Below are 72,089 nucleotides of genomic sequence, written 5' to 3'. Positions count from 1 at the left end.
ATTAAAAAGTAAATAAAACATAATTAACTAAGCTGGTTTTTTTTTGAAAGGTAAGCTGTAGTTAATTATAACTCTAAATCAAAATACAAAAGAACGTTTACTTCTTTAATAGATGATACAGTACATTATTATATTTAAAAAAATCACTAGTTTAAAATATATCCTTCTCGTGAATGAGAATTGAGTTTTTCAATTTAAACAGATTTCATGAGATTTTACGAGAAATGGGTAAATATTGGAAGTTGGGATAGTATTGTCTGAATGAGATTTTTTAGATTTAAAATTTATTTAGAATACTGTCAACGGACTTTCACTCAAGGTAGAAGTGTTGATTTTGGTGAGTTGAGTGAAAGTGGGTTTAGGATTAAAAGTGGGTTGAGTAAAAGTGGGTTAAAAATTTACCAAACAAAATGGCACAAAGTTACATAAGACTGAAAGTGCTTTTGAAGGGTTCAACTGAAAAACAAACATACTCTACATCCGACTATTATTACCCACGTGAGCTTGTGATTGGGTAAAATATAAGGCCACATGAATTATGATGTCATGAATACTTATTTCAAATAAAAACTTGGGAGGGACCAAAAACTATACAAAACTAGTTTAGGGACTAATTGGATTCATCTTGTGTTTTAGGGACTAATATCATTTTTACCCCTTTAAATATTTTTTTTAACATGACGGGGCCAATCCTTGTAAAAGAAAACAAACTACACTCCCAAAGAAATAGAAAGTAAGTCTAGCCTAAGAAGACGATGTTACTCGCCAAACGGAGAAGAGAAAACATAAACTCCAAAAGGAAACAACAATGCAGTGCTAGCAAACCAATTTGCTACTCGGTTGAGCTCTCTAGGAACAGGCACATGAGTCTAAAACTATGTTGAATATGCGATCAATAATACACAGATGAACCTTATACTACCATGAACAACCATGCACCCCCCGGGAAATCTGCCCCACAAACTCATCATAGGGATGACAAACCCGCAAGTGGAAGAAACCAACTGAACTTCCTCCAAAACAGTCACTTTCAGTAACAACCTATGGATAATTGTGATCAAGGACAATTTTGAGAGTCGTCTAGAACGCAATAAGCTCAGATAAAAGACGATTTGTTGTCCCCAAATTATTGTAAAAATGACCACCCAATTCCTAGCTTCATCGCGAAGAACAACCTAGCAACCCGCTACTCGATATGCTTTCACGATGTCGTCAACATTGAACTTCCACCATCCTATACCTGGTCTACCCACTGATCCACACAATCCCTAGAATGCAAGATGGAAAACATCAAACTATTTAAAATTTTCTTTAAATGTAGTGTAATATAACTAAAATTATTAGAAAATATATTTGAAAACTAAAATCCATTTAAGTAATTTACATATTTAAATATAAATTTTATAAAATAATTTCCAAGGGGGTTTTAACGAGGCTTGATTTCTTTAATCTAACTCCTAGGAGGTGGTGGGTGGTGGGCTAATGTACTAGTAGGAGGTTCTTTGTATCTTTTTGGTATTTTGTAAACTGCTACTTGTAGTTTCCTTTCCTTCTATTCTCTTTCTGTATTGGGTTGAAGTACCCCTTGTACTTCACTTCAATATATTTCGTATAGCTTATAAAAAAAAAGAGTCAAATCTTTTGACATCGTCTGCTTCAAGCAGTAGAGAACTATACCCAAGAGTCAAATCCTCTTATCCAACTCTCTCTAGAAATAGAACATAAAGTATATCCTTAGAGTCAAATTTCACATCAAATACTTGATAGTTCCTAAGCTTGAAAGTCTCTACTTCACTCTTGTAAGAAGAGACCATGTAGAAGAAAACGATCTTGAAAAAAATTGTTAGGAGAAGTCTTGTCTAATACTTGTTAGGAGAAGTCATGGATAATACTTGTGGGAGAAGTCCTGGTGAATACTTCTACTAGAATTCCTTGATACCTGGTTAGTGAAATCTTGGTTAAGCCAAGGACTGGACGTAGCTCCATCTTTTGTGGGTCAACCAGGATATACCGTTGTGCTTCTATCGTTTACTATCACAATCTTTTATCCGCTGTACTGAACGATGCAAAACGATTTCTAAAACTAATAATCTCTTGAAAAATCAAAGTTTTAGAAATGCACAATTCAAATCCCCCCACCTCTTCTTGTGGTCTATTCATTACATTTCAACGTTGGCATGGGTACTTCATGTAATGTAGTCTAAGGCCATATGTGTTAAATCCCTCGCCTTTATTCCTTGCACATGTGCTCCACGATCTTCTTCTAACACCTTGGTTAGCCATAAAAGAGGTGCATCTGAAAAGGTGGAGAAGAAAGGCTCTAGTTGCGACCTCCAATTACCCCCTTGTAATATAAACATGCACATGTATAAGACTATGCAGGTATATATTGAAGACATAAATAGGAATGAAAAGTTCAAATGATAATCAAACCTACAACTATTGAATTGTGTTGTTCCCATAGGAACAAGTACAGGACGTGCATCCTCCTAGTCCGATTAATCTATGTTAATGCCTCCTCTTTAAAGACACCAAGAAACAGAACCAGACTTGTTCCAGCCAAGAACATAGAGTTAGGGTATAGTACCTAGAGTGAAGGGATTGCAACAAGAGAGAGAATCTAGAGAGGGAAATGTGTAACTGCCTAGAGAGAGAGCGAAACCGCTTAGAGAGAGAAAATAACTGAATTTAGAGTTTGTTATTGATCAAATGAGCTAAGAGTCCTTTACATGTGGTAACTGCTCCATATTTATAGGCTAGGGGCTGGGCCTTGTGAGTTTAATTACCCCTATTGTACCTTGTGAGGGAGGCCCAACTATAAGCTTGTGTGACCGCCACGAGGCGGGCAGCCCTAGGCGAGGCCCTCTGGGGGGCTCGCTCAGTCCAAGACTATTAGCTGCCTCACGCCAACTCGATCATTGGAAGAATGAAAAACCTTCGGCAAATGGTGGCTCCAATTGTAGTAGTGGTGATGCTACCACATCCCACTCTAGTAGTGATGCTTTGAGTCCAAGGGAGGCTGCATAAAGGTTTGTTTTTTTTATAGCCAAAAGTTAGTTGTTATTAATGTTAGTAAATTAATCTCTCATTATGGTACGAATCTTCGAATTTTCACCCTTCATCTAACCAAACCCTTTTGTCCCCTAACTCTTATCACTTGAGCTAACCCTCAGGAACGCAAAGACCTGTTTGAAGGATGGAGTTTTGGGTTTTTATTTTTCTTATCTTGTTATTTTTATGGCCATAAGTGGCTAAGTTAGGTACTTGGGGAAATGAATTTGATTTGCCATATTATGTTTGATTTTCAGAATTTTGTATTGACCCTTTTATTTATTTATTTTTGATTCTATTTCTTTTTATTGTTGCTTGAGTTAACGCAGGTGAATTGCTATTTCTTGTGCTAACGATAATTTGGCTAGAGTACGGAATTAGAAATAGATTAATTGATTTCTCTTTGCTCCTTAGACATAATGATATGAATTGGAAGAAATTAATCCTCAATTTTGATTCATCTATGTTCTAAGACATTAGATTTAGCAATTAAAATTGAGAGTTTTGTTTGATTAAAACATTAACAAGTAGAAACATAGACAAAACATCATAGATAAGTGATTCTGGTTCATACATTAGCTGGAATTTTGGGCATAATTGGTGAATTGATGAAATCAAACCCCGAGAACTGCTTTTCTAATAGGTGATTTTCAACTTATGTGCTTTTGTTAATTTTTTGAACAAGAACCTTTCCCATCGTTGTTTAATTTCCGCTCTATTTCAGCAAAAAATAGATAAAATTGGTATAAAGCATAGTCCATGTGGTGACGATATTTTATTTAATACGAGCATTTTGTTTACTTGTAGAAAAGGTTATCAATGGTAGTTGATCCTCCTCCATAGGTGGCTCCTCAACCTGCAAAACGACTCGCAATCTGAATAAAGATGCAGTCGATGGTATGCGATCTCCACGACCACCTTCTCTCTGACCATCGGTAGTCGTTGGGGCTCCTCTAGTCCTAGCCATAATAGAACTACAACAGAGTAAATGAGATGTATGTTAAAAGGACAATTGTAAGCAAGTTAGCAAAACAAACAATATAATATAGCTACCATATTTTAAAACCATGTACGTTTTTTTAACAGTATTGAGTTTTAGAAACCAGTAATTTACAAATGTAAATAGTTTTAAACAACCGTGTTTTAGAAATCTGTAGTATTATCATGTACGTCGAGTTCTAAAACTTGGAACATACTTTTTTTCAGGTTTCAGAACCCAGCACCACCTAAAGAACTACCGAATTCTATAATTCGGAACATTATTAACTTTAGATATTATTGAGTTTTAGAACTCGACACAAACCTAAAAACAATTGAGGTCTAAACTCGATAAATATTTCGCTACCATGGTTATTGGGTACTAGAGCTCGTCACACTCCTACAACTACTAGGTTTTAGATCCCCGTACGACAAAGCTTTGCTTAAATGACAGAAGCTTCATCGCAAACGACAATAAATGAACAAATGTAAGAAGTAAAATGAAGAGAGTGTTGAAAGGAACTTACCAACGTGTAAGCTCAACAAGGAAGAGAGACAATGATGTAAGGAGCTAATGATGAAGAAGAACATGAGGAGGAAGGAGGAGAGGTGTAACGAGGAATAGTTTGGCCATTTTCAAAATAAGGGGTGTAGTTTTAGGGTGAGAAATGTTAATAAAAAACCACAATTATTTTTGGACAACACCAACCCATCCAAACACCCACCGACAGAGAGGGAGGGTGAAATGAGTTTTAATTGAAACCAGTACTAGGCGTGCATTTGCCTAGTCTGATTCATATTTTTCAATGCCTCTTCTCTAGTGATACCAAGATACTGAACTACACTATCAATCGCCTCGTTGCGCTCGATCAATGGAAGCGTGAAAACCTTCAGAAATGGTGGGTCTTGTTGTGGTGGTGGTGATAATGTTGGCACATCATGCTTTGGTGGTGGTGGTGGTAGTTGCTCCTCCTTCAAAGCTGACTCCTGAACCTGTGCAACGACTCACGCGTTGCGTGATGATGCAATCGATGGTATGTGATCTCCACGACCACCTGTAGCCGATGAGGTTCCTCTAGTACTATAATTGAACTGCAACAGAGTAAACATGATGTATCTTATTAGAAAAATTGTAAACAATTTACCAAAATAAACAATATACAATAGCTACCAGTTTTACAAACAATGTATGTTTTCTAACCGTACTACTGAGTCTTAGAAATCGATAGTCTACAAACGTAAATGTTTTTAAAGAACCATGCTTTAGAAGCTGGTAGTATTATAATGCATATCGGGTTCTCAAACCTGAAAAAAAAAGCATTTTAAAATACTATTGGGTTTTAGAACCCAACACTACTTAAAATCTACCGGGTTCTAAAATTCAGAACATTATTTACTTCAACACAAACCTAAAAATTATCGGGTTCTAAACCTCAATACATATTTCGCTGTCATGAGCCCTCTCACTCTCGAGTATGACATAGTTCTGTTCAAATTATCGGAGCTTCATCGCAAACAGCAATAAATGAAGAAATGTAGGGGTGGCGTTTTTGAAAATAGGGGTAGAGTTTAGGGTTAAGAGTGTTAATAACAACCGCAAATTATTTTTGGACAACAGTACAAAAATCACTGACAGAGAGGGAGGGGCAGAAGGATTTTAATTGAAAATCACTTTTGAACTGAAATAGCAGGATCAAATAGGATAAAAGCCTGAAACTGAAACAACAGCTCAGTGTGTACGCGCGCGTGCAGTAGCTGACATGGTTTGAATAATGTTGTACTCGTGGCTGGCCGTGGGAATGAATGAATGCATCTTTATTCAGAAACAAAAACAAAGTCATCACCTGATGGGACACTTATAATGCAACTTCCAAAAGTGCAGCCTTACACAGGAGTATACAGCCATTTTACAAATCAAAACATTCTTAATTTTCTTAATTAAGCACCCGTTGTTTGGAAATTTTTAATAAATAATTTTAAAGTTCAATTAATTTGAAGAAAAATATTCCATTTTTATATTCTAGAATTAATTTTGAGGTAAGAGAAGATAATTCAAATATGTTACAATTAAATAAAAATCGAAACAGTTGAAAATATTATAACTACGTACACGCATGCATAACTCATTCCAAATTAAAAATAAGAGTAAAAACTTTTTTTTTAAAATAAAAAGTATAACCTTTTAAAAAATTATTATTGTATCGTAATTAATATTTTTTTAGTAGAAATTAAAGATAAAAAAATACTGATAAAAATTAGAGGATGATTAATTAGTTAATTACTTAAATTTAATTATTGTTTTGGAATTAAGTATTATAGAAGAAGTTGTACAAGGCATAAATAATAATTTCTATGCACCGACGGTGTAATAAATTTTGTTTACACAGTTAATTAATCAAATTTTAAGAATGTGAGAAAATATATTTTTTATTTAACTTAATTATTTGACGTGACACATCATTGAAATATGATTAGTTGACGCGCGGTGTAACAAACTTTATAGTATGAGTGTATCATCCTTTTTTTTCGGGTCATAAATAATTATATTTTGAAACAAAACAATATATTATGCATGCTGCTAAAATTTATTTGTAAAGAGTTTAATTATTATGCACTGAAGTCTAAAAAGAGTTTGCACATATTAGCACTTAAAATTTATTTATCAATTTTTCATGTCATAATTATATTTAAATTTCGTTTTTTTACAATGTAAAATGATAAGATTTAATTAAATATATGTGTTAAACTCTTTACGCTTTTAGTGCAGACAAATTAAATCCATTTTTAATTGTGGAAGAATTTTATTTTTGATATATCAGAAATAAAAATTGTATCATTTGAGGACAAATTAAATGTGGAAAAGTAATATTATTAAAGTTAAATATCAATAATTTATCGATTAATATGAATGTGGGTGGAGGAATATCATCACACACTTTTTGTAAAAGATTCTTTAATACTGTTTCTAAAATTGTTTTCTTTTTATAAATTTAGTATTTTTAAAAATTTATTAATTTATGAAATAAGTGTATAACTTTTTAAAATATGAATGGATCAAATTAAACATGTAAAAAATGTGTAATTAATATTTCCCATACGGAAAGTTTGAAAAGTGCAATCTTATGAGATGAAATAACGAATTTGGTTGTGCATGTAAGGGATTCATTTAAGAAAAGAAACCAAGAGAAGGAATTATAACAATTCAATAGTTTTATTATTCGTCAATAAGGTGTAGCTCAACTATATAGTTTGGTTCCTTAAGCATTTAATCTAGAGTTTGAATCTTAGATGATTCACATGAAGAAACATTTATTGGGAGAGACTTACTCAATTAATGTAATTTCAAAGCCTCAAAGAATTAGTATTATAATTGCTAACTGTGAGATACGTTGGAAAAATAATTCTATCATTCATGGAGGAGTTTATTATGGTCATCTAAAAACTTGTGTAAGGTTACACATTGCTATTTTGACCTGCAGTAGCAGGTTTGGCAGGTTTTTTTAAAAAAAAATCAAAAAACATATATATTAGTAAATTAGTTAATGAAGGATTAGGTTAATTAGTGAATAAATTATCCTCCTCCTTCCTCAACCCATCATCTTCACAAATCACTCCAGAAGATTTTCATCAAAGATTGGAACATGAACATAGCCCAAGATTGCAAGAAGCAAACAACACACAAATTAACAAAACCCAGATGCCAAAAAGGAAAAAGCAAGGAAATCTGGAAAAACAACACATACGCATTACAGTTTGTTGTTCTGCTACACCAAAATTCTCTCAAAGGAAGATGCTTTGTTGTTTCAATTCAAAGCAACAGTGGATATATATACAGAAAAACATGTGGGTATATTAAAAAATTTAAAATTTACACCCGATAGGGATCTCACATAGACACTTTTGATCTTCTCCAATGACACCAGAGCTGTTACCTTGCTGATTCCCCAAGCTCCTTCCTTTCCTCACGCTTGTTATCGCCGCCACTGCAACCAATCGACGAGAAAATGGAGCAACCAACCTTGATCTGGGTTCGTCGCCGTCAGAACAACCTCCACCAACCTCCAGAAAACACCAAAATGGCAACCCAGAAGAGGAAGCAACCCAGATCTATGAGAAGAGGAAGCAACAAACCTCGATTTGGGTTCGTCGCCGTCATCATCAACGCTCTCGGAATCTGGGTTCGTCGCCGTCATCGAGCGATTTTCGTGATCTGGGTTCTTTTGATAAAAGAGGGTTTCGTCCGACATGGTTGAAGGTATGAAAAACGGTAGAAAGGGGGGTTTGAATAACGTTTTCAGTACAAAACTACCACCTTAAAGATTTTAACAAATCTTTTCGAGAACTAAGTGCAAAAGATAGAGATAGAAAAGCACACAAGTATTTTATCCTGGTTCACTTGATAAATCCCTCAAGCTAATCCAGTCCACCCGTTAAGGTGATTTCTTCCTTCTTAGAATGAAGGCAATCCACTAATCAGATAATTGTTACAACTGCACTTGAAACCTACAAGTGACTAACAATACACTGACTTAGCTATCACTAAGATTCACTCTCTTAGTCTTCTCTAGGATCCGATCAACCTTGATCTCCTAAAGGAATCACCACTAAGATTCACTCTCTTAGTCTTCTTAAGGATACTGACCTACCCGGTCCCTTAAGGAAAATCAAACAACTGTTTGAGGTTGGTGTTTACAAGGGTTTGCTTCTGAATAAGCTGAGTGTAAACTAAAATAAATTACAAGATGAAAGAAAGCTTAGAATATATCTTGCGCGTGTGTATTGCTTCTTGTATATTTTTTTTCTTCTTTTTGTTGTAGCCGCTTCTTTCAATCTTCAGCCTCTATATATACTCCAAGGATTAGGGTTGAGCGTTGCATGGGAAATGCTACCGTTGGAGGGCAGTTCTGGAAAATCCAGCTTCTGCTGTGGCTGAGAACGTTAGGTAGGTCGTCAGGAAGGTACACTTGCTTTTGTACTTGGATAGCGACTTGACCTTTTAACCTAGGAGACTTCTGATCAGAGGAATGCTTCGTATTGGAACTTGTGAAGCCGGTTGATCAGAGTCAGAGGGATAGCACAGATCCTCTGACCATTGTATCTTCTGATTCTGAACTCAGAGGGAAGAACATGGCCTTCAGAGTTTCTTGCTTCTGGACTTCAGAGTTTCCACTATTCAGCTTCTGGATCTTCAGAGTCTTCTACACCATCGGAACATCTGAACCTTCAGTGTTTCTTGGTTGTCAGAACTTCTGGATCATCAGAGCTTCTAGCGACTGAGTCCTCATCAGAGTTTGTATAGCTTCACATCTTCTGAAGCTTTTCCACTGTTCATACTGAACATGGTGAATGCGAAAGCGTTGCTTGGGTTACCCTTTATACACAGTGCTTCTGATTTGTGTGAAATTGAGTCAGGGTCAGAGCCTGTAAATAGCACACTCAGAAAAACACGTTAGAGTACCACAATTGTTCATATCAAAAGGTTAACTTGTAATCATCAAAACATAGAGTTGTACTACTAGATCAAAACTTGATCTTACAATCTCCCCCTTTTTGATGATGACAAAACTAAGATTTTTGATGAACAATTCTTAAACATTAATCTGAATTCACTCAGAGTTTAGAGATATAGAATAAGACTTATCCTGATGTGAATAGTTTATCTTGCTCATTCTGAATTCAAGTCACTGCTTGATTCTGAGCTTAGCTCCCCCTGAATCTAATGCTTGATGAAAACGTTAGTAAAGTCTAGATTCTGAGCTAAATCATATAAGAGTTCAGAGTGAAAAGCTTATGACATAGATGAAAAACGAATAATCAGAGCGCATAAGTGATCAGAGTCATGGACAAGGTATCAGAGTCTTGGGTATCAGAGTCAACTTAGAATCACTTCAGAAGAAGTGAAATGTATTCCTTGTATTTGCCCAGTGACACATCTATGGTCATGAAGGTGGAACTCTTAAAATCTCCAAAAGAAAAATAAGTCACACTAACACATCTTACACATCAAAAACTGGGTTTACTCCCCCTTTTTGTCATAAGCAAAAAGCTTGGGGTGTGAAAAACTTAGCTTGAAGTACAAGGTACTTCCCCCTTAGAGAAGGTCTAAGTTGAAAGAAAATGAAGACGATGTAAGAATCAGAGTGAGGCGATAATAAATAGAAGAGTTAATGCAAGGGATGAACGTTTACCACCGGTCAAGTGAGGAAATAGAAGGGTCAGTTACCAAGTACTTAACCTCGAGAAACTGTAAGAGCATTAACTTTCAGAGAGAAAGTGAAGCCTATAAAAACGTTGGAGAGAAAGGTAAGCTTCACACCTCGAATAATATTCAGAAAAAAAAATGGCATCATACAGAATGGCATTAGAAGAGCTCAGAAGGAAGGCGTTTGAGGAAGATATGTTCCTCAATATTAGGCATCCCGATGGTACAAAGACCATACAAGAGCTGACGAAGACACTGCTTGAAGAAGATCTTGGTCCAGAGATGGAGAAAGATCTGAAGGAGTTCCTCTGCTTTGTGGAAGAGATTCAGGAGCTTTGCCAGCGGGAGCTGAATCTGCTGGAAGAGAAAGAGACTGTGGAAAAGAGACTTAAGACGACAGAAGATAGTCTAGAAAAAGATGATCTGAGCATCAAACTTGGCAACATAGAGTATGCATTGGATCGTCTGGAGAAGGAAAGAGTGGAGCAGCGCCAAGAATGCAGAAGAATGAGGAAGGATCCTCCATTCTAGATATAGGGAATAATGTATGATGGAAAGAATTATGATGTAAACATAGAACAATTATGAATAAAACAGGTTTTGCAAACATATGTGACACAAATATATATAGATATATGCATATAGAATCACAAATGAACAAATTAAAGTAAGTAAATAAGCAGAGTTTAAATAAAACAACGTTAAATAAAAAGGAAAAGGAAGAAAAAGAAGAGATCCTAAAAAACTAAGATTTGTCAGTACGGCGCAGAAGTTCCATCATCATGTGCTTCATCTCAATCAGCATGGATTCATGAGTGTCAAGACGTTGTTCCATGATGTCGAGTCTGGATGAGCTTGTCGGAGTAGAGCTGGAAGGAACGTTCTGAGCAGCTTGAGGTTCTGGAATGGAAGCAGAAGCAGCAGGAGTAAACAGAACTGGTGCAAGTCGCTCTGCCTCAGCCTCAGCTTCAAGACGTTCTGCCTCAAGTCTGGCTTGTTCAGCCTGAGCTGCTGCTTGACGGGCAGCTTCTTCTTCTTGTTCTTTCTGTCTCTTGGCTTCTTCAATGGCTTCAAGAAGCTTGGTTCTCTGTTCGAGTTCATGAAGAGCCACCCTCCTAGCAAACCTTTGCTTTGCAGCCTCAAAGCTCTGACTTCCCTCGGCATGCAGGAGCTGCAGCATAACGGGAAACTGAGCCACCAGCCAAGTGCTCAAATTGTTCCACTCATCAGCCACATGTTCAGCATTCTCACTGAGGTCAGTCTGACCGTGCACATTGCGGAGCCTCAAGGAGGCTTCATGATTGAAAATATTGATGCACTCAGAGAGAGATGTGGGTTGAAGGTGAGTATAGGGAATGATGGAGAGGTTGGGTGCAGGAGAGGCTGGGTGATTGCTGCTATGAGCTTCAGAGGCACCTTGTGGAGAACCAATGTTAATTATGGGAGCATTGGGTTCAGAGGTTCCACGGTGAGGGTCTGAAGTTTCAACCAGAGGGTGAGGTGATCTAACCGAGGATTGGTTAGATACTGATTGTTCAGGTTCAGGGTCTGGTTGAATTGGCTCTTGTTGGTCAGGGACAGGGTGAGCCTGTTGGACTAAGGGGTCTGCCTCTTGGATAGGATTGGCCACGATAGGTTCATCTGGGTCAACTAGACGTTCAGGTCTAGGGCCAGGATATTGCCTAGGGCTTGGACAGGTAAGGTAATATTCTTCCAAGGCAGATACCTTCTCTTTCCTAACCTCCATGAATTTTCTAAGTGATTCAGAGGTATTGGAGGGAGGAGAGTCAATGACATTGATGGGGAAGGATACAGGTGTGAAGGCTGATGAAGAGTCGGTATCCGTGGTTCTGACAGCAGGACGTGCTGATGCTCTGGGAGCAGAGTGATCAGACGTTCTGGGTTGTGGATCTGTTGGTTTGGGTTCTGGTTGGTTGGGGATGATGGGTTCAGAAGGTAATGGGTCGTATGGAATGGTAAGGAGAGAGGTTGGATCTTCTGACCTAGAGGGTTGGTTCTGAAGCAAATTCCAGAGTGGTGCTTCAGTAGGAGAAGGTTGAAAGAATGAAGATCTTGGGGAATGTGGTGGAGAGGTGGTTTGTGCGGCTGGCTGGGATTCATGAATAGGAGTGAGGGGATTTGAAGAGTGTTGGAGTAAGGCAGAAATTGGGAGTGCATCAAATAAATTCAAATCATCATCAGAGGTAAGTGCAGGCTTACTTGTATGTGCTAATGATCGAGTCACTCTGGCAGGAGGTTCAGTCCTTCTGACCTCTGCAGCAGCTGGTTCCACCCGAGTAGGCTTCACCACAATTCTGACTTTCTTCTGCTTCTTCTTTGGAGGACCATCCTCACTATCATCACCATCATCATCATCAGGCTTGCTCTTCGCCTTCTTGACCAGAGGGACATCAGATTCCTCTGAGGATTCGTCCAGAACCATCTTCCTCTTGGTTTTCTTCTTGGGAGGAGAAGGAAACTCTGGAGCTGGTGGAAGTCTGCTGACGAAATCATCAAGGTCAATCTCGAATCCTTGAGCCCTGAGGTCTTCAACATAGCATCTGATGGCTTCAGGATGGTCTGCTTGAGTCCACAGAGGGTAGTCATTCAGAGGCATTCTTCTTCCTCTGATCTCAGAAGATGTGTCCTCATGAGCAGGAGCAATCTTCATCTGGACCAAACCCATCTTCTTCAGAGAGTTGGCAGTGAAGACATCGCTAACAATTGTGCTCAAGTCCTCTGTGCAACCAGCATTGATCAAATCTTGCACCAAGTTGCTTTCAATGAGAAAGTCTGAGATCAGCCTCCCAAAAGGGATATATTTGATGGCTGACTTGATGGAGGAGGTGGTGCGAGACTTCCGGATGCATTCCTTCAAATAGGAGAACAGGAAGTAGGGAAGGCAGATCTTCTCCTTGTCTTGAATGAAGAACAGCATCGCCTTCTGATTGAAGTTGATGTAGTCTGGAGAACTGCCCTTTGGTCGTTGATTGATGCAGTTGAGCAGGATCTTGTGCCAGACCCTGAGTTTGGGGTGTAGGTCCATCACTTTGTAGCTCGTCTTGCCCGGTTTGAAAGTGGTGTACAGGGCCTTGTTGACGATGTCCTTGGTTCTGGGTTTCAGCTTCGATTCCGTCAGTGAGAACCGATACCCATGAGCAGTTTCTGCACCTAGCAGATTCACGAATGACTTCTCCGTGATGATGATCTTCCTACCCAGTATGTAAGAGACCACCTGAGTGTCATCACAATCAGCGTGCTTCCAGAATTCCTTTACTAGCTTCTCATACACCGGTCCTCGAAGTCGATTGAAGTAGTTTCCCCAACCTTGAGCTTGGACTTCAGGACGGAGATCAAACCCATTTGCAGCCAAGTTGTCGAGGTTGAATCTCCATTCTGCAAGGACTTGGAGTTCCTCAGGAGGAAATACACAGTGAACGGCACAGCCCCGTTCTGCAATAGGAACAATCTCCTCTTGAGCTTGAGCTTGTTCTTGTGCTGGGTTCTCAGAGCCCCGTTGACCCGTTGCCAAACCGACTACCATGTGAGGGAACTGAGGTGCATCTGCAGTAGATCTTCTGGTTTGTCTCACCATTTTGAAGAGGTTGAAGGTTTGAGGTAGAAGATGAAGTTTGAAGGATGAAGAGAGATCGATAGAGAAATCACGAAGGAGGCGGTTTTGAAAAGCAGGGAGTGCGAGAGTGAAAACCGGAAGTGAGAGAGAGCGTGTGTGTATAGTGGGTTTTATCAAATAACCGTTGTTGATTCAAAAAGCACTTTAAGATCAACGGTTGAAAATTAAAGATAGACAGTAACAGTAAAATACACAATCACACACAGGAGATAAGCATATCTACACGCAATCACAACAGACTGTCACACGGGCACAAGGAACTATGCATCAGAAATTCTGACGCACGTGTTGTTGTCTCAGCTTCAGAGTCAGTACCAGTGGGCACACACACTCTGATTGAGTTACCTTCTGGACTAGACATCTTCTGATCAAGAAGTATCATAGTCAGAGGTTCTGATCTATCTTCACTCTGGACAAAAGTCCATGTTTAGATTTTTCAGAATAAAATTAAATCTATCTTCAGCTAAGGGATTTGTAAAGATATCTGCCCATTGATGGTCAGTATCAACAAACTTCAGAAGAATTACGCCCTTCTGCACATAATCTCTAATGAAGTGATACTTTACCTCAATGTGCTTTGCCCTTGAATGCAAGATAGGATTCTTGCTCAACGAAATTGCAGCAGTGTTATCACAATAGATTGGGATATTGCTCTCAAGGATCTGATAATCCTCCAGCTGATGTTTCATCCAGAGCATCTGAGTGCTGCATATTGCTGCTGAGATATATTCTGCCTCTGCAGTTGATAGTGCAATGGTTGATTGCCTCTTGCTTGCCCATGAGACTAGATTGCTTCCCAGAAATTGACAATTTCCAGAAGTACTTTTTCTCTCTGTTCTATCTCCAGCATAATCAGCATCACAATAACCTGAAAGCTTATACTCTGATGTTTTCTTATACATCAAGCCAAGGTTAGTGGTGCCTTTCAGATACCTTAGGATCCTCTTAACAGCAGTTAAGTGGGTTTCCCTTGGATCTGATTGGAAACGAGCACATAAATGAACACTAAATAATATGTCTGGCCTAGATGCAGTTAAGTACAGAAGTGAACCTATCATGCCACGATAGAGCTTCTGACATACTTTACCACTTATATCTTCTTTTTCCAGAATGCATGTTGGATGCATTGGAGTCTTGGCCACTGTAGATTCCAGCATATTGAACTTCTTCAGAAGTTCTTTAGTGTACTTGCTCTGATGGATATATGTTCCTTCTGGTGTTTGATCAACTTGTATTCCCAGAAAGTACTTTAATTCTCCCATCATACTCATCTCAAATTCAGCCTGCATCATCTCAGAAAATTCTTTGCATAGAGATTGATTAGCAGAACCAAATATAATATCATCAACATAAATTTGCACAATTAAGATATCATCTTTATAAGTCTTGCAAAAGAGAGTTGTATCTACTTTACCCCTTACAAACTCATTCTCCAGAAGGAATGAGCTAAGTCTCTCATACCATGCTCTGGGAGCTTGCTTCAGACCGTAGAGTGATTTCTTCAATTTGAACACATGGTCTGGTTTCTTTTCATCTTCAAAACCTGGGGGTTGATGAACATAGACTTCCTCTGAGATATAACCATTTAGGAAGGCACTCTTTACGTCCATCTGATGTAGAACTATGTTGTGATTTACTGAGAAAGAAATCAATAGTCTGATTGCTTCCAGTCTTGCTACTGGAGCAAATGTTTCAGTGTAGTCTATTCCTTCCTGCTGGCTGTAGCCTTGAGCAACTAGCCTTGCCTTGTTTCTGACTACATCTCCTTTCTCATTTAGCTTGTTTCTGAATACCCATTTCGTTCCAATAACATGGACATTCTCAGGCTTCTTCACTAAGCTCCAAACATCGTTCTTGGAGAATTGATTCAATTCTTCTTCCATGGCCAGAATCCAATCCTTGTCCTGAAGAGCTTCATCTATGGACTTGGGTTCAATTAAGGACACCAATCCTTTCAGACTCAGCAAGGTCTCTTCAGAGGGTCTGAAGGCAGATCTGGTTCTGACTGGTTCATCTTTGTTGCCCAGAATCAATTCCTTAGGATGAGCTGCAGTGATTCTGCTCTTCTTCAGAGTTTGTGAGTTAGAGGGACCAGCTTCTTCCTCTGGTTCATCTTCCTCTGGCTCAACTTCCTCTGGAGCTTTGCCTTTGTCAGAAACATTAATGCTTAAATCTGCAAACTTTTCAACTAGCTTTGACTGGTCAGAGTCAAGCTTATCATCAAATCTAACATGAATAGATTCTTCAATAGTCTTAGCATCAGTATTATAAAATCTAAAACCTTTAGATCTATCAGAATAACCAAGTAATAGACACTTAGAAGATTTAGCATCAAATTTATGCAATCTATCCTTAGTATTGAGAACATAACAAACACAGCCAAAAGGATGAAAATAAGAAATGTTGGGTTTTATGTTCTTCCACAATTCATAAGGAGTCTTATTCAGAATTGGTCTCACAGAGATTCTGTTCTGAATGTAACATGCTGTATTTACTGCCTCTGCCCAAAAGTGCTTAGCCATGCCAGTTTCTTGGAGCATGGTTCTAGCCATCTCCTGAAGAGTTCTGTTCTTCCTCTCAACAGCACCATTTTGTTGAGGAGTTCTGGGACAAGAGAAATCATGTGTAATTCCATAGGAATCAAACAGACTCTCAAACTTGTCATTCTCAAACTCTCCACCATGGTCACTTCTGACATGCACAATTCTACAAGCCTTCTCGTTTTGCACTTGAGCAATGAAGGTAGAGAACACAGCATGAGACTCATCCTTGCGGGTTAGAAACTTTACCCATGTCCAGCGGCTATAGTCATCAACGATAACCATCCCATATCTCTTGCCACCTATAGACTCAGTTTTCACTGGTCCAAACAGGTCGATATGCAGAAGTTCTAACGGCCTTGAGGTTGAGACAACATTCTTTGCCTTGAAAGGGACTTTTGTGAATTTGCCTTTCTGACATGCTTCACAAAGAGCGTCTGAAGCGAACTTCAGATTGGGTAAGCCCCTGACAAGGTTTAGCTTGCTCAGCTGAGAAATCTTTCTCATACTGGCATGCCCTAACCGTCTATGCCATACCCACTGCTCTTCATTAACAGACAGAAGGCACTTCACATTCTGAGCCTCCAACTCAGATAATCTGATCTTATAAATGTTGTTCTTCCTCTTGCTGTTAAACAGAACAGAGCCATCGATCTGACTTACAGCCCGGCAGGACTTTTGATTGAATATAACATCATAACCCTTGTCAGCTAATTGACTTATAGACAATAAGTTATGTGTTAAGCCGTCTACCAATAAAACATTATCAATGCATGGACTACTATCTACACAAATAGTACCAGTACCAATAATTTTACCCTTTTCATTTTCTCCAAAGCCAACTTCGCCTCCAGGCTTAAGTTTCAGCTCTCGGAACATACGCTTTTCTCCCTTCATGTGACGCGAGCATCCACTGTCCAGATACCATGATTGGTGTTTCAGTGGAGCTATCAAGGATATCTGCAACATAGATAATCTTGTCCTTAGGTACCCACTTTCTGGGTCCTCTTTTGTTAGTTACCCCAAAGGTTCTGATCACCTTGGGTGTCTCAACATGATATTTTAAAGGAATATTTGCATGATATTTAGTCATAGAGAAAGATCCCTTTTTAAGAGGGTTTTTAGCAACTTCAGCAGGTACAGGATCAGGCAATATGGTACCAGAGGGAACAAAGCATTCATACAAGGATTTAGCTTTAGACACAGAAGGCTCATTTCTAATTGGTTTAGAATAGCCAATGCCATGCATTCCATTTCTGCTTACACCATAGATCATTGAAGCCATTAAGCTTCTATCTACGCTTTTAGCTAGGAATCTTTGAAAAGATTTTTCATACTTAGATTCATGCTTACTATCAGAGGCATCGCAGGCAATAACTTCTTCTAACTTTGCAATTTGATTCTTAAGCACAGAGTTAGAATTAACTAAAGCATGGTTATCATTTTTCAAATCAGATATGATTTTCTCATGTTCAGAAGGAGTTTTAGAAACAGCAGATAAGTTCTTTTTCAGCTTCTTATGCTTAGACAACAAGGAGTTATACTTATCCATGATATCAGACAAAGCATGTTTCAGTTCAGAGGTAGAGAAGGAAGCAAATACCTCATTTTCATCGTCAGAGTCTGGATCTCCTTCTGATTCTGAGTCAGAGTCAACAGCTTCCTTTGACTCTGTTCCTTTGTCTTTGACAATAGCCATGAGTCCTTGGACTTCACCATCAGAGTCAACATCCTCTGACTCTGATTCATCGAATGTCACCATCAGACTCTTCTTGGTCTTGAAGTGCTTCTTTGGCTTCTTGTCCTTCTTCAATTTTGGACAGTCACTTTTGTAGTGCCCTGATTCTTTGCACTCAAAGCAAGTGACTTCCTTGATTGATGACTTCTTCTGACCTGAGGATTCAGACTTTCCTCTTGCCTTTCCAGAGCCTTTGAACTTGCTCTGCCTGTGCTTCCAGATGCGGTTGAGTCTCTTGGAGATCAGAGTCAGCTCATCTTCATCAGAATCTTCTGATGCTTCTTCAGATTCTTCTTCTTCAGCTTGAAGAGCCTTTGACTTCTCAACCTTAGCCTTTTCAGATTTGGATTTCAAGGCTATGGACTTTTTCCTCAGATCTTGCATCTCTGAGCGCTTCAGCTCATGGCATTTCAAAATGCTGATGAGTTCTTCTAAACTCATATTCTCAACATCTCTCGTGAGCTCTATTGAAGTCACCAAAGGCATCCAACTTTCAGGAAGACACCTGATGACCCTTATGACGTGATCTTTTGTTGTGTAGCTCTTGTTGAGAGGACGTATGCCAGCTACAAGCAGTTGAAATCTGGAGAACATTTCTTCAATGGACTCATTTGGCTCCATGATGAAGGATTCATACTTTTGGATCAAAGACAATGCCTTTGATTCTTTGACTTTCTTGTTTCCTTCATGAGACATCTTCAGAGAATCAAAAATGCCTTTAGCAAACTCACGATCTGTAATCTTCTGGTACTCCTCATAGGAGATAGCACTTAGAAGAATTGCTCTTGCTTTATGATGTTGTGAGTACAGCTTCTTTTGATCTGCAGACATCTCTGACCTTGGGATCTTTTTGCCATCTGCATCAACTGGACGCTCATAGCCATCCACAATAATATCCCAGAGATCTGCATCGAAACCCAGAAAGAAACTTTCCAGTCTATCTTTCCAATATTCGAACCTTTGACCATCGAACATAGGAGGCTTTGCGTTGTAACCATCTCTTTGAGTTTCACTGGTGGTGGCAGCCATTGTTTTTCACACCGGCCCGGATCACTGAACACTGTTAGGTGTGGTAATCAGAACTTGCGCTCTGATACCAATTGAAGGTATGAAAAACGGTAGAAAGGGGGGTTTGAATAACGTTTTCAGTACAAAACTACCACCTTAAAGATTTTAACAAATCTTTTCGAGAACTAAGTGCAAAAGATAGAGATAGAAAAGCACACAAGTATTTTATCCTGGTTCACTTGATAAATCCCTCAAGCTAATCCAGTCCACCCGTTAAGGTGATTTCTTCCTTCTTAGAATGAAGGCAATCCACTAATCAGATAATTGTTACAACTGCACTTGAAACCTACAAGTGACTAACAATACACTGACTTAGCTATCACTAAGATTCACTCTCTTAGTCTTCTCTAGGATCCGATCAACCTTGATCTCCTAAAGGAATCACCACTAAGATTCACTCTCTTAGTCTTCTTAAGGATACTGACCTACCCGGTCCCTTAAGGAAAATCAAACAACTGTTTGAGGTTGGTGTTTACAAGGGTTTGCTTCTGAATAAGCTGAGTGTAAACTAAAATAAATTACAAGATGAAAGAAAGCTTAGAATATATCTTGCGCGTGTGTATTGCTTCTTGTATATTTTTTTTCTTCTTTTTGTTGTAGCCGCTTCTTTCAATCTTCAGCCTCTATATATACTCCAAGGATTAGGGTTGAGCGTTGCATGGGAAATGCTACCGTTGGAGGGCAGTTCTGGAAAATCCAGCTTCTGCTGTGGCTGAGAACGTTAGGTAGGTCGTCAGGAAGGTACACTTGCTTTTGTACTTGGATAGCGACTTGACCTTTTAACCTAGGAGACTTCTGATCAGAGGAATGCTTCGTATTGGAACTTGTGAAGCCGGTTGATCAGAGTCAGAGGGATAGCACAGATCCTCTGACCATTGTATCTTCTGATTCTGAACTCAGAGGGAAGAACATGGCCTTCAGAGTTTCTTGCTTCTGGACTTCAGAGTTTCCACTATTCAGCTTCTGGATCTTCAGAGTCTTCTACACCATCGGAACATCTGAACCTTCAGTGTTTCTTGGTTGTCAGAACTTCTGGATCATCAGAGCTTCTAGCGACTGAGTCCTCATCAGAGTTTGTATAGCTTCACATCTTCTGAAGCTTTTCCACTGTTCATACTGAACATGGTGAATGCGAAAGCGTTGCTTGGGTTACCCTTTATACACAGTGCTTCTGATTTGTGTGAAATTGAGTCAGGGTCAGAGCCTGTAAATAGCACACTCAGAAAAACACGTTAGAGTACCACAATTGTTCATATCAAAAGGTTAACTTGTAATCATCAAAACATAGAGTTGTACTACTAGATCAAAACTTGATCTTACAATGGTGGTGCGGCTCCAGATCGAGAGAAATCTAGATCCAAGAGAGAGAGAATGGGGTAAAAAAGGGAACGATCTTGGACGCACAACAAGGAGAGCGACTTCATGCGTACTTGGGTGCGGAGGTCGTGCGACGGCGGATTGGAGCCGTGATTCATGGTTGTTGCCATCTGGGTAAAGGGAAGAGGTTTGTGGGGTTGGTTTCTGGGTAATGGAAAGAGATCTGTTGGTTTATATTTGTTTATCTTTCTGGACCTTTTTCTGTGTTTTTGGATTTGGGTGAAAGAAGGGGGGAAGATTATTTTTGTTTTTGAAAACAAGGGAGAAGGAGAATAAAGCGGTGGGTTGATGGGGTTTGGCTGCTGGGTGTTGTGTTGTGGCTATGGGTGGAGAAGGTTTAACACATGAAGATGAAGAAGCCAGATGAGGATTTGAGAAAAAAAAATGAGCGTGATTTGAGAAATTTTAATTGGGATTCACGAATTGAATTAGAACATAAGGAAAAAAAAAACACGCATCAATCACCTGGGTTAATTTTAAACTAACCCTAATTATTCTCTAATTATTAACTTAAATATTGTATAATCTAATAACTATTTTATTTTTCAAAAATAAAAAAAATGCAAAAAACCTGATGTACCAGGTCAAAAGGCTCATGTTCAACCTTACACCACTTTTTAGATGATCATAATAAATTTTTCCATCATTCATGTACTTATAATGGTTATAATATTAACTATTAATAATAATACCTTAGAAGCTAAAAAGCAAGAAACGTGTGCATACGTGGACCAATGGAATTGAGCGGTGAGGGGAGTTGGGTTTCGTTGCTTGTCGTTTTAAGATATCCCGAGCCCGTACACTGGATTCGAAATTCTAGTGGCTCGTTTGTCCAAACCGGCGATCCCCGGTCAGTAGTGGTGGCTAACGGACATGAGCCAGTTTACGCAAAGGAACCTCCACTGTCTATGTAGTCCATTCTGAATCTTTTTGTTGTGCCTGGCTCAATGACACAACCGATCCGAATAAAGAAATGATTGCGAAAGAAAAAGGGGAGAAAAAACTGCTTATTATTTTCTCTTTCTGTTGCATCTTGGTTTTGGTACTGTGCAATGACATAATTCATTTATTTTAAAATAATTGTCTACTTAGGAAATTTTATTTCTATAATAGCAGTTTAGTTAGAATTTTAAAGAAGTGTTAATTTATGTTTTTCCATTTAATGTCTTATGAGAAGGTGGCACAGGAGCTGGAAATTGAGGATGTAGTCTTTGAGCCAGTAGCTTCCGGTCAATAGATTTTGTGCATGTAAAGAGAGCAGCAAATGGGGTTGCCCATACTATAGCCTCTCTGGCAATTAATTTTCCTTTGTCTCGTTTGTGGGATGATTTTCCTCTTCTAGTTGATCAGGTTCTTTTTGTAGACTCATCTTTGATTGACTAATTGAATGACATACTTTCCTTAAAAAATATAAAATGATGAGAGATAAAAATACACTTTAAATGATAAAATAAAAAAAAATCATATGTTTTAAATCGGAAGAACCGCATGAGTTTTTGCACCATTTAAGTCTAATTTGATGCTTAAATTACTAGAGGGTGACAATACGGCTTGGTAAAATGGACTTGATCGGTTGGGCTCGGATTTTTCGGTGTGCTATGTTAGATATCTTTAACACAATAACTCACTTTTAGTCGGGTTTTTCCAATCCCCTAAATTTATGGGTTTGTACCGGCGAGTCAGCTTGCAGGATGAAACATTAAAAAATATTAAATATTAAATTTTATTTAAACAAATATGTAATTGTGTCATTTACGGCATTGAAATTAAAATGTGGTTATCCAAGAGGTGTAACTCAGTTCGCAACGCAGACTGAGTGTGTGGGAAGAGCTCTCGGGTTCGATCCGCATATAATACACTCTGGAGCAGGGATAAAGAGCCTTAATTGTGTCTTAATCTCGAATCTGGCGGCATCAAAAAGGTGACCGATGCCGGATGTTTATAAAAAATATTAAATGTGGTTGTGTGTTGTTTAAGAAGACTTTCAAATCAAATTGTAACGATGTAACTTGTGTTGTGATATTGTTGTTTTGTGAAGTGAGGACATAGTAGACTACTAGTAGAGTTAATATTGATTGTGTGTTTAATTTTTAAATTTATTTTATGATAGTTGGTTAACTTATGAGTTGTGATGATTATTTATTAGAGATTATTTTATATGCACTAGCGGTGTAAAAAAATTTACACAGTCATTCAATCACAACTTTCTATTTCCTATTTTATATATTACTCCCTGCGTTCCAAAATGATTTTTGTTTAGGGAAATGCACACAACTTAAGAGCTCATTAATTGATATAAAATTTGGCTAAAACATCCCTATTTAAAGTTGAGTTTTATTAAAAAGAGAGAATGATGATCATTGATTAAGTGATATGTGAGAATTGTGATTGGTGAGAATTGAAGGTGGTAGGGGTGAGATATAATATTAAATGAGAGTATATATGGAAGAAGATGTGATGAATAATCTTGAAATCTCAAAACAACAACTATTTTGGAATTGTGAAAAGCTAAAACAACCATTTTGGAACGGAGGAAGTATTAAATTCAAAATTAATTATAAGCTAACAAAATGGAGATACTTGATTGAATGATTGTGTAAAACCTATATATTCTATCCGTGCATAGAAATTAATCTCTATTTATTATTACATTTTTTATTTTAATATTACTTTCAAAACTTTTGAAGTTGTTACTCATTCTTTCAACTTTTAAATTTGGCTTAATCCTCATATTAGTCTCTGTCTTTATCTCGCTGTCTGATCTAAGTCCCTCACCGAAAAAATTTGTGCAAAAGATCCTCATCATTGCAAAACGTATGGAGTCAGTCCTCGCCGGAGCCCGGAGCTCCGGCGAGTGATAAAATGGCACACTGACTATGTTAAGTAAGCTGACGTGGATTAAAAAAAATTAAAAATAAATAACAAATCAGAATTTTTAATTTATTTAACAAAAATAAAAACAATTAACAGATATGACCCTAAAATTATGACTATAATTAAGCCCAAAATTTCCAGAACATCAAAGGACCCAAAAATTTCCAGAAACATATGAATGGAAACCAGAAACCAGTAATCTCATCTCCTCCTCCTTCATCTTATTCATCATCATCAAAAGACCGACTCACTACCATCCTTCACTGTCCTCTCACACTCACTCGCATAACAATCCAAGAGGGGAAAGTTTGAAGCTTTCTCATGGACGCTCGAGAGACACGTTGAAAATTCTGTGTCAATTCCTCTCTCTCACCAACCATGACATTCTTCCTCCTCCTCTTCTTCGATGGTGGCAATACCATGACCTGAACGGTTCCAGGAACAAATCTGGGTTTTTCACCCCACGCCGCGCCGCCGTCACTTGCTATCTGGTTCCAGCGCCGCCACGCCGTCGTCGCACGTCCTCCCTGTTTTCGCCACCACCGTCATCTCCTTTTCTTGTCCCAGCGCCACCACCGCTCACTCTCGGATTTCGGCACAGCTTCTCTTGTTTTAACCCCTTTATGCTGTTGATTCATGGATTTGTCCCTTAGAACTTTTCTCTCTTTTCTTTGTCTCAATTTTTACTGCTACTGGTCTTTATTGGTTAAAATAAATAATCAGAAACAGATCTGAGGCTTGAAGACGATCGAGAGGGTCCATAGGATAGAAGAGAAGAAGTCGAAGAACAAGTGGAGAGTAGAAGAAGAAAAACGACAGATTGAGATGATTGGCAATTTGAACCCTAATTTGGAGAGAAGAAGGAGAAGAGGATTTGGGTTGTAGAGAGAATATTCAGTCGATTGTGTTTATGAGAATTTTTCAGAGAGAAAAATTGGTGATCTGCGATTATTACTGAGAATTTTGAGACGGATTATGAGGGAAGGAGAAAGAGAAGAGGGTGAGAGGTGATTTGCGATTGTGTTTCTTGGCCACTACCACTACTTCTGAGCTTCTGGGTTTGTCCCTCTTTGGCTGGGTTTTCTGGGTTTGTGTTTCTGGTTCTACTTCTGGGTTTGTGTTTCTGCTTGAAGAACAGGGGAATTTAGATTTGGGGTTAATTGGGGAGGTTTGTTTTTGTTAATTAAATTAGAGTTAATTTTGTTAATTGATTCTATTTTTTTAATTAAATTAAAATTTCTTATGTTAAATTTTTTTTTATTTATTTTTAAAATCCACGTCAGCTTCATTAATCCAGTCAGCGTGCCATTTCATCCCTCGTCGGAGCTCCGAGCTCCGGCGAGGACTGGCTCCAAACGTTTTGCAATGATGAGGACCTTTTGCACAAATTTTTCCGGTGATGGACTTAGTTCAGACGACGAGACAAAGACAAGGACCAATTTGAGGATTAAGCCTTTAAATTTTCTTGTTGTGTTTGTCTGTCAACCTACCGACTCACCCAAACGTGAACTCTGCTAGGACTTCCAACTTAAATATAAATTTTGAATTGGCCGAACTAGACCCAATTTTTGGCGGCAATGGCCTGGCCACCCCCATTTTTTGTTATATAGGCAAATCTTAATTGTTTGCAATATTAGTAAATTATGTTTAAAGAAAAAATGCTAGTAAATTAGTTCGTTCACTAAGGTTTGATCTCTGACTCCTTCACTCCTCATTCCCTTATGTTCCTTAACTCTTATCACTTGAGCTAACATTCGGGGGCATCTAACCACCCCCATTAGTCTACTTTGCCACCCCTAATTACTAATATAGTGCACTTTCATAAAACTACTAAATTGGTATAAAATTTATTTATGTGCATGTTTGGTTGCACATTTGAAACTCAAGTTAGATGATAAAATCAAGTTAATACATGAGGTACAATACGTAGCTTTTCCGGTAATGTGCTTTGGAGTATTGTCTAACACACATCCAAACATGATGTAAGCAATTCTACGAAAGTTGCCATCATCAATGAAATTTCTTAATGGGTTAGAGTAAAGTTGTCATTATAAAATTTTTAAACACTAAGAGGGGGTGGATTAGGTATTGACAAAAAATAGCAAATTTAACTTTTTTACAGTAACTAGTGTTCTTTACCCGTGCGTTGCACGGCGATTAATTTTATTGTAAAGATAAATCGATAGTAATGTGTTTTTAACTTAGTTTAGTCTCTTTTCAGTAAGTATATATAAAAGATATGGAACATAACATATGTTACAAACATGTACATGAATTGACCATAGAAAATATATTTATTCAATGAGGTTGTAGATACCTCACATGGACTACACTTGAATAGAAATAAAAAACACGTTTTTAAGTAATGCATTACATGGAAATTGAAATAAGATAAAAATAACAATGACACCAAAATGAACCCTTATTCGAAATTGTAGTCAATGGTTAATGATAAAGACTTCATAACCGAGCTTGTTGTCAATCAAGCATATTTGTGCTATAGAACCTAGAAAGGAAGGGAAAATTATTAGTGTAATAATCAGTAACTAATACAAATATAAACTGTGTATAATTTGAAAGTGTAAGCTAACCTTATAGAAACGTCTATACACCTTCAAATTAGATGATCAATAACTTGCTTGATATCTTTTTATGCTGTAAAACAATAAAGAGATTAACCATATCAGTTTTTCTATTTCTACCATTGAAATTGAAATTAAATGTAAGATAAATAAACACTTACATGTCAAATATTATCGAAGACTTCTTGATACACTACGTTGCGTGTAGTGTTTGATACAACTCCTTCGTCATCTATGATAAGGATCTTCAACCCTTTTCTAGATTTAACTCTAGAAAGTGCAACATATAGCTGCCCGTGAGTAAAGACAGGCCTTGGCAAATACAGTCCAACATGAGATAAAGATTGTCCCTGACTTTTATTTATAGTCATTGCAAAACATAGAGCAACAGGGAATTGTCTGCGCTGGAATTTGAATGGAATGTCAGAATTAGATGGAGTTAAGCTCATCCTTGGAATAAATGCTTTTTCACCTATATTGTTTCCATTTAAAACAGTAGCAACAATTATATATTTAGTCAAAGCATTGACTATCATTCGAGTGCCATTACACAACCCTGCAGCTTGGTCTATGTTTCGAATGAGCATGATAGGGACACCAGCTTTCAGTTTAATTGCATGGTTTGGAATTCCAGAGCATTTGAAATCATTTAAGAATTCAGATGTAAACCATTCTGCATTGACACCCGAATCTTCGTCTGACTTGCACGGAGTATCACAACTCAAATATTCTGTTTCATCACCAGGAATCATTCCTAACATAAAGTTGTTGATTTCCTCTACACATTCAAGTGTTGGTGCAAGGATCGCTCTTTCTTGGAAGAATGATTTTTTTTGCAAATTATGTGCAAGTTTTGGATATGCAAAATTAACTAATTCAAGCAACGGTTCCTTACACTGTTCAATAAGAAGATCTGGAGGAATCTCAATAAGTGTTTCTTCCTCATCAATCGTTTTAACTGTACCATCTCCCACTTGAAGCAACCAATCAGCAAACTCTTTTATTTCTGCTGCTGAAGAAGTCGATGTAGCATTTTGCAATCTCATATTAATAGTCAGCTTCATTACCTTGCAATGCTTCCATAAATATGAAGAATTGATAGCTGAACCGACAATTTCTGAACGACTTCCTTTGGAAATAACTAGAAGTATTTGTCTAAAGTCGCCTCATAGTACCACAACTTTACCTCCGAATGGAATGTCATAACCATGGGTAAACTGGGTCTTCATAATGTCATTAAGAGATCTGTCTAAAGCTTCAAAGCAATGTTTGTTTAACATAGGTGCCTCATCCCAAATAATTAGGCTTGCTTTTTTCAATAATTCAGCTTTTGGGGAACCGTGACGAAGATTACAGGTTGAAATCTCATTTATTGATATAGGAATAGAAAACCTTGAATGAGCAGTTCTACCTCCAGGTAACAATAGCGATGCAATTCCGCTAGATGCGACATTTAAGACGATAAGGCCCCTTGAACGCAAAGCAGCAGATAATGTATTCCAGACAAATGTTTTTCCAGTTCCTCCAAAACCATATAGAAAAAAGAATCCACCGTTATCAGACAAAACAGCATCCAAAACATTCTTATAAACAATCTCTTGCTCCGAAGTAAGAGAACCGACCAATTCATCATGTATCTTTACCATTTCATCCCTATTATAATTCAACTCATCTGCAATGAATCTATTTTCAAAATTCTGAATTTCTGAAAATTTAGGGTATGGTAAACATGGAAATTCCTCCAGTGACCTTCCATTGCCTTGCAATATTTTTTCAATCTCAATCAGACATAAGTTCTGTAATTCTTCATCCTCTATACGAAGATCTGAATGAAATTAAATGAAATAAGGTAAATAATGTAAATTAGAAAATTAAATTAAATGCTTCAATTTTGATTTTTTTTTTACATGGTGAGAAAGAAAATGAAGTTACACAACTTTAAGTTACATTCCTAATCACACTCACCATATTTTGATAATTTCAATTTAGAATTATTTTTATAATCTGGTAGTAGTTTTATATTCTGGACATTAAACACAGAACGACTATACATGTTAAATCAAGTTATTCCAACAATATGTTAAACAATACGGAAATCAAGTTATTCCAACGTTCTAGAATTATACATGTTAAAAAAATACATGCATACTACTTCTTAAGGGATAAAAAAAAAATATCTAATTATGGCTTTAAAAAATAATTTTGATGAAATACCTGGAATGTTGAGTGATTTTCTTCTGTCATATAAAATCTCATCACTTAAAAGAGTCCAAGACTTTCTCCAAACTTCTTGTGGCCTAGAAATCAAGTTTGTCATCAGCATTCTGGTAAATAATTTCCTTAGTTGAGATCCGGAACCAAGCTCACTTGCAATTGAAATTGCATCAACATACTCTCGGTCATCCTCCAGTAATCCCATCGCTTCGCATGCATCGCGGAATGTGGGATATACAACACCCTTTACAGTTCTTATGCTTTTAAAACTGTCACAACCTTTTTGCCTATTTAATAAAACACGCATGTAGTAATTTTCTCCCATTTCAGGAGCAATAAATTGCAAACGACCAAGAGAAACGCCTCTTTTCCTAGGAAGCCATATTGTTGATTTTTTGTTGTACACAAACTTGGAAGGAAATTCTGCATATGTGAGATTTCTCCCCTCCGAGTACTTCTTGTTGGCATCCATCCATGCCAAGAATTGAGTGCCCTTTTTAGTTGAGTTTTCCTTCACAACTTCCAAATCGTCATTCTCTTTGAATAAAACACTTTGTTGGTTTGGAAGATGAAGTCCTAATCTCAACACTGGAGGCCACCTATCATGAATATCATATTTGAATGTTCTCCACGCGGCTTCACATGGAGTAAGGTACCTGCAAAATTAATTTGATGAGTAAATAACTAAATTCAAATGATATTAATCTTAAACTCATGTTATATGGTAGCTCCATTCAATTCAATTCAAATGTCAACCTTTGCTATTACGCTTGAAGACGCCTCAGACCTTGTTCCAGAAATCGGTGGATCCATCCAAGGGAACGGATCTGCACCATTCTGGTTAAAGATAAAATAAAAATTTAAATTCATTACAGAGTCGCAAATTATATTAACAAATAATAGACATATTAAGCTAATCTAATTACAGGTAGGAAGGTCATTGCCGCTCTGAATTGATTAATAATTTTTTGATCAGCACATAGTTTTTTGACACGGTACGATTTCTCAAACTTTGATGGGAAACTATTTCCAACCTCAATCTTGAATAAAAACGTTCTGTCGATCAAGTTCAAAATTTCAGTCGGGATTGCTAAAGGATCAGAACCCTGCAATTGTGGGAAAAAACATGTTAAATATGGTTAATAAGTTATCTATAAAGTCTAAAATTGATCATACGCTATTGGGTAATTTCATACAGTAGTTTCAAGCAGATCTGCACATGATTAGTTAAGCAGTGCAGTAGCCTCCTGATAAAAAATGACAAAGGTTGCAGTGTCTTTGGAATCCATCACCCGAAGTTGTAGTCTGTATTTGGAGCCGGGGAAACAACGTGACGATTACATGGCTCACAGAAATACATTCCGTCGGCAGGATATACCTTCTTGCTACACTTGCACGCAGGGTAGTACCAATCCATACCATCTGCAATGTACTTAACCGTACCAAGAACCACACAATAGGACTTCTGAAAAATTAACACCAAAAATGTTACAATGTGTGATATCTGTTGCTATATAAATAGTGTAGTTGGTTTAAATAATGTGTAAATCATGAATTTCAACACAAACACATGGTATATTTATCAATTTTTGAACTCTGAAACACATTAATAGCATTTTAACTGAATTAAATATCGATTTCAATCATAAATTCTTAACGGAATTCTCAATTATGAGGATTTTTATTTTCTGAAATTGGCATCCCTGATTCAGTTCTTTAGACTGTAATGATAATTTTATTTTCTGAAGTCAGATAACGGTTTTTAATGTAACGATCAGTGGACATGATATCTTATTCCTTTTTCAAGAGGTAAAGATTTTATTTATTTCAAAATTACATGAACCCTTTCAAATTAGAGTGGGTTCTTATTGCAGGCACTGGATACGGGAAAAATCTAATTTTTAAAATAGACACATTTGAACCCATATACATACCTCTGCAAGATCTTTTAGTTGCTCAATGGTTTTCCCATCATTCTGCTTTAAAAAATCATCTTCAGGGGTAGTTTTTCCTGCAGAATCTTGCAGCGGACTGATGACATGCACTGCACTATTATGTGATTCCAAAAACCTAACAGATAGACGATTAATTTATTTTATCTAAATAGAAAAAAGGGGAGTAAATTAAAACCCTTTAGAGCTTAACTGACCTAGTTCGGAGGGGGGCAGCTTCTTCTATGAGAGGATTAAAAATCACCTTGGTAGCTCCGTAAACATTTTGGAGACTTGTCTTACCTGTAGCATCCAAATTATGAATGTTTGCATTTACAAATTTGTCATGTACTTTAATTATTTGACACCAGATGAAACTTTAAAATACCTTTAAAGGGCTTGACTTTGACACAACTCACAACAACAACGGGGCATTGGTTGCATCAGCAGATCCAAGGTAACCAACGACCTCATCGACATACTTTCCAAAAAAGGCGCATTCAACCCGAGCCCTACCAAAACAAATGCGAAATTATAAATTTTTAAAAAATTAATAATTAAACACGCGGAAACTTGAATAAGGAATGATATTGGGTGTACCCATCTTGATCAAGTTCAATCGTAATTCTTTTTTGCTTCCCACCATCTTTTTCGAATTCTTGTTCAGCACTTGCACCAGTGAGAATTCCAATCACATCTGTACAATCATAGAAACATTAATCCAAATAACATATCAGTAATTTTGAAAAACAAAAGGATAAAAAAAAGAGGCTTAAGATTCACACCAATTTAGGCTTGTTTATTTTTTTATTCATAAATTACACCAAACCGTATATTTCTAAACGTAAAATATATCTAGGCCAAACTGTGAGTAAACAAATTTAATATAAATAATACGAAATTGGTGTTTAATGAAGCAAATCTTGGTTTTTTTTCTAGACTAACGTGGAAGCAAATCTCACATTTAAATCTAAAATAATTGTACGGGTTCTAGTCAATGGTCTTGCATTTAAATCTAAATTAATCTCACATACCTATCAGAAAAGACGTATCAAGATCCTTGAACATTATATCAGATATTGGTACAAAATTGTACGGGCTCAAGTCAATGGTCTTGTTGGGAATCAAGCGCACATATGTATGAATATCAAAGTTAATTTTGAAAGGATGCGAGGTCGGTCGGAAATCACGACCGCTTTCTCCAACGCCGAAGAACGAAATCTGATATACACGACCCTCACTTAGTAAAGATTGGAATCGGTATATCAGAGTCTTCCGAACGGAAGCATGTATTTTACAACCCTGAAATTCAATTAAAGGATAACGTAAGAATTTATAATTTAAACAAAAATGACGTAAAAAAAGATAGTTTATGTGAAAAGTTATTTACCTTCTCATCCATGAGTATCATGTCCATGGAAAATGGAAGCTTGGATCCATATAGGCTTGGACTAAGCCACAACCGGTTCACCTTTGCGACAATACACCAGTTAGTTCTCTTTAGAGGCATCGATGGTTGAGAGATCGTCGATTGCCATTAGAACAAAGAAATCTTCAAAGGTAATGGTTGGTGGGAATAAAAGATGAATTTGAAGAATGAACATGAGGTTATTTATATAGGAAATTGAGAATTAGGGTTACTCCATTCTAAAAATGGAAGGAAAAAAAAATAATGGCAGTCCACCTCCATATTTGCTGCGGCCTGAATCAACACACGGAGAAATTCAAAATCAGTCTTGACTTTTGTTTTTAAATCATATTGGTCAATCTCACTATTATTTGTTATGATTCCTAATAGCATGGTCCTTTTGTTATGATTCCCACGTTGATTGGTTCGAAATTTAATGACTGCAAAACTTATTTTAGGAAATTTAATGGTCCGAATGGAATTGACCATATACACTTTCATGATTGCAAAAATTAGTTTTACAAATAAGGAAATGAATGCAAAACAATAGTAACGTAAAAATGGGGAGTAGCAAAACAATTTCAGTTTTTGAAGTTAAAATAATATGGGCCCATGTAATTGACGGAAATAGTTCAAATCAACACCATTTCATTATTATTTTGATTAAGTTTTGGTCAATGCATTTACAGAATTTGTATTCAATTTGATTTAAAACGCACAGATGAAAATTATTACGTTTTTATTGTTTTTGCATCAGAAGCTTGGAAACAAATTAAGAGTCATTGAACCATTAAATGAGAAACCCCATTCTTTGATTAATGGGCTAAAAACTGAAATAAGTAATTGGGCTTTTACAATTGAGGTCCAAAATAATTAGGAGGTGACACTTGTCACGTAAAGAGGGGGGGTGGAGAGTGGGTCTTAGAGTGCCATGTCATGGAGGTGGGGCTCATAGCCTTCCTCTTTTCTATAATATATAGAAAACAACGTGACGATTACATGGCTCACAGAAATACATTCCGTCGGCAGGATATACCTTCTTGCTACACTTGCACGCAGGGTAGTACCAATCCATACCATCTGCAATGTACTTAACCGTACCAAGAACCACACAATAGGACTTCTGAAAAATTAACACCAAAAATGTTACAATGTGTGATATCTGTTGCTATATAAATAGTGTAGTTGGTTTAAATAATGTGTAAATCATGAATTTCAACACAAACACATGGTATATTTATCAATTTTTGAACTCTGAAACACATTAACAGCATTTTAACTGAATTAAATATCGATTTCAATCATAAATTCTTAACGGAATTCTCAATTATGAGGATTTTTATTTTCTGAAATTGGCATCCCTGATTCAGTTCTTTAGACTGTAATGATAATTTTATTTTCTGAAGTCAGATAACGGTTTTTAATGTAACGATCAGTGGACATGATATCTTATTCCTTTTTCAAGAGGTAAAGATTTTATTTATTTCAAAATTACATGAACCCTTTCAAATTAGAGTGGGTTCTTATTGCAGGCACTGGATACGGGAAAAATCTAATTTTTAAAATAGACACATTTGAACCCATATACATACCTCTGCAAGATCTTTTAGTTGCTCAATGGTTTTCCCATCATTCTGCTTTAAAAAATCATCTTCAGGGGTAGTTTTTCCTGCAGAATCTTGCAGCGGACTGATGACATGCACTGCACTATTATGTGATTCCAAAAACCTAACAGATAGACGATTAATTTATTTTATCTAAATAGAAAAAAGGGGAGTAAATTAAAACCCTTCAGAGCTTAACTGACCTAGTTCGGAGGGGGGCAGCTTCTTCTATGAGAGGATTAAAAATCACCTTGGTAGCTCCGTAAACATTTTGGAGACTTGTCTTACCTGTAGCATCCAAATTATGAATGTTTGCATTTACAAATTTGTCATGTACTTTAATTATTTGACACCAGATGAAACTTTAAAATACCTTTAAAGGGCTTGACTTTGACACAACTCACAACAACAACAACGGCATTGGTTGCATCAGCAGATCCAAGGTAACCAACGACCTCATCGACATACTTTCCAAAAAAGGCGCATTCAACCCGAGCCCTACCAAAACAAATGCGAAATTATAAATTTTTAAAAAATTAATAATTAAACACGCGGAAACTTGAATAAGGAATGATATTGGGTGTACCCATCTTGATCAAGTTCAATCGTAATTCTTTTTTGCTTCCCACCATCTTTTTCGAATTCTTGTTCAGCACTTGCACCAGTGAGAATTCCAATCACATCTGTACAATCATAGAAACATTAATCCAAATAACATATCAGTAATTTTGAAAAACAAAAGGATAAAAAAAAGAGGCTTAAGATTCACACCAATTTAGGCTTGTTTATTTTTTTATTCATAAATTACACCAAACCGTATATTTCTAAACGTAAAATATATCTAGGCCAAACTGTGAGTAAACAAATTTAATATAAATAATACGAAATTGGTGTTTAATGAAGCAAATCTTGGTTTTTTTTTTCTAGACTAACGTGGAAGCAAATCTCACATTTAAATCTAAAATAATTGTACGGGTTCTAGTCAATGGTCTTGCATTTAAATCTAAATTAATCTCACATACCTATCAGAAAAGACGTATCAAGATCCTTGAACATTATATCAGATATTGGTACAAAATTGTACGGGCTCAAGTCAATGGTCTTGTTGGGAATCAAGCGCACATATGTATGAATATCAAAGTTAATTTTGAAAGGATGCGAGGTCGGTCGGAAATCACGACCGCTTTCTCCAACGCCGAAGAACGAAATCTGATATACACGACCCTCACTTAGTAAAGATTGGAATCGGTATATCAGAGTCTTCCGAACGGAAGCATGTATTTTACAACCCTGAAATTCAATTAAAGGATAACGTAAGAATTTATAATTTAAACAAAAATGACGTAAAAAAAGATAGTTTATGTGAAAAGTTATTTACCTTCTCATCCATGAGTATCATGTCCATGGAAAATGGAAGCTTGGATCCATATAGGCTTGGACTAAGCCACAACCGGTTCACCTTTGCGACAATACACCAGTTAGTTCTCTTTAGAGGCATCGATGGTTGAGAGATCGTCGATTGCCATTAGAACAAAGAAATCTTCAAAGGTAATGGTTGGTGGGAATAAAAGATGAATTTGAAGAATGAACATGAGGTTATTTATATAGGAAATTGAGAATTAGGGTTACTCCATTCTAAAAATGGAAGGAAAAAAAAATAATGGCAGTCCACCTCCATATTTGCTGCGGCCTGAATCAACACACGGAGAAATTCAAAATCAGTCTTGACTTTTGTTTTTAAATCATATTGGTCAATCTCACTATTATTTGTTATGATTCCTAATAGCATGGTCCTTTTGTTATGATTCCCACGTTGATTGGTTCGAAATTTAATGACTGCAAAACTTATTTTAGGAAATTTAATGGTCCGAATGGAATTGACCATATGCACTTTCATGATTGCAAAAATTAGTTTTACAAATAAGGAAATGAATGCAAAACAATAGTAACGTAAAAATGGGGAGTAGCAAAACAATTTCAGTTTTTGAAGTTAAAATAATATGGGCCCATGTAATTGACGGAAATAGTTCAAATCAACACCATTTCATTATTATTTTGATTAAGTTTTGGTCAATGCATTTACAGAATTTGTATTCAATTTGATTTAAAACGCACAGATGAAAATTATTACGTTTTTATTGTTTTTGCATCAGAAGCTTGGAAACAAATTAAGAGTCATTGAACCATTAAATGAGAAACCCCATTCTTTGATTAATGGGCTAAAAACTGAAATAAGTAATTGGGCTTTTACAATTGAGGTCCAAAATAATTAGGAGGTGACACTTGTCACGTAAAGAGGGGGGTGGTGGAGAGTGGGTCTTGGAGTGCCATGTCATGGAGGTGGGGCTCATAGCCTTCCTCTTTTCTATAATATATAGAAAACAACGTGACGATTACATGGCTCACAGAAATACATTCCGTCGGCAGGATATACCTTCTTGCTACACTTGCACGCAGGGTAGTACCAATCCATACCATCTGCAATGTACTTAACCGTACCAAGAACCACACAATAGGACTTCTGAAAAATTAACACCAAAAATGTTACAATGTGTGATATCTGTTGCTATATAAATAGTGTAGTTGGTTTAAATAATGTGTAAATCATGAATTTCAACACAAACACATGGTATATTTATCAATTTTTGAACTCTGAAACACATTAACAGCATTTTAACTGAATTAAATATCGATTTCAATCATAAATTCTTAACGGAATTCTCAATTATGAGGATTTTTATTTTCTGAAATTGGCATCCCTGATTCAGTTCTTTAGACTGTAATGATAATTTTATTTTCTGAAGTCAGATAACGGTTTTTAATGTAACGATCAGTGGACATGATATCTTATTCCTTTTTCAAGAGGTAAAGATTTTATTTATTTCAAAATTACATGAACCCTTTCAAATTAGAGTGGGTTCTTATTGCAGGCACTGGATACGGGAAAAATCTAATTTTTAAAATAGACACATTTGAACCCATATACATACCTCTGCAAGATCTTTTAGTTGCTCAATGGTTTTCCCATCATTCTGCTTTATAAATAAGGAAATGAATGCAAGACAATAGTAACGTAAAAATGGGGAGTAGCAAAACAATTTCAGTTTTTGAAGTTAAAATAATATGGGCCCATGTAATTGACGGAAATAGTTCAAATCAACACCATTTCATTATTATTTTGATTAAGTTTTGGTCAATGCATTTACAGAATTTGTATTCAATTTGATTTAAAACGCACAGATGAAAATTATTACGTTTTTATTGTTTTTGCATCAGAAGCTTGGAAACAAATTAAGAGTCATTGAACCATTAAATGAGAAACCCCATTCTTTGATTAATGGGCTAAAAACTGAAATAAGTAATTGGGCTTTTACAATTGAGGTCCAAAATAATTAGGAGGTGACACTTGTCACGTAAAGAGGGGGGGTGGTGGAGAGTGGGTCTTGGAGTGCCATGTCATGGAGGTGGGGCTCATAGCCTTCCTCTTTTCTATAATATATAGATATAGAAAACAACGTGACGATTACATGGCTCACAGAAATACATTCCGTCGGCAGGATATACCTTCTTGCTACACTTGCACGCAGGGTAGTACCAATCCATACCATCTGCAATGTACTTAACCGTACCAAGAACCACACAATAGGACTTCTGAAAAATTAACACAAAAAATGTTACAATGTGTGATATCTGTTGCTATATAAATAGTGTAGTTGGTTTAAATAATGTGTAAATCATGAATTTCAACACAAACACATGGTATATTTATCAATTTTTGAACTCTGAAACACATTAACAGCATTTTAACTGAATTAAATATCGATTTCAATCATAAATTCTTAACGGAATTCTCAATTATGAGGATTTTTATTTTCTGAAATTGGCATCCCTGATTCAGTTCTTTAGACTGTAATGATAATTTTATTTTCTGAAGTCAGATAACGGTTTTTAATGTAACGATCAGTGGACATGATATCTTATTCCTTTTTCAAGAGGTAAAGATTTTATTTATTTCAAAATTACATGAACCCTTTCAAATTAGAGTGGGTTCTTATTGCAGGCACTGGATACGGGAAAAATCTAATTTTTAAAATAGACACATTTGAACCCATATACATACCTCTGCAAGATCTTTTAGTTGCTCAATGGTTTTCCCATCATTCTGCTTTACAAATAAGGAAATGAATGCAAAACAATAGTAACGTAAAAATGGGGAGTAGCAAAACAATTTCAGTTTTTGAAGTTAAAATAATATGGGCCCATGTAATTGACGGAAATAGTTCAAATCAACACCATTTCATTATTATTTTGATTAAGTTTTGGTCAATGCATTTACAGAATTTGTATTCAATTTGATTTAAAACGCACAGATGAAAATTATTACGTTTTTATTGTTTTTGCATCAGAAGCTTGGAAACAAATTAAGAGTCATTGAACCATTAAATGAGAAACCCCATTCTTTGATTAATAGGCTAAAAACTGAAATAAGTAATTGGGCTTTTACAATTGAAGTCCAAAATAATTAGGAGGTGACACTTGTCACGTAAAGAGGGGGGGTGGTGGAGAGTGGGTCTTGGAATGCCATGTCATGGAGGTGGGGCTCATAGCCTTCCTCTTTTCTATAATATATAGATTTGCAGTATCTGTTATCGATTCCCTAGTAACGTGTTATAGGGGAATTGTGAAACGACTCGTTTTGAGTTAAAAAAAAAAGATTTGAATAGTATATATACATATTTATATAAATATAAAAGATAAGAAAAAAAAAACTATCTTAATTGGTTTTTAAACACCCCGTAACCCCCCAGTACCCATTTCTTTTCCAAAAGCTATATCACACACTCTCTCTCTTTTTCTATTTTTCTTCTTCGTCTTTCTCTCGTTGACGGCACATGGCTTCCCCCCTCCATTTCTTCTTCTGTGTTCTTTTCTTCTCCACCATGAACAAAACTAATTACCACCAAGAAAATTGCACATTCATGAAGAAAGGTTTTGGTATTCATATGGAATGGCTTCGGAAAAAAAAAATGTTTGGGAGTTAGGGTTTGTGTTCTGAAAGAGGAGAAGAGTACCCACTCTTTTAGGATTGCTTATTTGGCTTCAGTGAGGTATACCTACAACCTACAATTTAAATAGTAGTATTATAGCATGTTAGAATTAAGCATAATTAATTTATAGGGCTTTGCTACTTATTTGGGGATTTTAACGTTGCTCATGGGTAGTATATCAAAAGGGTAATAAATGCTGAAGGTTTGAGGTTAATTTTGTGTTCAGATTCGACGGCGAGTGGATCGTTCGATGGTCGTAGGATTGCTGAAAGCAATTGTGGTTATTCTTCATAGTTGTGAGTGTTTCTCAACTACTATGACATATTTTTAATGATCCTATAACTGATTTAATTATTTTATCGTATTGCTTATTCATCTAAATAGGGGAAACATGTTTTTATATGTTTGATTATCATTCTTGAACTCTGAAAGTTGATTTTATGAAGCTGGTTTTGAGCATGTTTTATGAATTGGTATGAAAAGAGAATGACATTGGTTTAATTTTGAAATTATGTGAAATTGAGATTGTGAACTTGAAAAGCTTTTATGAGCATTGAAAGTTGATGTTGAGAATGTTATTTTGAAAAACTTTGATGAGTATTGGAAAGCTGATTTTGAGACTGTTGATGAGACTTGATATGATTTGAGAAAATGGTTTTGGGGATCCTTGATAGAACCCCGTAGCCGTTAACAGAGGTAACGGCCTAGGTGCACCTAGCTAGTTTGATTCCGGGAGGAGAGGGCTATCCGTTAGATGGAGCCGCCAGTGCACGGAAAGGGCTATCAACGAGATGTAGCTTCCCCCGATGAGATTGATGAGATATGACATGATTCCGGGTGGAGAGGGCTATCCGTTAGATGGAGCCGCCTCTTGGGTAAGTTAATCCTTAAGAGGAAAGAGCTATCAACGAGATGTAGCTTCCCCCGATGACACGATGTGACTTGAGAAAGGAAAGGGCTATCCGCTAGATGGAGCCACCCCTATCGGAGAGGCCATCCCTTAGGAGTAGAGGGTTATCAGCGAGATGGAGCCGCCTCATGGTTCTACATGTGTGACCCTATTAAATTATATTTCTGGTTTTATGTTTTTCGTATATGGACATGATTTTAACTGTATTTATTTGAAATGATTATTTATGAACTTTATGATTTTTGTCAAGTTCATTGTTGAAATGATTTAAATTGGTATTATGGATGATATAGATTGTTTATACTGAGTTGAGAGCGAAAAACTCGTGCCTATTCTGTTTCCCCTTCCTGTTCATGGTGGTTGTTGACTGCTCACTAAGTCTTTGTGACTTACCCCATTCCTTATTTCCCTCCACAGATTTTCAGGCAACTGAGTAGCAGACCATTGTCAGATTCAGATCATTCGACTTATTTCCTTTGACAGGTTGTCATATTGATGTCTTTTCTTTAATCCTGGTTATCTGCAGCTATAGGGAGTCCTAGGTGGATTTAGATTTGAGATTTTGATTTATTATTTTATTTCAAGAGTTGACACTTGAGTGCTCGAGTTGATTTTATATTTCACTTAAAATACTGGTTATGGAAGAACTTATTGGCAGATGTTGTTAATTTGTAACTATTGGAATTACAAAAGAGATTCTAGTGTTTTTATATATGTGTACAATGATATTTTTGAATAAATTGTTTGGAAAATGATTCGTTGAGGAAGAGGCTTGCCAGGCTAGGGTGGTAGTCTGGGCGCCGGTCACGACTTAGGATTTTGGGTCGTGACAAAGTTGGTATCAGAGCTTTGGCTGTAGGTCCTAATAGCTGCAGACATAAGGTAGAGATAGAATCTTTTTAGTAAATTGTGAACCGCGGCACAACTTACTTTAAAGATGCTATTAACGCCTCATGAGAGTCTTAGTGTTGTTTCCAAGTGTGATTTGAGTTCGTTCCTCATTCACAAAATTCTGAGTCATGTCTTATATTCAATGAATATTCGTTGTTCAGTGAGGTTGCCACCTAAATTTGAATTTCTATTAGAAGATGAGGCTTCTTATTAGGACCTTGTTTAAGGCGGTCGTGGTCGGCATTGTAATGTAAGCCTAGGACCATTGCTGTTAGGCACTGGTTATCCGTTGAAGTAGTCAATGTATATGTGCTTTTATCGAGGTAATGAAATTTAGGGATGATATAGCTTGTGGTTGGTATAGGGGAATTATAAGATGATTGCAATGACGCGTTTGAGTGATTTTTTGCCGCACAACCTACATAAGGAAATTACGAGCAATATCTTGAGGTTAGACAGAAGAGAGCAACAACAAGTAGTTACCACTAGAGATACTAAGGTCACATTAACTAGTTACTTGAAGCTTAACTATCCTACTTTTGGTACTAGTGGAAGTGAGAATCCACATAGGATTAGTGATGCTTTGAGAGTCTATAGAGAGCACTTGGATTCTCACACATGCAATAGAACTAACATTTTTCAGCTGGGAGTTGTAGCATATGATTAGTTTGATGACTCTACGCGTACGAGAGCGACAAGATCACCTTCGTTAGCATGGCTGATTTTTCATAGGGATTCATTGATTGTTTTCTTTCGGAGAATGTCATAGATGGTTTGACACAAGTGCTTGATTTCTAGAGTAGACTGAGTACAATGATTTCATAGGGTGGTTATAGTGAACAATCTTCAAGCCTTGTGGAGATTCATATAATAAATTTTCTACGCCTTGTTTTGCTTGTCAAAAGATTCATGATGTAGCTTTCTTTGGAGAAAGTAGGGTGTGCAATTAGTGCATGGAGATAAGTCATATTATGGAGGATTGTCTTGTGGTTGTGGTGCAACTTCCTCTAGTCGTGGATAAGCATACATAGGAGCGTCTTTAGCATTTTCTCTGACCCTTACAACACTTGTGTGGCATTTGGCTTTAGGAATTTGTGGTGATGCAAAGGTCACTTTGGACATTCATAATCTTTGGGAATAGAATCTAGAGAAGTTTTATAACCAAGTTATTAATGCTTAATTGGAATTGGTTTTGAAGCTTCAATTTGCGAAAGGTGTTGAGTTATTAAAATGGCAGGTTGGATGTGTGGCGTAAGATCATTGTTACAATTTTATTGGATCAGATTGGTACAAGGTTGCCTTGTATCTTATAGAAACGTTAGTTACATTAGATTAGTTTTAACATGATACTGAAATTGACTCTTGGCTTAAGACTTTTTGTCGCGCTATTCTTGGGAAATATTGAGAAAGATATGTGCTGTCATATATACACGAAGAGACACATATTGATAGATATGTATATATATATATTTTAAGTTTGAATATTACATATTGTGATTCTTATCATTATTACATTCAAATGCTTTGAAGGAGTTGTTGATGGTTGATTATGTGCGCTATTAATTCGAGATATCCATTGGGGATTGAGAGTTGTTGGTAGAAAGCGTAGCTTTAGAAATTGTTGATTTTGGTGTGATCTTTTGGTATCATGATATTTTGGACTAACATAGCAAAGTATATGAGATCTGAATTACCTGGACAATCATCTTTCTCATTCAGGGTGAGTGAAGTTGGGAACCATATAATCTAATTTTAGGGTCGAAGTTAGGAGGTTACTAAGGACGGGTTGTCATGGATACTTGACTTTGGATAAGAGGACACTCAATCAGTGGAAATAAAAACAGAAGAGTTCTTTTTGTGGAGTGTGAAATTCTTAATGTATTATTGGAGAATCTCTTGAAGTACCGGCTAGTAGGGGAATATAGTTTCCATAAAATTGGTTCTTGATGCTAGTTTTGTTTGTGAAAAAGGAAGATAGAACCATGCAATTAAGTACATAATGAACAACAAAAAATCAGTTAACTTGCATAGAGGAGTGATCTGATTGATTGCAATGAGCTCAATATTTTTGAAAATATGAGTTGTCACTTGTGTAGCAACAAATTAGGAATAGAAAAGAGGACATTTTGAAGGTAATCTTCAGAATATGTTGTGACTGTAAAGAGTTATTAGTCATTCTTATGGACTTAGTGATGCCACTTTTGTTTTTATGGATTTAATGAGCCGCATCTTTAAATCATTATTGGGTTATATTCCTAAGATAAGGAATAACACTAGAAGTTGCTGATAATAGATTTTGGTTTGGGTTTCTTGATCCAACTCATTGTTGGTTCACATGGAAATTGATTCTCCTTCGGTTGATGATGTTAAATATGATAAGGGTCAAGACCGGTAAGTGGTGAAGATGGTGGAGGTTGTTCAAAGTGAAAAGGTTCCACATTTTCAGTAGACTCTGATGACATTTTATGACTTGGATGATAGTTGTGTGTGCTTAATACACACATTAGTGGACTTATATCATTATTATTATTCTTAAACCATACATTCAGATTCTAATCAAAAGGTATTAAGATGGGAAGAAATTTTATTAGTGGGAAAAGATACAGAAAGACATAGTAATTTGTTTCTGCATGTTTAGGAAGGCTACGCACAAAAGCCATAAATGTTCCTTCAATATATTAAGATATCATTGAGTAAGTGAGAAAATATTGTTATGAACTTTGTGTTAGGTTTTCTTATGACTTAAATGCGTGATGATTTTGTATCAGTGATAATGGGTCGATTGACTGAGTATGCACTCTTTTTGCCCATGAATAATACTTATACTGCAGCCAATATACTAAGCTCCACTAAGATGAAAGTGATTATTTACATGGTGAACATGTGTTTATCATTATTGAGGAGCTCAATTCATTGCACAATTTTGGAATTTTTTTTTTTTATATATGCTTTAAGGACTTGCTTGAATTTAAGGACTGTTTTATTTCTCTTGATTGCTAATTTGAGTGGACTATTAATATCTAGGATGATATATGCTTGTTTTGAGGTAATGCACCTAGGATAGTAATGACTAGTCTTGCATAAAGAAGGGACCACTTGAGGCCTTGTTTGGTAGGCGGGCATATCACTAATAGGTTGAATTGAAGATGAGAAAGCTAAGCTTGTAGCTTGAAAAATATGTAGTAGAGAGCTCAGTTGGTTCATGATTGTTTGATTACCTTATAATGAGAAAAAAAAAAAAGAGTCTTATGCCAATAGGAGACCACACCCTTTAAAGTGGACAATTGGTGACTATGTTTTTACGTGATTCTCCGATGAAAGAAGTTTTACGGTTTGGTAGTAAGGAAAAACCCGAGTCAAAGATTCATTGGATTGTTGAGGTCTTAGAGAGGGATGACCCTATAGCTTATCGATTGACACTTATGCCAAATCTTTCTACAGTTCATACAGTTTCATGCGTATATGCTTCGGAAATACCTCTATGATCAATCTCTCATTTTTTTTGTGATGAGGATGTAGAGTTAGGTGAACATTTATCTTAGATGGAGTTACGGTAGCAATAGTGGATAGAAATGGTGAGATACCTATGTTCTAAGAATATTAGTTCAATGAAAGTTCTTTGGCGAGGACCATCTAGTAAGAGATGTCTTGGGAAGCTAGAGTAATCATATGAGGGAAGCATCTCTTGCTATTGAAAACACAAGGTTGGTTAAAACTTCAAAATTCGAGGACGAATTTTTCTTAAGGAGGGAAGATTGAAACGACTCGTTTTGAGTTAAAAAAAAAAAAAAGATTTGAATAGTATATATACATATGTATATAAATATAAAAGATAAGAAAAAAAAACTATCTTAATTGGTTTTTAAACACCCCGTAACCCCCCAGTACCCATTTCTTTTCCAAAAGCTATATCACACACTCTCTCTCTTTTTCTATTTTTCTTCTTCGTCTTTCTCTCGTTGACGGCATATGGCTTCCCCCCTCCATTTCTTCTTCTGTGTTCTTTTCTTCTCCACCATGAACAAAACTAATTACCACCAAGAAAATTGCACATTCATGAAGAAAGGTTTTGGTATTCATATGGAATGGCTTCGGAAAAAAAAAATGTTTGGGAGTTAGGGTTTGTGTTCTGAAAGAGGAGAAGAGTACCCACTCTTTTAGAATTGCTTATTTGGCTTCAGGGAGGTATACCTACAACCTACAATTTAAATAGTAGTATTATAGCATGTTAGAATTAAGCAGAATTAATTTATAGGGCTTTGCTACTTATTTGGGGATTTTAACGTTGCTCATGGGTAGTATATCAAAAGGGTAATAAATGCTGAAGGTTTGAGGTTAATTTTGTGTTCAGATTCGACGGCAAGTGGATCGTTCGATGGTCGTAGGATTGCTGAAAGCAATTGTGGTTATTCTTCATAGTTGTGAGTGGTTCTCAACTACTATGACATATTTTTAATGATCCTATAACTGATTTAATTATTTTATCGTATTGCTTATTCATCTAAATTGGGGAAACATGTTTTTATATGTTTGATTATCATTCTTGAACTCTGAAAGTTGATTTTATGAAGCTGGTTTTGAGCATGCTTTATGAATTGGTATTAAAAGAGAATGACATTGGTTTAATTTTGAAATTATGTGAAATTGAGATTGTGAACTTGAAAAGCTTTTATGAGCATTGAAAGTTGATGTTGAGAATGTTATTTTGAAAAACTTTGATGAGTATTGGAAAGCTGATTTTGAGACTGTTGATGAGACTTGATATGATTTGAGAAAATGGTTTTGGGGATCCTTGATAGAACCCCGTAGCCGTTAACAGAGGTAACGGCCTAGGTGCACCTAGCTAGTTTGATTCCGGGAGGAGAGGGCTATCCGTTAGATGGAGCCGCCAGTGCACGGAAAGGGCTATCAACGAGATGTAGCTTCCCCCGATGAGATTGATGAGATATGACATGATTCCGGGTGGAGAGGGCTATCCGTTAGATGGAGCCGCCTCTTGGGTAAGTTAATCCTTAAGAGGAAAGGGCTATCAATGAGATGTAGCTTCCCCCAATGACACGATGTGACTTGAGAAAGGAAAGGGCTATCCGCTTGATGGAGCCACCCCTATCGGAGAGGCCATCCCTTAGGAGGAGAGGGCTATCAGCGAGATGGAGCCGCCTCATGGTTCTACATGTGTGACCCTATTAAATTATATTTCTGGTTTTATGTTTTTCGTATCTGGATATGATTTTAACTGTATTTATTTGAAATGATTATTTATGAACTTTATGATTTTTGTCAAGTTCATTGTTGAAATGATTTAAATTGGTATTATGGATGATATAGATTGTTTATACTGAGTTGAGAGCGAAAAACTCGTGCCTATTCTGTTTCCTCTTCCTGTTCATGGTGGTTGTTGACTGCTCACTAAGTCTTTGTGACTTACCCCATTCCTTATTTTCCTCCACAGATTTTCAGGCAACTGAGTAGCAGACCATTGTCAGATTCAGATCATTCGACTTATTTCCTTTGACAGGTTGTCATATTGATGTCTTTTCTTTAATCCTGGTTATCTGCAGCTATAGGGAGTCCTAGGTGGATTTAGATTTGAGATTTTGATTTATTATTTTATTTTAAGAGTTGACACTTGAGTGCTCGAGTTGATTTTATATTTCACTTAAAATACTGGTTATGGAAGAACTTATTGACAGATGTTGTTAATTTGTAACTATTGGAATTACAAAAGAGATTCTAGTGTTTTTATATATGTGTACAATGATATTTTTGAATAAATTGTTTGGAAAATGATTCGTTGAGGAAGAGGCTTGCCAGGCTAGGGTGGTAGTCTGGGCGCCGGTCACGACTTAGGATTTTGGGTCGTGACAAATTGGTAATTTGTTACTGATTCTGCGTTTGAGGTTACTGGCATAAAAAGCTTCCAAATATCATAAATTTCAACAATGAAAACGAAATTAACCATTTCAGTGTTCTGAATATGTAGTTTTAAAGAACTCTTGTTCACTTTTCAGCATAAAATTAAAGTCACACTTAAACATTTTCAATAAAAAAAACTAAGAGGATTTGAATCGAATCCCAGATTGCTCATAGATTCCTATTTGTTTTTAAAAATGAATAAAACTCCTACGAAGTCTAAGATCCATTGTCATCATCTGTATGGATTTGCAATATTATTCTAAAATAAGAATGAAGTATAAAAGTAAGTTTATACAATTAAATGTTGTTTGGCTAAAGATGGTTAATAAATCTTTAGTTATTAAATCTTTAGCGCTGCATTAAGACATTCGTTATAGAGTAGCTGTTAATACAGTTCTAACTTTCCAACGATGTTGAGCGAGATTAATTCGTTAAAGGGAATGAGTCATGGATAACATTCGCTCCTGACAAGAGGTAGGTCTGTTAAAGTAAAATAAAAGCAAGAGACTGATAGCCATAGACTTTGCCAGTAGCTAGTTTAGATATGACAAGCGGTTCAAGAGGATGTGAAAGCAGTTTGCTCGGTTCTTTCTTTGCGCTATCTTTCTAAAGGACGACTAGCTTTTATAATTAACAAATAGAACCTCCCCTATCCCTAGGGTGATCTCAAGAGAAATCATTAAATTGGATGATGGATTATCCAACTGTACATGAAGTATCTAATGTCAAATACAATGGTAGTTTACATGCTTTTCTTTAGGACAGTTGCCCCACAACCTTGAGATATGGGAAATGCAATTAATCCACCAAGTAAACCAATGAAAGAAAGGAAAGATTCAAGTTGACAAATTCATATTACTTCGAGATAACTGTTAGAGCCTCCTCTCCCAAACTCCTACAGTTTAATCTGTGTATTTTATGATTGATGCAGAGGTTTCAAACTCCCCCGCTCCATTCTTTGACCCCGTACCATCGCCGCTAATATTAGTGATGACCCGAGATTTATGGTTATTTTTTCTAGTTATTTTGTGTGTAGTTTCATTGATTGATTAAGGCATTTACGTCATTTTAGGACATTTCAGGCTTAGTTCATGCTTTTGGTGTTTTTAGGAGAATTTAGGATTTTTTTGGTTGGATTTGGTGAATTTTCTCTACTTTTATTTAGTTTATTTATTTTCTAGATTTTGTTAGGATTTTTATTTGCCTTGATTAGAATTGATGAGTTTTCATTTAAGGTTGTTACATTTTATTATCTTATTTTTATTTTATTTATCAGGTCATAATTAGTGTTATTTAGTCACTGATTGTCCACATCAAAGCAGCATGTAATTTGAACATCTCCTTCGTCGACGCATCATAAGCATCTACACCATCATGCCATAATTCCTTCAACTCCTTGATTAGAGGCTGCAAGTAAACATCTATATCATTTCCTGGTTGTTTTTTACCAGGAATTATCAATGAAAGGATAAAAGATGTCAGCTTCATACACACCCACGGAGGAGTGTTGTAGGGTATGAGAATAACGGGCCAGATGCTACTACTCGCACTCAACAAACTATGAGGATTAAATCCATCAGAAGCTAAACCAAGACGAACATTTCGAGGATCTTTACTAAAATCAGTGTTTTTTGAGTCAAAATGCTGCCAAGCTTCAGAGTCTCTGGGATGCCTAATCATGCCATTGTTATTAGCAGACACAGCATGCCATCTCATATCATTAGCAGTTTTTGAAGACAAAAACAATCTTTGCAATCGAGGCTTCAAAGGAAAGTAACGAAGAACTTTTTGAGGCACTTTCTTCTTGCACTTGTCAACTTCTGACACCAAGTTCTCACCATTTCCACTCGGTTCTCTCCATCTAGACATGGTACAAGTTTTGCATTGTTCTCTGTTTTCATCCGCACCCCAGTACAACATGCAATTTCTTGGACATGCATGTATCTTTTCATAGCCCAAACCAAGTTTGGTTATATATTTCTTTGCCTCGTAAAATGAACTTGGAATTTGTGCATGTTCAAATGCATCATGTAGTAGTTCTATTATCATTGTCATTGCCTTATCGGTCATCTTACATAGGAATTTGATATGATACAACTTCACTATAAAAAAAAGTTTAGAATACCGTGTGCACCCTTCGTACAATGGTTGTTCTCCATCTTTTGCCAACTCATAAAACTCTCTTGCTTGATTTCCTTGTGGCCCAACATTTGGCATTGGTCCTTCACCTTAACGGACGCCTTCATTTGAATCATTGTCACGATGCATATCGACCCCAAAAGCTTCATTGACCATGTTTCGGATAGGATCTTCATCATTCACAATGTTTGGTCCTAAACTTGACACATTGGCAGTACAATTGTTTTCAATTTCCACTTCATGGGTCTCGCCATGATCAAACCAAAAGGTGTAATTTCTCGGGAATTGCTTAATAATTAAGTGCTCATACACTACATCTCTAGTCAGCCACTTTCTAAAATTGCATAGACCACAAGGGCATAATATTGCACCATCAACAGAACTACGCTCAAAGGCAAAGTCTAAAAATCCCTTAACCCCTTCCTGATATGCAGGTGAATTTCGTGGCAACAAAATCCATGACTTATCCATTGCTACTTTCTGTAGTAATCAATAAAAAATAGTAACATTTACAACATAACTAATGTGAAGATGAAAAGATTGCAAATTAACTCCTATAAAATTAGTACCACTACAAGAACAACATAACATGCACATGATATTAGTACCAGAATTATAAAAACAGTATAAAGTATATTCATGACTCCTTCAAAACATGCTATTAACCAACAAGTTATCCAAAAAAAAATCACTTACTGTTCAGTTATTGGCACCCAAGTTGCTGGCTTTGATGGAGTTCTTTTGAGATCTGCACATTATATATCAAGGTAGAAAAATTAGTATATATAGCATATATATAAAATGGATCTAATGAATGAAAGCCAAAAATACAAAAAAGGATCTAATGAATGAAAGCCTGATCATAATAAGAAGTGGTCTTAGCTAAGGAATTATTCTCATACATATTTCCTGTATTCTCTTGCACCACTGGATATTTTTTTACCCATACTGAACTGCTTCTGAGTTACTAGAATGATTATGTGAAATGTCATAATCATTGGACTGCCTTGTATGTTTGAGCATAGAAGAATGTGTTTTATGTGCTGAAATTAAGTGTATAAACTTGACTCAAGTGAGATAAAGAATAAAAGAGTTCTTGAGAACAACCTCTCTCAAGTGAGATAAAGCAACAAAGGAACATACATAACAGAATAAGAAACAGAATAGGCTAAAAGAAGTGGAAGAAATCTACCTATTAAAACAACTAACTAGTAAAAAAGAGTCAAACGAACTAAACTAGTAAAAAGAGAGCACAAGCATACATAGTTTCAAGCCCTTCTTGACAAAGATGTCTAAAAGTTGGTCCTTGTATCCCTTATCCAAACTTCAAAGGTTAGGGATGACCTCATTCATGGGCCTTCAGCAAACAGCATAAGCATTTAGATAATTGGTTCTTTAACAGTAAATATAACATTTTTTTTGGATTGTTGGTTCACTAGCATACATAATTTCAAGCCTTCTTAACAAAGACATCTAAAAGTTGATCCTTGTATCCCTTAATCACACTTCAAAGGTTAGGGATGACACCATTGTTGGGCCTTCAGCAAACAGCATAAGCATTTAGACAATTGGCTCTTTAACAATACATATAGGGCCCGTTTGGTGACCAGGACAGGATAGGATATGACAGGATAATAATCATATCCTGTTGTTATCTAATGTTTGTTGCGCCAGCAGGATAGGATAACACTATCCTGTCTCCTATCCTATCCTGTCAATCATGTGTAAAAGTTGTAACACCCCGACTTTTGGGGGTCACAATTAGTAACCTATTAAATGAAATAAAATGATTTTCCAAAAAGGACTTGATAAAAGCGGGTATATTTTTTTTTTTCGTTTGCTTTCTTTCCAAAACATTTCCAAAACGTGATGTGCACACTCTTACCCAAACCCTTACATCCGGCCTTGACAAGGCAAGCACCCGTGAGTGACGACGGATGTTCAAGACATATAAAATATACAGTGAAGTAATGTCTTAACCGACAACAAAGTTCAAAATGCGATAACACCCTAAGACCAATATACTTCCTACAATCCCCTCACTGGAGATTTGCAGAAGAGTAATGCATTGGAACCTACCCAAGACCAAAGTAAGTAATACAATCATTCCTACGAGCTTCAACCAATGACGGTAAGCTTCTCTACCCAAGGCTCTAGCCTTACATCTAACTATTGCTTCCACAAGTCTTCGGTTGGTTCACTCACTCCAAGGAAGTCTCATCATCAATCAGTCCAATCACCTTCTTGCAGCAATCAAGAGCTCCTCAGAGACACACCTGTTAGGGTCTGGCAGTTTGCCGACCGCCCAAACACAAACAAAGCAAACAAGGCAGAAAGGGTCAACTTCCTAGAGTAATGTAATATAAGTCCTAGCTTGATTTAGCATAGTTAAGTAGTGTGTGAATAATAATTAGACACAGCATAAGTCAATCTCTATCCTTTGAACGTCAAGTCATCAATCCATCACTCGCCGTCTACGCCTAGATGTATCTTCATTCCCTTGCCAGGGCCACACCGCGCCCCACTAATGTAAACGCACGACCCAGGGGTCAATCATCTAACACGATGTAGTGTATACTCTCTAATCAGCAAACAGATAACAGGATCAAGGACTAGCCCCTTAATCGATCCAAGTAATAGGAGTTAAGGTCTAACCTCTTAAGAAAATAACAAACAGTATGACTAAGGTCAATCCTCTAAATCAACTAACACATAATAGGATTAAGGTCCAGCCACTTTAATCCAAGGACAAATAATATGATTAAGGTCCAACCACTTTAATCAAATAGCAAAGAATAGGATTAAGGTCCAACCACTTTAATCCACAAGCAAATAATAGGATTAAGGTCCATCCTCTTTAATCCATAAGCAAATAATAGGATTAAGATTCATCCTCTTTAATCCATAAGCAAATAATAGGATTAAGGTCCATCCTCTTTAATCCAATAACGAATAATATGATTAAGGTCATACCCCTTAATCAAGAGTAATTAATAGGATTAAGGTCCAGCCACTTTAATCCAGGGGTAAACAATACGATTAAGGTCCATCCTCTCTAATCGATGGATAAATAATATGATTAAGGACAAACCTCTTAATCATAATTAATAGGATTAAGGACAAGCCCCTTAATCAAGTCATGCAGGTATGCAAGAACTAGCAAACCACGATTCGTCCTCACCCGGATACGTGTCTAGCTATGGTTCATGTCTCTATCGTTTTTCCCTAAGGTAAACGTCGGTCCTTTGACCAATCACTTCACACAAGGAGTAGCACCTGCACTTAATGGCGGTTCTACTCATAACGGCTCCTCTTCATGATGTTCACAACTCGAATCATTATCTTTCCTCGAACCTCGAATCTTCGACCCTTTCCATTTTCGAACTCATTTCATATCCTAAGTTTTCCTCAAAATGGGTTATCTTTATTATTCAAAGTGTTCTATTTTGAGTTAATTCATTATGGAATTTATTCTCAAATCAAGTCTTATGCATTCATTTATTTCAAAGTCTAACAGATTAAAGATCCCCATGTCCTTATTTAGGCGAAAGCCTCGATCCTTCATGTCAACAGTAGCACAGTCCGTCCGACAGATTCTACTTGCTAACTCTCATAACACCCGTATTCGAAGTCGATATACCCATAAGGTTTGGGCATAAAACAGATTCATGCACTTTTGCAATTTAGAGCAATAGAACATGTATATCCACTATAAAACAATAAGACGGAAACCAGTAAACGGTCGAAGCCTCCAGAAAACGGAGACGCACGTCTCAATCAGTTCACACGGCCGAAGCCTCTAGAAAACGTTTTCCCAGTCCAGTCCAACAGTCATAATCAGAAGCAATAAACAGGTCGAAGTTATCGACGCCTAAATCATATAGCTAATAACTAGGAGAGTTGCCCTTACCTCGAGTTGTTCCAGTCTCGCGGTGTAGGTCTCCCTCACAAGCTTGTTCAGTCAATCCCAAAGTTTCCACAATTGAACGAAAATCAAGTTTCAGAAACTTGTCGGCAAAGGGTCGCCCGAGAAAGTCGTGGTTCGCGGGGATTGACGAAGGAACTGTCGCCGGAGACACAACGGGATAGTGTTTCTTCATCCTTTCGCGGCCAAGAACTCAATGGCGTTGTCCGTTTCCCCAAAAAGTTGACAGTTTGCCCAGGAAGTCAAATTGTAGATCGGCGGTGCTCGCCGACAAAAGTTGTCCAAAACTGAAATTGATTGAGGGCTATTGTTCCTCTCGCGGCAAGGATCGGCGTGGTATACTCCGTTTTTTTCCATCGGTCGCCGGAGTTGATCGGAAAACGGCTCCGAAGGCGGCAGGGGCGGCGGTCGACGGCGGCGGAACGGCGATTCGGAACATGGGTTTTGTTGTGCACGTCGCACGTCGCTGTGAACGGAGGCCCGAGGACAACGAAATCGAAGGGCGAAGATTGCGGCGTCGGCGACGTCGGCGATGTCGTTCTTCTCTGTTTCTCTCGTTTTCTTGTCTTGTTGATGGTGATGAGCTTCGATGGAAGCCACATGGTGTTGTGGATGACTTGCTCGGCCATGGAGGGAGGACAGAAAAGGGTTCTCATGGGAGAAAAGGGCGGCGGTGACCAGCGGTGATGTTGTTGTCGCGCGTGGGAGGATACATGGAGGTGTTGGCTGGTTGCTTCATGGGGATGGTGATATCGTGGAGAGGAGAGAAAAGCATGAAGTCTGGCATGGTGTGGCTTGCGGCCAGCGGTGGTGGTTCAAGGAGGAGCACGATGATGGTGGTGGTGGCTTGTGTTGCCACGCTTGGAGAAGAGAAATGAAGAGGAAACACGGTGATGGGTGCTGCCATGGGTAGAGGAAGAAGAAGAAGAATGGTAAGGATGATGCTGCAGCAAGTTGAGAAAATAAGAAGAAAATAGAAGAAGAAATGAATATGGTGATGATGGTGAGCGTGGGTATGCAGCAGGGGAAAGAATGAATTATGCTGAAGAAGGAGAAAAGATATTATGGGAAGAAAAGGAGAAAAGTCAAGAGTGAGAGAGAGTGGACGGTGGGAGGTGAGTGGCCGAGAATGAAGGAGAAAAGGTGATTGGTGGTCATGTGGGACGTGGAGGAAGGAGAGCCAAGGAAAAGGAGAAGATATTTTGCTATTTGGTACGAACTGATTTAGACATCGAGAGATTTAGCTCAAAGAGTTAGAAGAAAAATATAAATGTGATATATTATTGTACCAAAAATTATGAGAAGCTTAATGAAATGATAAAATATAAATTAGGATCACTTTGACAAATTAAAATGATTCATAAACCAAAAAATGAGTAAGAATTAAGATAAAGAATAATGGTTAGAGAATTAGAACAAATATGACGTTGTCATATTATGCAATTAAACTAAGTATCATTCCATAAAAGGTCGATACTTGCTCCGGATTCATTTTCATTGAGAAAATAGCTTGAACACAATCTGCTGCAAAATATGCCGCAGAACTACTTTTTGCAATTGATATCGGATGGAGAAACTTCCTTCTGAAGAAAGATTGGAAACGTCGAAAGAAATTTGACAACACAGATGGAAACTTCGTTAGAAGCTCCGAATATAAAAACTATTTGTTCAGGTTCCTCTCACGCTTACATAGCACCCTAGGCGTGAGTCGGAAATTAATTAATTTGTCTAATTCTAAAAATGTGGGCCTTACAAAAGTTATCCTGAAAGGGGAGCTAGGATAGAACAGGATAGGATATCAGTTATATATTTTCTTTCAGTATCCTAACTTCAAATTAATTTATTTTAATATTATATAATTTATAATTTATAATAATATTAATTAATGAATATAAAATATTAATTTAACTAAAATAAAAAATAAATAAAATTATTATTCATAAATAGTAAAATAGACTACTCACTTACAAATATTGGTTTATTAATAATAATAGACTAATTTAATATTTTCATCTCCTATTATTAAAAAATTATTTATCTACTTATATAATAATTTAAACATAAAGTATTTTTGAAATAATAATATTTTTAATTTGGTTAATTTTTATTGTTTATCACGTGTCGTAACTAAGTGAAAACCATTGATTACAAATATTGATTTTTTAATAGTAATAGATTAATTTTCTATTTTCATCTCCTATTATTTAAAACTACTTATAAATTATTATTAATTTCAAAAGTATTTTATATTTAAATTATAAATTTATAATTTGTACTTTTGAAATAATAATATTCTTAATTTAGTTAACTTTTATTGTTAATTATCACGTGTCACGACTAAATGAAAACCAATTGGTTAACTGCATAATTTTATTTAAAATATATGCTATCTTCAAAACAATAAAATAGACTAATTAATAAAATTTAAATTAATTGTATTTATTTTAAAACATAGACTATTCATGAAAATGTAAAGAAATTAAATTTAATAGAATGATCAATTTTTAAATGTATTTTTTATTCAAATATAAATCTGATACTTTTTTCCTTATCATATCCTGTCATTATCATGTGCACCTCAAACACAAGATATGATAAGAGTCTATCCTGCTCTTATCATATCCTGTTCTTATCCTGTTCTCATATCATATCCTATCATATCCTATCCTGACCACCAAACGGGCCCATAACATGGTAGCAAATACTTGGATAGTCAAATATATATCCAGATGTATATAAACTAGCACCAAGTGGTGTATTTAGATGCCTTCTAAATACAAACCAACGCATAAATACAGTAAAAGAAAAATCATTAAATTTCTTAAGATGTTCCCAGTAATTTCATAACCTGGTGTATACATTATTTTTTTAATAAGCGCCCGGTGTATACATGATGGTTATCACTGATTCATTGATTAAATTAACTTATCAGCATATGCTTGCTCACCTAGTAAAATATATGTTAAGGAAACAAAGTGGTACCATTTTCAATCAACATAATAACGAAAGGATGTAATCTCAAAAACCTGTGTACAAATAGGAAACAACTCTGAGTCTGTTATAGATTTGTTTCCAACAATAAAAATAGGTGGAGCATGTACACACTGGACACACAGAACTTATCAATTTTTTAAAATAGTTCATTGCAGATTTCATGTATTTCTAAATTTAGAAAGGAAGTATTGGAGTTAATACCTAGGGATAATAAAATACGAACACAAGAAAGACGTTCCAATTCCAGTAGTGAGAGAGGAGATGAACATCAACCTGAACAAACATGAAGAAATCAAAATTAGGGATTGTAAAATAGTGAAACCAGACGCAAGAGAGGAGAGGAGAGGAAAGGAGAAGAGAAGAGAGGAAAGGAGAAGACGCTGAAGAACCCTACGCTGCAGACGCTGAAGCAAGGGAACGACGCTGAAGCAAGGGAACAAAGAAGAACAGAACGTGAAATTGTATAATTGGGGTTTTAGGGATCGGTAGTTTCTTTTTTTTTTAACAAGAGGGAAAGTAAAATTGGGGAAATTAAAATAAGTGAGGGAAAGTAAAATTGGGAGAGGGAAAGTGAAATCTTAGGTTTGGGCCAAATTTGTGTGAAATTGTAATCTTGCGGCGGTTGTCAGGCCCAACCGACGCAGGTTATTTAAAAAAAAAACAACAACAAACCGCCTCAACAACCGCCGCACATTATTAGTCAACTGCGGCGGTTTTAACCACCGCGACAAATCTGATATAATTTTTTTAAACGAAACACCTACCAACCGCCGCTAAATACCATACAACCGCCGCAAAATTAACATACTTGCGTCGGTCGATTAAACCGCCGCTTAAACCGCCGCAGAAAACATTTTGGCGGCGGTTTAGGGAAACCGCCGCAAAATGCCCTTTTTCTTGTAGTGAAGCATTCAAAGACACGCTTTACTTAAGTGACGTGGTTGGATCTTGCACGGACTGTTTCTCTTAGCACAATTATTTGATTGACGATCTGAATGGTCAGATTGAAGATCAATGTATTTTGAATAACATATCAAAATTTCACCCAAACTAACGGTTAATAAGTCCACATCAATCATTTTATAAAAATTGGCCAAAGTTGCCAGCTTCATATATGAACTTGATTTTTGTGAATTTTATCATATTTATTCACATTCGAACAAATTGAAACTTTAAGGGAGGCTGCTATGGAAATTTTAAGGCTTTGCTAGGGCAAGGATTTCACCATTCTAGTCCGGTTATGAGTTTTTCTATCTTTTTATTTGTTTTTATTTGTTTGGCATGAGGAACTAAATTCTCCGATGCGTTTTCTCATTTGTTTAAATCATCGTTTATTTCCGTTGTTTATTTTTCTTAATTATTGTAACTACCCAACAAACAACTGTTACGATCATCCTTTCAGTAACGAAGTTAGTAGATTTTGGTACTAAACGCTCACATGAAACTAACTTTTTTCTAACCGAAAAGTTTGTATGGAACATACATTTTATTTATCCAAGTTTTTGTGGTTAATTTTTTTTTTACTTAACTTGAAAAATACATTTACATGATTACACATATTATACATGTTAACCTAGTTATTTTTTACCAAAGTTGAAACACTTGGTAAGCAAACGGGGACTATATTTCTCAATGTGCAACACATGACATTTTTTTACGTTAGTCACCACCTCAATTTAAATATCTTATATCATAAATTGAATACTTGCTTAGTTGGTATATATAAAGTATAAGGTTGTACCAATAAGATGTAGCACAATTGATAGATATTTGAGCTCCTTAACATCTAATTCAGGGTTTGATTTCTGGACGGTGCGTATGGAGAAGCATTCGTTTGGAGAGGCCCACCCACTTAACGTGATCTCAGAGCCTCGCAGGATAAATTTCATGGCTGCCGGCGGTGGGATAACTTAGAGAAAAAAAGAAGTATAAGGTGAGCCCAAAAAAAAGTGTAAGGGTAAAAAGTCATTCTAAATAAACGCATTAATTATTCTATCTGGAGTAGTGGACAACAGACTGAGACAACCCAGCAGTTCGTGTGTTAACAGAAAACAGCAAAGCTCAATCGAAGGATAAGTTGGTCATTTCAAAAGACGCGGGCCAGTTATTTGGCGGCAACCGGTAAATCTTTCAAAGGTGCCGACGCGGAGAAACTCCACGCGCTTCCTAAAAATGAGGGTTTTTCCAAAGGTAGCTTACTGCACGCGCTGGCAATTAACGGCACGTGATTAAGGTTGCCAGGGTCCACATGATGAACTGCTCGTGGTCTATGATAACCAATCATTGCTTATTCTTTGTTTTTATCAATATAATTGGTATAGGTATGAAATTTACGAATAAAACAATTGTATGGTATATATGCCATTTTTTACACAAATTTTAATATTCTCATTTCAGTATTTTTTATGAATTAGTTGAAAGTTATGTGTACTTAATTATTAAATTAAAAGTGAATTTTTATTTCGATATGTAAAAAAATAGAGAGAAGTGAATTCCATACTGTCAGGTAGTGTATTTTAACCAATTAGCGAGAAAATAAAGTGTGCATAGCAGAAATAGAGTATTAAAAAAAGTGTTGCTAGCATATTTTATTGTGTTAAACATTTGTTTACACCGATTTTTGGTAAAATAATAAGTAAATTCAAGGATCAATCTAGGGACTAGATTTAAATTCGATTTTATGGGTTCTTCAAGTTTGATGGCTTATAAGCAATTTATGTGCGTTTTCAAGAGTTAAAAATAAAGAAGTTGAAAGTTGAAAGATGAAAGATAATTGCATGAAATAAAAAGATAATCAAAGAGACGAAAAATGAGAACAAAGCAAATTCACATTACTGGAATGGTAAAGGGTGGAAGGAATCCGTCTACTAGACACTCGTTGAAGTCATTTGCCATAACCGTAGATGTGAGGCTTTTTTAGAGCTTTGCAGTCATTTAGGCTTTGTTTGGATTGAGGGAGTGATCCATTGTTTGTTTTATTTAAAATATGATGGAAGGGAGTGGTAAGTAGTGGTCCAAGATCCATCATGCTCCATTACTTTCCTTCATATTTGCTCCACCCCAAATTGGATGGAAATGAATGGAAAGAAAAACTAATCACTTAATTAAATTATAAAAATACTATTCTACCCATGATAACCTCCATACATAACTTCTCCTAGTTGGTGGCCCTAATTTTCTACCATCCATCACGTAACAATCTGACTTTCTCCTTTGCTTTGCTTTTGCCATTGATGATTGAATCTTTTGATTCTTCCTATATCAAATATTTTGTAGGCAATCTTTCTATACACGATTTTTTTTTTGTAAAATCTAAAATTAATAACATTCATTTTCTCCAAAAATTGTAAAACGAGTACAAAATCCTTAGGCCATAGCTTAGAAAAGCAGTCAATTTCGACAATATCATGCTAATGCAAGTACAAGCCAACGGGTTTTCATTTAAATAAAAGCACACATGTTGCATATCTTCTTGGGCACATGGACAACTCTTTTTCCATTTCAAGTTTTTCCTCTGGCTTTAACCAAGGCAGACACCAGATTGTCATAGTTTGTAAAGATGTTGAGTTCTGCATAATGTATTCTGCAAATCGTTTCTCATTTTTTTCTCCACTATAATTTGTAAGTGTGCACTTCCTGAACTATGAACAAAGGCATTAACCAGATCATAAGATATTGAATATTGGCTACCAATTTTCAATTACTTTTTCAGCTTGTCTTTTATCTTAAAATAAGGATAATATAGGAATAACAAAAATTATAATGCATTCCGCTAGCTCCGTCCATTATCCAAACAATGTAGTGCTAATTTTATTCCGCTCCGTCGTAAAATATCCAAACAATGGAATGAAATTTTTATTCCATTCCGCTCCGCTCCATTCCGCTCCGCTCCATTATGTTCCATCAATCCAAACATAGCCTTAGGAATCCAACCACTTGTTCTTAGTACAAACTGATATTTATAAAGCATGAGAGGAAACTGCTGCTCTAATCCTACAGGAGAGATTAAATCTTAGAAAATAACTCCCTACATTATAGCCACACACTTTGCATAATTACAAATAAAATAACTTGCAGCAACTTGTATCAATTTGTATAACTTCCGTAGCTATACTTCAGGTAACTCCTTGCACCACTTCCACCTCCATAATTGCCACGTTCCATGTGTCTAGCAGTGTTGTGTTTGAACTAAATCTCGACCAAGATGCTTCCATTGCATATCATTTTTCGACCCACTTGGTGCTTCTAATATATTGAATGAACAATATATATACATTTAAATCATGCTTTTTCCTTTGACCTAAAGGTCTGGAGCATGTCTTCGTACATTGCCCAGCTGCCCGTGGTTTCTGGTATGAGTCGCCGCTTGCCTTAAGGGTGGAACAGTTTGACTCTGTTCATGAGTTTTGAATCACGGTTTTGACTGAGCTCCTATTGGAATTGCTCAAACTTTATGCTATGTTTTGTGGGAAACAAGGAATAACACAAGGTTCCAGCAGCAACCTTTTCATCCTTATGCGAGGTGGTCTCGTGCTCAAGCTATGCTAGATATTCCAGGACCGGTGGTGGGTGCTCTTCAATCTTCCCACAACCCGCAAGGAGCTGTTTGGACGAGACCTCTAGGTGTTAGAAATCCTAAGTTAGAATCACACAACACCACAAAACCTTAGGTAGCGTTTGTTGACGGAACGAAACATGACAGAACTGAACGGAATGGGACAGAACAGGATGGAACAGGTGTTGGCCCAAGAATGTTTGGCCCAAAACGCATGGGCATGTCGAAAATAAGACCAGGAAAACCAAGGAAAATGCTAAGTTTAAACGCTAGCAAAAGTCGACAAATGATGTCGTTGCTATTAACACGGGCATATTTACCACGTGCAGCTTTGAATGAATCAGTTGAAGGAACGTGTGCCTCCCCCCCCCCCCCCCCCCACGATGGCCACCCACGTGGCAAGTGAACGATTAGGAGGCACCACCCCCCCACTACGCATGAAGGTACCAGTGCAAGCAGGAGATCGTGGAGGAGCAAAACCCACTAACTCACCCAGCAAAGGAAAAAACTGTGAAAGAGATGCGAGACATTTGGAGTGTGTTGGCCCAAGAATGTTTGGCCCAAAACGCATTGCTTGTCGAAAATAAGACCAGGAAAACCAAGGAAAATGCTAAGTTTAAACGCTAGCAAAAGTCGATAAATGATGTCGTTGCTATTAACACGGGCATATTTACCACGTGCAGCTTTGAATGAATCAATTGAAGGAACGTGTGCCTCTCCCCCACAATGGCCACCCACGTGGCAAGTGAACGGTTAGGAGGCACCACCCCCCCCACTACGCATGAAGGTACCAATGCAAGCAGGAGATTGTGGAGGAGCAAAACCCACTAACTCACCCAGCAAAGGAAAAAACCGTGAAAGACATGCGAGACATTTGGAGTGCTATAAATATGAGAAGATTATGTAGAAGAAGAGGTTCCCAACTCAACTCTTAAAAACTCACTAAAAGCTCACATATTCGCATCAAAGAGACTCAACGAGCCTAACGTGATCATGGAGGAGTATGTTGCTGAACCAGCTGTTTATGTTTCATGCCTTTGAGCGTTTCAAGCTTGTTATTTTGTTACTTTGTATTCTTGTCGATTTCTTTTCTGTTGATGTAATTAGGCGTTTTCGACTTATTTAATGTACTTTTCAGTTTGTTCAGTGTAATTCGAATTTCAGCACCTTTAAACTTGCAGTTTATTCACTTATTGGGTTTACCCTTGGCACGTGGGTGTCGAGATTTCTAAGTTTCACACACAAAACTTTGGCAAAACGTTTTCCCAAAAGAACCCTTAATTCGCAAAATTCTGAATTTCTTAAACTTTTTCCAATCGAATTTGGAGAATGTTTGTTTACTAAATATCACTGTAAACAGAGTGCTATAAATAGGAGAAGATTATGTAGAAGAAGTGGTTCCCAACTCAACTCTTAAAAACTCACTAAAAGCTCACATGTCCGCATCAACGAGACTCAACGAGCCTAACGTGATCATGGAGGAGTATGTTGCTGAACCAGCTGTTTATGTTTCATGCCTTTGAGCGTTTCAAGCTTGTTATTTCGTTACTTTGTATTCCTGTCGATTTCTTTTCTGTTGATGTAATTAGGCGTTTTCGACTTATTTGATGTACTTTTCAGTTTGTTCAGTGTAATTCTAATTTCAGCACCTTTAAACTTGCAGTTTATTCACTTATTGGGTTTACCCTTGGCACGTGGGTGTCGAGATTTCTAAGTTTCACACACAACACTTTGGCAAAACGTTTTCCCAAAAGAACCCTTAATTCGCAAAATTCTGAATTTCTTAAACTTTTTCCAATCGAATTTGGAGAATGTTTATTTACTAAATATCACTGTAAACAGAGTGCTATAAATAGGAGAAGATTATGTAGAAGAAGTGGTTCCCAACTCAACTCTTAAAAACTCACTAAAAGCTCACATGTCCGCATCAACGAGACTCAACGAGCCTAACGTGATCATGGAGGAGTATGTTGCTGAACCAGCTGTTTATGTTTCATGCCTTTGAGCGTTTCAAGCTTGTTATTTCGTTACTTTGTATTCATGTCGATTTCTTTTCTGTTGATGTAATTAGGCGTTTTCGACTTATTTGATGTACTTTTCAGTTTGTTCAGTGTAATTCGAATTTCAGCACCTTTAAACTTGCAGTTTATTCACTTATTGGGTTTACCCTTGGTACGTGGGTGTCGAGATTTCTAAGTTTCACACACAACACTTTGGCAAGACGTTTTCTCAAAAGAACCCTTAATTCGCAAAATTCTGAATTTCTTAAACTTTTTCCAATCGAATTTGGAGAATGTTTGTTTACTAAATATCACTGTAAACAGAGTGCTATAAATAGGAGAAGATTATGTAGAAGAAGAGGTTCTCAACTCAACTCTTAAAAACTCACTAAAAGCTCACATATCCGCATCAAAGAGACTCAACGAGCCTAACGTGATCATGGAGGAGTATGTTGCTGAACCAGATATTTATGTTTCATGCCTTTGAGCGTTTCAAGCTTGTTATTTTGTTACTTTGTATTCCTGTCGATATCTTTTCTGTTGATGTAATTAGGCGTTTTCGATTTATTTGATGTACTTTTCAGTTTGTTCAGTGTATTTCGAATTTTCAGCACCTTTAAACTTGCAGTTTATTCACTTATTGGGTTTACCCTTGGCACGTGGGTGTCGAGATTTCTAAGTTTCACACACAACACTTTGGCAAGATGTTTTCCCAAAAGAACCCTTAATTCGCAAAATTCTGAATTTCTTAAACTTTTTCCAATCGAATTTGGAGAATGTTTGTTTACTAAATATCACTGTAAACAAATTGGCACGCCCGGTGAGTCCATTTTTGTGAAAACTAAGTTTTACATAAGTGTTTTGTGTGTTGTGTCTATCGTATGCTACTTGCTACTTGTTCTTTATTTACGTGATTTGGTTTTATGCACTTGAGAAGTGGTAGAACAGTAAGTATGACGAACAATCGAGGCAGAACCTCCCCCCAGGGATCCAACGTGGTGAATCAAGGAAGTCCTGGTGGAAGTAGTGGTAACAGCCATAAGGAACCACCTCATGGGACGAGTTCTGGCGTCCCTACGCCACCTCAGAGAGTGGTGGTGTCTGCTGTGGCGGACATGCCTATTTCTACGACGGTTCAGGCAGTTACGCTGCCTACGGTAACGAGAGGGGTGGCCAACATAGGCCAAGCCTCATTTATGCCAAACTTCTCCCTGCCTGCAAGGGATATGCCATTTGGCATGCCTACATCATTGATGCAAGGCTTGCAAGGCAATTATTCGACGTTCTCTGAAAACGTCCCACCGTTTGGAATGCCCCCTTTTGGGGCAAATGGGACCATGTTGAACTTGGGAAGTTGTATGAGCCCACCAGCCTTTACCGTAGGCCAGAGTTCGCAATTGTATTTGCCAACGGGTATGAACTCAGGCTCACTTCAGGCCATTAGACAACAAGTCAATGACAGTAATCACGAAATGGTCAACATGTTATCTCGACAGATGGGGGAAATCATAAATCCCTTGATCCAAAATACTAATGCCAATAATCAACAACTGGCCCATCAAATGGGACGTTTGGCCACAATGTTAGGAGGCCAAGTCGAAGTTGCGCAATTACTAGGGATTGAACCGATCCCGCCAGTCGCGGTCCCTGCTCGTAGGCCTGCCCCATTTTACCCGAATATGGAGCAAAATCCTTTGTTCGAAGAAAATAGAGGGGTACAGGTTGCACCACATAATCCATATGTGGTAAATAGGGATGAGCATGCTGATGGGATATTGGAGAGAATTCGACACCAGAATGCTAGGGGGAAACAGAATGTTGCCGCCGTTGTTGAACCAACATGGTTTTAATGTGGGTTTTGCGAACAGGCCCCATTTTATCTCAGCCTTCACTGAGGAAGTTCTCGAAGTAGAACTCCCTCGAGGTTGGAAAGTCCCAAAGTTTACTAAGTTTTCCGGGGACTCAGGAGAGTTCACTGTAGAACACGTGGCGAGATACCAGATTGAAGTTGGAGACTTGGCCATCAATGAAAATTTGAAAATGAAGTATTTTCCTAGCTCTTTGACGAAAAATGCATTTACATGGTTCACGACCCTTGCCCCAAGGTTAGTCCATACTTGGACGCAATTGGAAAGGATTTTTCATGAGCAGTTCTTTAGAGGGGAATGTAAGGTGAGCTTGAAGGGCTTAGCTAGCGTCAAAAGAAAGAACGCAGAGTCCATCGATGATTACTTGAACAGGTTCAGGATGTTGAAATCTCGATGTTTCACCCATTTCCCAGAGCATGAGTTGGTTGTTTTGGTCGCAGGTGGTTTAGAGTACTCGATCAGGAAGAAACTCGACACACAGTATATTCGAGATATGTCACAGCTCGCGGATAGAGTAAGACATGTCGAATTACTCAAAGCGGAAAAGAACGACGAGAAAGCTAAGACAACCCACATGTGGCCTAAAAAAGAGAAAGTGGCCTACATAGATACGGAGTCTGTGTATCATGCTGTCACCCCCGAGGTCGACATCAACTTGGCTGAACTTCAGCCAGGGGACCCTTATGTTTGCAAGGCGCTAAAGCCTTATGAAAACAAGGCGGGGGAAGAATCTCCCAAAGACAGTGTTCCTACTGTTAAAACTTATACGTTTGATGTGACCAGATGTGATGCAATTTATGATATACTCGTGTCTGATGGTTTGATTGTGGTCCCTAAAGACCAAAAACTACCTTCTCCTGAACAGAAGAAAGGCAAGAAATACTGTAAGTATCATAACTTTTTTGGCCATTGGACCTCAAAGTGTGTTCGTTTCAGGGACCTTGTTCAAGGAGCGCTGGATTCTGGCAGGCTCAAGTATGGCGAAAAGACTAAAGGCCAAGCGAAAGTCGACTCAGATCCACTGAAGAAAGTCGAAGCCAATTACGTGGAGCCTCTCCACATTTGCATGGTGATTATTGCTGAGAAACTCGATTTGGGTTTGACTCTTGGAGAGTCAGAAGCCAAAGAAGCAGCAGTCGAAGAGTCCGCTGAAAATGTAAGTCTGGAGGAAGTCTACCCCAAGGCCGGAGAAACCCTTGTCGAATTCCTATCTCGAAGCCAAGACGGAGAGAAGGAAGTTATGTTGTGCCCTAGATGCAGCGCTGTCTTCGACAAGTCAGCCGCAAAGGCCTATCAAGACTCTGAAATGAAGAAGCATTACCAACAGAAGGCACCTGTAGCTAGAAGATTGACTTATCCTCATGAAGAGATGGCCAACCAGGAGCACTATGGCCGTAGGGGCCAAGACAAAAAGGGGAAAAGCAAGACTTACCTCCCCAATGCTGAAGTACCCAAGAACCAATGGTTTAGGCCAGCACCCCCTAAACCAAAGCCAAGGCAGAGGTGGCAGAAAATCGACTTTGGCCAAGGATCCTCGTATGTTAACAACTCTCAGGTGTCGAGGAGCTATTCCTATGGTTCGAGGAACTACTATGGGCTAGAGCAGATGACCCGGACCCAGTTTCGACGGTTCTTAAGGAAAAGGAAAGCGGAACGAGAAAGAGGTGGCGAATTTCGATCTCTGTGGGATATCAAGCCATCAGATGCTCCAGAAGACAAGCCAAGCGTGTCTTCCATCATCAATCATCTGGACCAAGCCATGAAACAAGGAATGACCCTACCGAACCCCAACAAAGAAAAGGTAACGGTGGCTGCTGAGGATGAAGATGAAGATGAAGATATGCTAGAAGACTTCGACGAAAGTGATGGAGAAGACCTCAACATCGTCTGCATAGTATCCATTCTCCCGGCAGATTTCGACAGAATATCCGAGGTCACTGAAGGCGACGAAGATTATTATGTCGAAGAAGAGGCTGATGATAACCCTTTATGTTATTATGTCATGCAAAGAAGAACTGTTGAAGATGAGAGGGCCATTTTCCAAAGGCCTTCAGAGCATATGAAAAGCCACTTAAAGCCCTTGTTTGTGTGGGCCAAATTAGAAGAAAAAGGAGTCAACAAGGTGCTAGTCGATGGTGGTACTACGGTTAACCTAATGCCTAGGTTCATGTTGAAAAAGTTGGGCAAGACAGAGGCAGATCTAATTCCCCATGACATGGTCCTGTCGGACTATGAAGGCAAGACCAACACCTCCATGGGTGCAATCATGCTGAATATTACTGTGGGAACAGTGAGCAGATCTACACTGTTCATTGTTGTGCCCTCGAAGGCCAACTATAATCTGCTATTGGGCAGAGAGTGGATCCATGGAGTAGGGGTAGTGCCTTCTACCTTACATCAAAGAATATCCATTTGGAAAGCAGATGGAGTTGTCGAGAATGTACAAGCTGATCAGAGCTACTACTTGGCAGAAGCAGGCTATGTCGACAAGAAAAATTTTGAGAAGAATTTGGTACAATCGCTCCACTTGATACGGTAGTCAATCAGTATTTCAACCCTTACTCAGAATACTCAGTGACACTGGACCCAGTTCGAGGACTGCATCTCAATGAGTCTTGCAAAGTGGATGCCATGAACGGTTGGCATAGTGAAGAAGACGAGTGTGCCACCAAGGAAGTGGCAAGTGATGAAACTGCCACCAATGTGGCAACTCCACATAATGATGATTAATTCGAGCTTGGCTCGAATTTCGGCTTACGCGGCCGAAAACAAGATAAGAACGGCTCTAAAGGCCGACGAAGTGCCGAAAACCTGGCCATCAAAGGAGAAATTGAAGCTTCAATTTTGCCTGTCGAAATGTCAGCTCGAAACGGAAAGGATAGCTCGTGTTTTGATGAGCCAAGCGAGAAGGCAATAGAGGACGTGTGTGATTTGAGGTTAGATTGTATCTATGATGATGGCCCTCTGGGATTCGAAAAAACCCCTAGTGGATGCTACGAAGATGGAGGCTCAAGACCCTTTGGAGGAAGTAGACTTGGGAGATGGATCGAAGAAGAGGCCAACCTACATAAGTTCCTTGATCGACCCAGAACTTAGAGGCAAAATGATAGAGTTACTGAAAGAATTCAAAGATTGTTTCACTTGGGATTACGACGAGATGCCTGGTTTAAGTCGAGACTTGGTGGAGTTACAATTTCCCATCAAAGAAGATAAAAAAACCCGTGAAACAACTACCTAGGAGATTCCATTCAGACGTCCTGGTAAAGATCAAAGAAGAAATTGAAAGATCGCTAAGATGCAAGTTCATTAGAGCGGCCAGATATGTCGAGTGGCTAGCTAATGTGGTCCTAGTAATCAAGAAAAATGGTAAGATGAGAGTCTGCATAGATTTTCAAGACCTAAATGCTGCCACACCCAAAGACGAGTACCACATGCCTATAACCGAAATGATGGTGGATTCAGCAGCGGGTCACGAATGCCATTTGGTTATAATCAGATTTTCATTGCCAAGGAAGATGTGTCAAAAACAGCTTTTCGGTGTCCTGACGCCTTAGGGACATATGAATGGGTAGTTATGCCATTTGGTTTGAAAAACGCTGGCGCGACCTATCAAAGGGTGATTTTTTGGGTTTTGTGGTGCACAAGAAAGGCATCAAAATTAACAAGAACAAAGCCAAAGCTATTCTCAACACAAGTCCACCAGCTAGCAAGAAACAACTGTAGTCGCTATTGGGAAAGGTCAATTTCCTTAGAAGATTTATCGCTAATCTTAGCGACAAAACAAAGCCCTTCTCATCACTTCTTCGACTAAAGAAAGAAGACACTTTTCGTTGGGAAGCAGAACACCAAAAAGCATTTGAGGAGCTCAAAGATTATTTGGCAAGTCCCCCAGTGACGATTCCTCCCATAAAAGGAAAGCCAATGAAGTTGTACATTTCAGCAACAGACGAAACCATTGGAAGCATGTTGGCACAGGAAGATGAAGATGGCGTCGAAAGAGCCATATTTTATTTGAGCCGCGTGTTAAACGATGCTGAAACTCGATACACCATGATCGAGAAACTGTGTTTATGTTTATATTTCTCTTGTACCAAGCTGAAATATTATATAAAGCCAATTGATGTAATGGTTTTCTCTCATTTTGATATAATAAAACACATATTATCCAAGCCTATTTTGCACAGTCGAATTGGTAAATGGTCTTTAGCCTTAACCGAATATTCGCTCACGTATGTCCCATTGAAAGCAATTAAGGGGCAAGCAGTAGCTGATTTCTTAGCAGATCATACTCTGCCTAAAGAAATAAATTATGTAGGATTACAGCCTTGGAAGTTGTTTTTCGATGGCTCAAGCCATAAGCAAGGATCGAGAATTGGAATGTTTATAGTATCCCCACAAGGCATCCCAACCAAATTCATGTTTCGAATTCAAGAAAGTTGTTCTAATAACGAAACTGAATATGAAGCCTTAGTCTCTGGCCTCGAGATACTGTTGGCCTTGGGGGCAAAAAACGTCGAGATTAAAGGTGATTCAGAATTGGTAGTAAAACAGCTTACCATAGAGTATAAATGCGTTAGTGAAAACTTGGCAAAATATTACGTGACAGTTATGGGTTTACTAGCCAATTTTGACCAAGCAGGAATCAGCTACGTGCCTAGGGTGAGCAATCAAGAGGCCAATGAGTTAGCACAAATCGCTTCTGGATACATGGTAGATAAGAAGAAGTTGAAGGAATTGATCAAGATCAAGGAAAAGCTGAGTCCTTTGGATCTCGACATTATGACTATTGATAGCCTCACGCCTGGTGATTGGAGGAAACCTATTGTTGAGAATCTGCAAAACCCCATAGGATCAACCGACAGAAAAATTAAGTACAGGGCCCTAAATTACACCATCATAGGCAATGAATTGTTTAAGAAGAACGTCGATGGAACATTGCTAAAATGTTTAAGCAACGATGATGCGTTTGTAGCCATTTCTGCTGTGCATGATGGTTTATGTGGGGCACACCAAGCGGGAGCAAAAATGAAATGGATTCTTTTCAGACAAGGAATGTACTGCTCAACTATCATGAAGGACTGCATCGAATATGCAAAAGGTTGTCAGGATTGCCATAAGCACTCAGGAGTCCAACATGTGCCAGCTAGTGAGTTACACTCCATTATCAAGCCATGGCCATTTAGGGGTTGGGCTATAAATCTAATTGGCGAGATACATCCTGCCTCATCGAGGCAGCACAAGTATATAATTGTGGCAATAGATTATTTTACCAAATGGGTCGAAGCCATTCCACTGCAAAATGTGACCCAGGAAACGGTAATCGAATTCATACAAAATCACATTGTGTATCGATTTGGGTTGCCTGAATCGCTTACAACGGACCAAGGGACAGTGTTCGTAGGACGAAAAGTAGCAGCTTTCGCAGAATCTTAGGGCATAAAGCTTCTAACCTTGACTCCCTACTACGCACAAGCAAACGGTCAAGTGGAGGCTGCCAACAAGACCTTGATCAGCTTGATCAAAAAACATGTAGGTCGAAAACCGAAAAGTTGGCATGAGACTTTAGGCCAAGTCCTATGGGCCTACAGGAATTCACCAAAAGAGGCTACAGGAGCGACACCTTTTCGACTAGCGTACGACCAAGAAGCAGTGTTACCGGCAGAAGTGTACTTGCAATCATGTAGGATTCAAAGACAGGAAGAGATTCCTAGTGAAGACTACTGGAACATGATGCTTGACGAACTGGTGAATCTCGACGAAGAAAGAATCCTGGCGTTAGACGTTTTGATCAGACAAAAGGATCGCATAGCCAAAGCCTACAATAAGAAAGTTAGAAATCGATCTTTTGTCACAGAAGATTACGTTTGGAAGGTTATTTTGCCAATGGATAAAAAAGATAGAGCTTACGGCAAGTGGGCCCCCAATTGGGAAGGACCATTCGAAGTCGAAAGGCCGCTATCTAATAACGCTTATTTGATTAAAGAATTAAGCGGTCAACGTCAACATGTGACAATAAATGACAAATACCTAAAAGCGTATAAACCAATGTTGCATGAAGTCGAAATTAAGTGAGCAAAAAAAGGTAAAAGATGGCCAAATCAAATGTTTTATTAATTACGATGAGACATTACAATCATGGCGAAAAACAAAAAATACAAAGAGGTCGAAACTCAAAAAGGGAGATTGGCCCTATAGGCATCATATCTAGCCTGCAGAGGGCCTATTTGGCCCACTAGCGCCACCATTTGGCCCTCAAGCCGAGCCTTCTTCTGACGAGCGCTAAGATCTTCAGAAGAAACGACAGCGATCTCGACAGCCAGCCTAACTAGACCTGCCGGGTCTTGCTGGTCCAAGGAGGCCTGGAGGGAGTCAAACCTCTCCTTCAACTCACCAATCTGGTGCTCTTGAAAGAACGCCATCAAGGAAATCTCCTTATACTCCTCGTACAAAGGTTTGGCTTCGACGAGTAGCTCTTGGAACTCCTTGAGAGGAACCCTGACGCGCGTGATAATTGGCCTTTGAAGTAATTGGTGGATGAGCCCCAAAAGGTCATCAAGGCCAGCGAGGGATGCAAACATGTCTTCCAAGAGATCATGCTGGAAGGCCAGATTGCGGATACGGTGGAGAATGACTCTACTATCCATGAGTGGGGATTGGAAGAGCAAAGCCGAGAAGAAGGTTTCTAGCAAAAGAAGAAGTTACTGATGAAAAAAGTAAAAACGGCTTTATTTATAACTAAGTGAAACAAACAGTTGCATTAATTCATGGTAAACAGTTACCAATGGTTACCAAATCGCGGTCAGCCACGTAAGCCACTATCATAAGTGGAGGGAGTTGTTACGTCGGAACAAGAACGTGGTAAAAGAACGTCATAAATTACTCTATTTCCAAGACATTGAGTAATGGCGTGGAAGATAGAAGGCTAGATCGCCGTGAAAGATACCAAGTTAGATGGTATGGAAATCAAAAGGCAATGCAAGAGGGAGTAAACTGACAGATCGTGTTAATTCGACAATAAAAAGATGCCAGAAAAATTATGTCGACATCATTAACGCGAGTTAATCAATAAAGTCATTGTCGAGACAGGTACTTAAAGGGCAAAGTACAAAATTTGGAAACAAAGGCCATACAGGTACAGAGTTATTACAGACCCTAGACAATGAAAGGAAGTAAACATAAAAGTCCTAAAACCTCGACTTAAAGGTTTCGAGTTGAGCGCCGGCAGCAACGATCCTGGCATCCAAGTCTTGCTTAACACGCTGCTCTGCTGCAACCTCTTTGGACATCTGGGATGTCGACAACATCACACTTGTGCATTCAGCAGCTAGAGTAGTCAGCCGGGCATTCACAACAGGATCTTCTTCGACCAACGTTGTCTTCTCCTTCTCAAGCTTTGCCATATCCCTCCGAAGCTCATCCAGCCGAGTATTAACACTCGACAGGTCAGTTGCTATAAGAGTCTTCCTGGCAGTCAACTTAAGAACCTCATCCTTCACAGTTAAGAGCCCTTGGGTGCTAGAAGTCACCTGCGCCTCCTTAGTCTTGATGAGTTGCTCCACAGTGTTGGCTTTATCAAGCGTGGCCAAAAGATCAACCAGGAAAGTCTGGAACTCAACAAGAGCATCGGCCTGAATTTGGTCGAGACGCTGGCCCAGCAGGAAAGTGAGCAACTCCTTGACATCATGGCCTGATTGAGGGTTAGCCCGGACTTTATCGACGAATCCTTCATCGAAAACTAGGCCCTTCAATTTAGCCAAGGCTTCTTCAATCTGGCCAGAACTGGCTACCCCGCTAGATTGAGCAGTCTCAGTAGTTTCAGCATGATGTGGCGGAGAGTCAAGGTTCAGAGTGCCATCGAGAAAACTTTGAATAGTGGCAAGCGGATCTTGGACCAAAAGGGCATTGAGCCTTTCACCGGAAGCATGAGATGAAGCTGCTGTCCTTGAAGAAGCAGAACCTCCTTTGGCATGCGGAGAAAGCAAAGCAGCTCCAGAATCTTGTTGAGGCTTGGGAGAAGGGCCAGCTTGTGTCAAGTTTAGAGCATCAGCACCAGCGTCCACAAGATGCTTTGGAGGAGGCATGACACCAATCATTTGTTCAGGCTGAGTGACTGGGGACATTTGGTCTTCGCCGTGTTGAACTTCGACATGTGGCATGCTTTGTTCATTGGCCAGAGGAGAAGTGTTTGGAGTATCCTGCGGGGAAAATTAGAAAGATTATCTCGACACTCCTTGGTATAATAAGGTGCACAACCAGAATGTTGCCAAGCAATTGGTTTCGAATTGAAATAGAAGTTCAACTTATCCCACATAGGGTCTAACTCGCTAGAGTCTAAACTCGAACTCGAGGACCCCAGACTGCTCAAAGGACTTGACAGAACAACTCGTGGAGGATTACGAGGTAACAATTTGGCTCGGGGCACGACCATTTTAGACATGCCAACCCTCTGAAGAATGAAAATCGAAATATTTGAGGGAGGAAAAGGAAAGCAAATCAAATTAAGACATAGCTAACGATAAGTTACCTTAGGAGCAGATTTTTTGTGAGGACTTGAACTTGCCGAGTTCTTGGAAAGAGGAGAAGAATGGCTGCCAGATTTGCGACCAGACTTAGATCTCTTCTTGGAAATCTTCTTGGCCGAA

General features: G+C 37.7%; 2 protein-coding genes, 1 long non-coding RNA gene and 1 pseudogene across 7 annotated transcripts; 2 read left to right on the top strand and 2 right to left on the bottom strand.

Moving 5' to 3' along the window:
* Positions 1-26,208: 26,208 nt before the first annotated feature.
* Positions 26,209-37,313, bottom strand: LOC130736490 (uncharacterized; annotated as a pseudogene).
* A 321-nt stretch (positions 37,314-37,634) lies between these two features.
* Positions 37,635-45,787, top strand: LOC130738094 (uncharacterized). Its single transcript, XR_009019207.1, has 5 exons — positions 37,635-38,309; positions 38,476-38,545; positions 39,577-44,235; positions 44,402-44,471; positions 45,503-45,787. It is a non-coding gene; the product is annotated as an uncharacterized LOC130738094 (long non-coding RNA).
* A 563-nt stretch (positions 45,788-46,350) lies between these two features.
* LOC130738092 (uncharacterized) lies at positions 46,351-53,124 on the bottom strand. 5 transcript variants are annotated; one of them, XM_057589996.1, is made up of 3 exons: positions 49,368-53,123; positions 48,802-48,853; positions 46,351-48,585 (listed from the first exon to the last, which is right to left on the bottom strand). In XM_057589996.1, the coding sequence occupies exon 3, from the start codon at positions 48,181-48,183 to the stop codon at positions 47,260-47,262; it is 924 nt and encodes a 307-aa protein (XP_057445979.1). In that variant the 5' UTR covers positions 48,184-48,585; positions 48,802-48,853; positions 49,368-53,123; the 3' UTR covers positions 46,351-47,259. The 5 variants fall into 5 exon arrangements, with proteins under 5 accessions (XP_057445979.1, XP_057445978.1, XP_057445976.1 ...); XM_057589995.1 differs by having other exon boundaries at positions 48,802-50,391; positions 52,016-53,116; XM_057589993.1 differs by having other exon boundaries at positions 52,016-53,102.
* Positions 53,125-67,572: 14,448 nt separating this feature from the next.
* On the top strand, positions 67,573-68,880 carry LOC130736489 (uncharacterized). The gene has a single exon (XM_057588316.1). It carries the CDS (start codon positions 67,573-67,575, stop codon positions 68,878-68,880), a length of 1,308 nt encoding a protein of 435 aa, XP_057444299.1.
* Positions 68,881-72,089: the final 3,209 nt, after the last annotated feature.

The sequence above is a fragment of the Lotus japonicus genome, chromosome 2, assembly GCF_012489685.1.
Source record: "Lotus japonicus ecotype B-129 chromosome 2, LjGifu_v1.2".
NCBI classification, from domain to species: Eukaryota; Viridiplantae; Streptophyta; class Magnoliopsida; order Fabales; family Fabaceae; genus Lotus; species Lotus japonicus.
This window is presented reverse-complemented; position numbering and strand designations above follow the sequence as displayed.

Excerpts from the sequence above, each read along its gene's own strand:
- LOC130736489 (XM_057588316.1), top strand. The coding sequence starts at position 67,573 with ATGGTTTTCTCTCATTTTGATATAATAAAACACATATTATCCAAGCCT.
- LOC130738092 (XM_057589994.1), bottom strand. The coding sequence starts at position 48,183 with ATGCCAAATGTTGGGCCACAAGGAAATCAAGCAAGAGAGTTTTATGAG.